At 48.1% G+C, this 70853-nt stretch overlaps 1 protein-coding gene across 5 annotated transcripts; it reads left to right on the top strand.

Moving 5' to 3' along the window:
• The first annotated feature begins 14070 nt into the window (after nt 1–14070).
• Nucleotides 14071–52182, top strand: SLC25A37 (solute carrier family 25 member 37). Of its 5 annotated transcripts, none has more exons than XM_027599179.1 (4): nt 14071–14845; nt 46748–46976; nt 48995–49051; nt 50918–52182. In XM_027599179.1, the coding sequence occupies exons 1-4, from the start codon at nt 14636–14638 to the stop codon at nt 51436–51438; spliced, it is 1017 nt and encodes a 338-aa protein (XP_027454980.1). In that variant the 5' UTR covers nt 14071–14635; the 3' UTR covers nt 51439–52182. The 5 variants fall into 5 exon arrangements, with proteins under 5 accessions (XP_027454980.1, XP_027454981.1, XP_027454984.1 ...); XM_027599180.2 differs by lacking the exon at nt 14071–14845 and adding an exon at nt 36466–36751; XM_027599183.2 differs by lacking the exons at nt 14071–14845; nt 46748–46976 and adding an exon at nt 47002–47458.
• Nucleotides 52183–70853: the final 18671 nt, after the last annotated feature.

Below are 70853 nucleotides of genomic sequence, written 5' to 3'. Positions count from 1 at the left end.
GTTACCCATACATTTGTCATGAGACATAAATGTGTGGGGGCCTTGGCCCATTCCCTCTCTGCAGGCAATCTTCATGGAAACCAAAGGGTGACCCGAATGGTGACATGGTGAGCACAGAGCCAGAACCAGGGCATTTGGATGAATTAGATGTTCCTTGACACCCTAAGTGTCAGGACTTTATGTAACCATCCAGCCGAAGGACGAAATCCTAACATGCCATCGGCACTCATGCTCCGGTGTGTCCTGGTACCAGGGAGGCTGTCAAAGGACGGGACATTGAAGATTGCCTCTTTCCCCATCTCTGCCCAGACCAGTGCTGCTGAGGTTTCTATCTGTGACTCTCCTCTTACTTCTAGACTTTAAAACCCTTTCTGATTAACCCATTTTTCCTGCCCCCGCAGCTTTATTGAATTAAAATTGACTAGCAGCATTGTAAAAGTTTAGAGTGTAGAGAGTAATGACTTGGCATACATATATTATGAAATGTTTACTATGATAAGTTAACATCGATCATTTCATACAGTTACGAAAAAGTTTTGTTTTCCTTGTGATGAGAACTTTTAGGATTTACTCTACTAACAACTTTCAAATATACCACACAGTGGTGTTCACTATGGTCATCATGTCATATATTCCATCCTGGGTACTTATTTCTCTTAGAACCGAAAGTCTGTACCTTCAGACCATCTTCCTTCAATCCCTCCCCACCCCCATCCCTGGCCTCTGGTAACGACAAATCTGATCTCTTTTTCTACGAATTCTGCCGTAAGTGAAATCACACAGGATTTGTCTTCCTCTGCCTGACTTACTTCACTTAGCTTAATGGCCTCAGGGTCCATTTTTTTCCCTTTCACTAAAATATTGCTATTTTCAACCAATTACCAGTCAGATTTTATGGACCTGGGCATCTTCGTCTCTTCCAAAAGACTGCATATCTCCAATGTATTGTGTATAGATTTTCAAGTTTAGCACTTACAAGAAAGCCAAATGTTCCTCATTGCCAAAGTCGTGAGAAGCACCATCCTCTAGCCCCCATAATCAACATGTAATCATGAATTCTATACTAAGCAAAACTCTCACAAGATCCAGCTCCCCTTAAAACATGCCTTTTTTCTGTTTCCTCTTCACCATCAAACTCCTTGAAAAGCAGAGACTAGACCTGCACTGTTCAATGGTCATCACCAGCTCCACCTGCCTGGTAAACATTTGAAAGGTGGCTAGTCTGAATCGAGACGTGCTCTGAGTATAAAATATGCACTAATTTCAAAGACAATATGGAAAAGAATGTAAAATATCTCATCAATAATTATTTTGGACCAACTGAGAGGAATAAAACATATTACTAACATTAATTTCACCTGTTTCTTTTTACAGTCTTTGTAAAAAGATTTATTTATTTGAGAGAGAGAGAGAGAGAGCATGCACACCAGGAAAGGAGGGGCAGAGACAGAGAAAGAATCCCAAGCCGACTCCACGCTGAGTGTAAAGCCTAAGGCAGGGCTCAATCCCACGACCCTGAGATCATGACCTGAGCCGAAACTAAGAGTCAGATGCTCAACCAACTGAGCCGCCCAGGTGCCCCTCTTTTACATTCTTAATGTGGCTACCAGAAAATTTAAAATTACATATGCAGCATGCGTTGTATTTTTATTGGGCCGTGCTGGTCTAGACTCTGCTTCAAAGCATTTAAAGACCATGGTGAATATAAAGCACAATGCTCATAAAATTAAAATAGGCTTTGAGTCTATGCAAGAGCTTTTGTTCTCAAACCATCATTTACAGTCCGCTTTTAAGTAAGGGAACACAGAAGTTGTGACATGAGAAATTATGAGGGAAATAACAAGGAAACTTGCTTATTGCCCGGGAATCTTGACCCTGAAAGATTAATGGTACAGCCTGTGCTGGGCCAGGCTTTCTGTCTGTCATGAGACATCCTGGCCATAACAACACCCTCAGAAGGTATGTGAGGATGTGCCTTCCTGAAGGCAACTTAGCGCCTCTGTGACTGACTGGCAGTGCCCGTGTTGGGCATTTGATGCCTAGGGCTGAGCAGGAAAGAGCAGGAGGCAGCATGGAGTTACTGGAGGAGGCCAAGAGAGCATAGGAAGACGTGAGCCCTGTTGTTAGCTTGGACTCACCCTGCTTGTGCTCGTGTGCTCTCTTTCTCTCCCTCTGTCAAAAAAATAAATAAATCATAAAAAAAAAAACCAGGAATTATCCTAAACTGAGCTGACCTGTACTCTATTCTGGGACTACAACCTCTCTTATCTCAACCCTTTACTAACACAGACAAAGAACGCATTGCCCTTTTTTGGCAGCCATATTTCCTTGATTCATTTATTGAACAAGTTTTATTGGGTGCCTCGTAAAGGTGAGGCAATTCAGGGCAGTCATTTGGAGCCTTGAGCTCCAGAGCCAGACTTTGTAGGTGAGATTCAGAGATCCATCCCTTACTGGATGCCATTGGGCACATTTCTTCACTCCTCAGAGCCTCAGTTTTCTTATCTATAAAATAGGAGTAATAATAGAATGCACCTCATTGGGTTGTTGTGTGGATGAAATGAATTAGCACATGTAAAACATTCGAAGTGTGCCTGATATTCAATAAACATGCTATTTCACTGCTCAGGGCACCGTGCCCAGTGCTGGGTGCACAGTAGTGGGCCAGGCAGACCAGCTCTGAGCTTTTTGTGGTTTGCAGTCTAGTGAAATGGCCAGACAAGTAAACCATTACATGACAACCAGAATTTATTCATGGGCCAATGTATAATTAAAAGATATGTTTTTTTAAGTGGAAATAAACCCCAGTTGCCCCTCAGTGTATTAAGTCTTCTGATGAGAAAATTACAGGGTGATATGGGAGCCCAAAAGTGGGGCACCTAACTCACCTCTGTTCACACTCACTCATTTCTTTTTTTTTCTTTTTTAGAGAGAGTGCAAGCTAGCGGTGGGGGAGGGGCAGAGGGAGAGGGACAGAGAGAATCCCAAGCTGACTCCCACATGAGCACAGAGCCCAATGTGGGGCTCGATCCCATGACCCTGAGATCATGACTGGAGCTGAAATCAAGAGTCAGATGCCCAACCAATTGAGCCACCCAGGTACCCCAACACTCACTCATTTCTTATAAATAAATACTTACTAGGTTCCTTTGAGGTAAGTCGTAGACTCTGAGAATTATCAGTGGAACAAATCAAAGACCCCTCTCTTGTGAAGCCTACGTGGTATTGGAGGAAGATAGACAAAAGCACAATGAATAAAACTATAAATAGTACAAGTCATGTTATGCATTAATAAATGATAAATACAACTATCTTGTCTCGTGGCAGGTAGGGCTGGCATGATTCTTGATAGGTGGGGTGTTCTGTGTAAACACAATGAGGACTTTGGGATGACTCCAGGGTTTTTGGCCTGAGCAACCAGCTGTCAGAGTGTGGGATCAGGGTGGCTTCCCAAAGGAGGGGACATGCAAATGGAGACTGGAAGGACAAAGGGTGGCTATCCAAGTGAAGAGAGCCAGGAAAAATGCCCTAGAAGCTGGAGCTTGTGCCAAGCTTACAGGCAACTACGGTCATGTGAAGACTTAGCAGTCCTCAAGTGCTCTGGCCTGTTCAGCATATCCATACTGTGTAGGATTTAAGCGTAAAATTTTCTGTTTTTAGAGATTTTAAAAACAACCTTGACTTTTAGCATTCTGGGAAGCTACTCCTCCTGGTATTGTGTCTTCTAAGAGGTTGATAAGTCTGTATGCCATGACTTTTCCTAGTAGCAGATTAAAAAAAGTAGTTGAATCGAACCTGGTCAAGGTCAGGGTCCTGTGTCACGCCTGCCTCCGTGCTGATACAAGTCCCATTAACCAACCCTCGGGGGACAACGACAGATTGACCCAACCATACGATAATATTACACAGCCTGCACTTCTCCATCTTACTCCCTAATAACAGAATCAAATTAGATAAGACATGTAAACTGCTGGAAAGTTCTCCAGAGGGACACCAGTGGCCATTTTTTACTAGACTTGGCTGCCAGCTTCTGGGAATGGAGACGCACAGGGGCTAAGTGTGCATGAAGCTGTCACACAGCAGATGAGGGAAGGATTCCTCCCTGCACAAACGTGCTACAGTAGGGCCTCCCTTACTTGTACCAAGCTGATCAGTTTTGAGAGACTGCTATTGCTGTTGAAGTCCCGTTTGTGGATGTAAAATCAATGGTGAGAATTTGAATTGGTTTTGTTTATTATAACATCGAAATGAAACCTATTAAATTGAGCAAGTTGTGTTCATGCCCTGATTTATACACTTGCATTTATCAAAAACACTCTGATAAACATGTTATATACTTGCTTTTTTGGGGGGGATAAAGGAGAATACTTAAGCAGAATTAACTGCTGCCTAAGAGAAAATCTTTGGGGAACATAAGCATGCTATGCAATATGTCCATGGTTACAGTCAGAGATGACAAACTTTTGTCAAACATTAAAGGGGAATTGACATTTTTAAATACACACACCACACACAGACACACACACACACTGCTTTATAGAACTTCTTTTTAAATCCTATGATGTAGGAATTTCTGCGCTCCTTTTATAATTGAGAATCTAGACTCAGAGATACTAAGTAAATTTTCCAAGGACATACAGCTAGGTAATAAGTGGTAAGTCAGGACTTCTGACTGCAAAGTTCACCTTTTCTACTATGCTCTCCTTCCTCCTCAATGGATTGAGCACATGTTTATTGCTTTCCTGTTATGAGCAGGAGATTTGGAGCCTGCTGTGAGCTAGGTTCTGGGGATAGAAAGAAGTTTAAACCAGGAATTCTGCCTTCCAGGGATTTAATATCTTACAAGGGAGACCAAGGCAGGTACTGAAATGAACCATATTACAAAGTAGTGAATGATGAATGTCATGTGGGTGATGTAGCAAACAAATCCTAGAAAAGTTCAGTGGAGAGAGATGTGTGTGGGCTGTTGGGGTCAGGGAAGTCTTCCTGGAGGAAGTGACATTGCATTTATTCATTCGCATCTATTTAGTGATAGCTGGCTCTGTGCCAGTCGTATTTCCAGGCACTGGGGACACAGCCACGAAGATGTGACACCCATTGTCTGTTTTCTTGAAGCTTACAGTGTGTGTGTGTGTGTGTGTGAGAGAGAGAGAGAGAGAGAGAGAGAGAGAGGGAGAGGGAGAGATATGGGGGAGGGAGAGAGAGGATAAATAAATGAGATAGTTGAGAGAGCAATGGATAAAGAGTGACTTGGGGGGCAGGGTACCTGGCTGGCTCAGTCAGAGCAGCGTGTGAATTTTGATCTCGGGGTCCTGAGTTCAAACCCCATGTTGGATGGAGAGATAACTTAAATAAATAAACTTTATTTATTCTTTTTATTTATTTTTTAAAAAGATTTTGTTAATTTAATTGCTAGAGAGTGAGAGAGACAGAGTGAGAGGGAACACAAGCAGGGGGAGGGGGGAGGGAGAAGCAGGCTTTCCTTGGAGCAGGGAGCCCGATGCGGGGCTTGATCCCAGGACCCCGGGATCATGACCTGAGCCAAAGGCAGATGCTTAACTGACTGAGCCACCCAGGTGCCCCGCAAAGTACATGCTTTCTATTTCTCCTATATTTCCTTAAAGAGCACCTCTTTTTTTAAAATTTTTTATTGTTATGTTAATCACCATACATTACATCATTAGTTTTTGATGTAGTGTTCCATGATTCATTGTGCATAACACCCAGTGCTCCACGTAGAACGTGCCCTCTTTAATACCCATCACCAGGCTAACCCATCCCCCCACCCCCTCCCCTCTAGAACCCTCAGTTTGTTTTTCAGAGTCCATCGAAAGAGCACCTCTTTTATGCTCAGTGGTCTATTTGAGATGTTTGAAAATGGTCACTGTACTGTCTGAAGGATCACCATCTCTTATTTATGAGACCCAGAGCTCAGTGTAAAACTCACATATGGAATTTGGCAAATGTGGTTATGTGCTAATGTGCTGTGTCAGGCAAACCTGGCCAGAGTGGAGGATTGATGACTATTGATTTTTATACAGCAGCCATCTGAGATATGACTAATGGCAGCAATAAAGGAGTCTTATCAGCCTCGGGGTTTATTTCAAAGGTGTGGAGTGAAAGAGTATGGAATGAAACACCTGGGTTTTGCACCCAGTTCTGCCATTAACCACTTTGTGTCCTTGGACAAGTTGCTTTGCCTTTTGGATCTCTTTTGTGACGTGTGAGATGGGACTTACAGACTATATCACATTCTAGGTCTCTTCCAGTTCCTCGGTTTGGCAACTTCAAGTTCCTAAGAAAAGTAGCAACCGACGTTAGCATTTGGGACATGTCCTTTGGAAGAAAAGAAATGCCACTTTTTTCCCTTCTTCACAAACTATATTCAGAGCCCTGGGATCTCAAGTGCAACATGCTTTAATTTCCTGGAGATCATGAGTCTGTGATGTTTTAATGTTATGTAAGAATTGGAGCTCTTTTGAAAGAAACTCTTACTCCTTTAACAAACATTGATTGCTTACTCAGCTTACATCCTCAAGGAACTTAGAATGTAGTGGGAGAACTAAGACATGGCTACTAGAACTGTAATGTGAAGTGAGAGGTAGCAAGAGCCCTGAAGGAAGCATGAAAGTGTGACAGGGTTCAGCTCACTTTTTCTGGGTGAGATAAGGCTTCATGAAAGCAAAGCCATCTGAACTGAGAAATGAGTACCATTTCAGCAAGTGGAGACACGGAGAGCTCTCCCTTAGAAGAGGATGTAAGGATGGGACAGGGCTACAGGTCGATGAAGGTTTGTGGATGGAAAGCAACGCGTGGCTCTATGTAGGGTGACCATATGTCTGAGTTTTCCTAGGAAGGTCTCAGTTTATATTTTCTGTTCTGGTGTAATTGTTAACAGCACCCCCTTTTTACTCTCAAAAATAATCCCAATTTGGGGGCGCCTGGGTGGCTCAGTTGGTTAAGCGTCTGCCTTTGGCTGAGGTCATGATCCCAGGGTCTTGGGATGGAGTCCCACACTGGGCTCCCTCCTCAGTGGGGAGGCTGCTTCTGCCTCTCCGCCTGCTTGTGCTCTCTCTCTTTCTGTCAAATAAATAAAGAAAAATCTTTAAAAAAAATCTTCCCATTTGGATGATAAACTATATAGTCACCATAGCTATAAGTGACGCTCTCTAAGAGGCCAAATCTCCATATGGCTGACAGGATCTTCGAGGGAGAAAAGGAGGGGAGTGTTACTAAACAACAGTGGGTCAGTGAGGAACACAAAGAAGAAATCAGAAAATACCTTGAGATGAATGAAAATGGAAACAGAACTTTCCAACATCTTTGGGATGCAGCAAAAGCAGTTCTAAGAGGGAAATTCATGGTGATACAGGCCTACTTCAGGAAGCAAAACCAATTCCAAATAAAGAATCTAACTTTACACTTAAAGGAGGTAGAATAAGAACAAACAAGACCCAAAGTTAAAAGGAAGGAAATAATAAAGATTAGGGAGAAAATAAATGAAATAGAGACGCCAAAAAATTGAAAAGAGCAATGAAACTAAAAGCTGGTTCTTTGAAAAGATAAGAAGAAATTGGTAAACCTTTAGTCAGACTCATGAAGAAACAAAGAGAGCCCAAATAAGTAAAATCAGAAATGAAAGAGAAGTTACAACTGATGCCACAGAAATACAAAAGATCATAAAAGACTACTATGAACCATGATATGCTAACAAATTAGAAAACCAAAAAAAAAAAAAATGGATAATTCCTGGAAACATATAACCTTCCAATATTGACTCACAAAGAAATAGAAAATAGACTAATTACAAGTAATAAAGTTGAATCAGGAATTTAAAAACTCCCCCAGACAAAAATCCAGAACCAGATGGCTTCATAGGTGAATTCTACCAAACATTTAAAGAAGAGTTGGTACATATCCTTCTCAAATTATTCCAAAAAATTAAAGAGGAGGGAATGTTTCCAAACTCATTTTTCAAGGCAAGTATTACCCTGATACCAAAACCAAAGACAACACACAGAAAAGAAAATTACAGGCCAATATCCTTGATGGCCAGAGATGCAAAAATCCTCAAAAAATATTAGCAAACTGAATTCAATAAGGCATCAAAAAATCATAAACCATGATCAATTGGGATTTATTCCAGGGATGCAAGGATGGTTCAGCATCCACAAATCTGTGATATACCACATTAAGGAAACAAAGGATAAAAATCGTATGATCATCTCAATAGATGCAGAAAAAACATTTGACAAAATTCAACATCCTTTTATGATTACAAGCTCTCAAAAAAGGGGATAGAGAAGGAATGTACCTCAACATAATAAAGGCCACTTACATGTGGAATTTAAAAAACAAAGCAAACAAAACCGAAACAGACTCAAAGATACAGGAAACAAACTGCTGGTTACCAGAGTGGGAAGGGGGTGGAGAGTAGGCAAAACAGGTGAAGGGGATGAAGAGGTACAAACTTCCAGTTATAAAATAAATAAGTCATGGGGGTGTAATTTACAGCCTAAAGAATATACTCAATAATACTGTAATAACTTTGTATGGTGACTGATGGTAGCTAGACTTATTGTGGGGATCATTTCATAAAGTATAAAAATATCAAACACTGTAACACACATCTGAAACTAATAGGATATTGTATGTTAATTAGACTTCAATTAAAACAAGGAGGAAAAAGAGGGGAGTCAGTAACGACTCTGTGCTTGCCATTTGGTTGCCTGGTAAAATAGAGATAAAAATGGCATTAGAAGGAGTTGCCAATTAGAAGGAAAGATTATGAATTCAGTTTTTTTTTTTAAGATTTTATTTGTTTACTTGAGAGAGAGAGAGAATGAGAGAAAGCCAGGGGGAGGGGCAGAGGGAGAGGCAGAAGCCGGGTCCCGCTGAGCAGGGAGCCCGATGCGGGGCTCGATCCCAGGACCCTGGGATCATGACCTGAGCCAAAGGCAGATGCTTAACTGACTGAGCCACGCAGGTGCCCTATGAATTCAGTTTTTGATCAGAAAGATAGAGCTGGGCGGCCCTGCACACCACTGACTCCAACCCCTCCTTTCACAGGTAAAAGAAACGGGGCCAAGCACATTAGTCAGGACAGGAACCTAGGTCACCTGCCCCCCCCCCCCCCCCCCGCCGCCTTGCAGCTTTTGCCTCTCTCCCTCACTGTACTGAATTGAATAGCGTCCCTCCTAAATTCATGTCTGCTGAGAACCTGAGAATGTGACTTTATTTGGAAATAGGGTCTTTGCCAGATATAATCAAGTTAAGATGATGTCATACTGGTGTAGTATGAGCCCCTAATTCAATATGACAGGTGTCCTTATAAGAAGAGGAAAATCTGGGCAGTGGGCATGGAGACACACAGGGAGAACGCTAGGTGAGAGTGGAGGCAGAGATTGGAGTGATACATCTCCAAGCCAAAGAACGTCAAGCATAGCCGGGAGCCACCAGAAACTGGGAAGAGACTAGGAGGGATCTTCGCTTGGAGGCTCTGGAGGGAGCGTGGCTTTGCCAACATCTTGATTTGGGACTTGTCACCGCCAGAACCATGGGAGAGTATAGTTCTGTTTTTTTAGGCCACCCAGTGTGTGGTATTCAGTTATGGCAGCTCTGGGACGCAGATGCGCCTTCTGAGCTTTCGGTTCAGGTGGAGTATTCAGATGGCACTGTCTGTGAGGCACAGGAAAATGTGGGGCTCGAGTGCGGAGGAACAGTCAAATTAAAACAGAGCCAGGGTTGGTGATGGGAATATGGGGACGGAAGAAAGGAGCAAAGGAAGGAAAAGAAAGGAGCTCTGAGGACAGGGTGTCGGAGATACGAGGTAGAGGAGGCAGAGGGCACTGCCGGAAGTGCAAGAAGAGACCGGAAGTGCAAGAAGAGACCGGAAGTGAGGAATTCCAGAAGAGGCAGAAGTCAAGAGGGCAGGACTGGACTGGGCTGATTTGGCACTGAGGTCCTTGGTGACCTTTAACTCCTTTAGAAAAGTGCAGGGGTTAGAAACTGGCATGCAGAGGCTTCAGGAGTGAGTGCATTGTGAGTACAGAAAGATAAGGGGAGATTACTCTTTCAGGGACTTCAGGATGGAGGGAGAAACAGGGCGACAGCTTAAGGCGTGGAGCAGGGAAGAGGGCTTTTTTTAAGCCGTGGAGAATCAAGTATATTTGTGGAGAAAGGTGAGGAGAGGGAAAAATGACAGGTGTGAGCAGTTGTGGTGGGTGGCTACCAGATGGCCCCAAGTCCACCCATGTAAACACAGAGACATGGCGCCTCTCACCCAGAATTTAGCTAATGCTTTCCCTCCACTGGGGCTTTAGTGTTCCTCTGCCACACCCCTGTCCAATTCTGGAGCCTTGAGCCGTTCACTAGGGGATGGGCTCTTGAGTGGAGTGGGCATGGCAGCAGCGCGAGGACAGTGTGGCCTCCGATGTGGGGAGGAGGCAACTGACATCATTGGGTCTCATCAGTGAAAATGCATGGGGCAGCTGGTAAGGCAGATGGCACAGGCATCCACAGAACAGGAGTCAGGGGACTGTCCCCCAGCAGGGGGTCCCGGCCACATCACATGGACGGCTACCAGTGGACTCAAGCAGTAGAGTCTGCAGACGTGTGAGCAGGTCAACGTTCCACTCCCAATCTGCTGATTAAACCCCCAGGTCTGACCCTTGCCCATCACCATCGTTTGAAAAGACAGTAAAGTGAATCATCTCTGTGTTCTCCGGGCCTGATGGCTCGCACCCACTACTTCCTTATTTGACATGCAGATCTGGAGTAAGACTAGCTTTTGCTTCCATTTCTTCTGTCTGTTTTATGGAGAGATTCATTCCAAAGTATGAATCACAGAGCTTTTAGGAAATACAGCGCTGTCTTTGGGAAAGTGAGAGATTCTGGGAATACACAGCCAGATATATAAATGGGAGGGATCCTGCACTCTAGAGGTCATCCCAGCCCTCCCAACAGATAAACCTGGCTTAAAATTAATGGATATGTGGATTGGTGCACATTGAGAAAGACAAAGACAAAATGACCCCCCCCACACACACACACCCCCCAGTACCACACCACATGGTTTTGTTCTAGGAGACATCATACCAGCTGCAGTAGCTCCAAGGCACAGAGCCTCCTCTCTGGCAGACAAGTGTGTCCCCGGTGGGAGCCACGGCATTGGATGAAATCTGGGTGGGGTGTTAATATGTCTGTGTGTTGCATAGGTGGGCAGGTGGGTGCCAGGGTTGGAGCACTTATTGTGGAAAAAAAAAACAAGTAAGATTTTGGAGAAAGTCCGGACCTCTTACCTCTGTACCCTCAACTCCTTTGCTCTCAATACTCCCAAATTATATATCCTTCACCACGAGATTTTTATTTTATCTTTTTCTGTGTTTCATTCACCATGTGTTAAGTACGAATGCCTACCAACAGATGAGGAAGCATGCCAACAAATGCGCAAGAGCCACATAGCTAGTAAATGATGGAACCAGGGTTTGAACAGGTCCATGACTCCAAGTCAAGTGCTCTTCACCCTCTACCCTCTGTACACCCCGCCCTGCTTTTGAAATGGAGGCTGGCTCCCAGATGGGCTAGGCAGTATGATGACATCTTCAAAACTTCAACATTCAGGAACTTTACATAAGACCCCAGTGGAACCAGCCAAGTCATTCTGAGTCTCCAGGTGCACCCTACAAGACAGGATGACTGCTCTGCCCCTGGGTCCCTATGCTCTCCCTCTTTGTTGACAGTGTGGCCAAAGCACTGGGTGATGGTATCTGGGATGTCAACTCCCTCCAAACGGGCCTTGCACAGAGGTCTAGGACCAGGGCTGGTGGCTGTATTCTGATACTCAGGAATGGCTCCTTCATTATTATGCTCTCTTGCTACTATATACAATATTGTTAGAGCTGAAACCTAGGCTGGGCCTCCAGGAATAACTCTCAGATCCACATTGCCAAACTGGCCTTCCAAGGGATCCCCTGCCATGTCCTGAAAGGTGAGGAAGGCACCTACTGAAGCTATGGTGCAGGGATCAGAGGCTGCTACCATTCCTGCTGCCATTCCTACTGCCACATTGCTTCTTGACATCCATGAATCTGGTGACCAGACACTGCAGAGCTGTTGCAATAGGAAAGCCATTGCCCACCCCAACTGCTCCTTACCGAAGTGTCTATGGCTTTGCTAAGCAGCAGAAAACATCAAAGCAGCAGGAAGGTGATCTCCATCTCCTTACTGTCTCCCAGATCTCTCCAGTTCATCCAACTGGCAGAATATAATTCACGTCTAGGCTAGCTGCAAGGATCTGATAAATGTGGTTTACAAATTTCTGGCCGCTGCAGTACAAGAAAGAGTTGAAGACGGATGCTGAGTGCCAACTCACCATATCTACCTTATAGGAGAAGAAAAAATACTGAATGCTTATAATAAATATTCCAAAGAGTTTCTAAATGGCTCTGGCTTAACATTTATTTAATGAAATTTTTAAAAGTCTGATGTCTCTGAAGATTATGGGCCTGTTCACATTTGCCAGGAGTCCCCTTAATCATCCAGAGGGTGGCTTCTCTTCACCAATATCACCATTTGCAAAGTTCAGAAGGCTTCTCATCCATTAGGCGATTATATCCTAAAAAAGAATTAAGTTATAGAAATAATACATGTATTATTTCGGTCTGAAAAATATAGTAAAAATACCTTTAATTCTACATCACTATCACAATAACCACTTCCCTCTTCCTGTGTGCATAATATTTACATCTTTATAAATATCATAATAAGAGTTTTGTGTTGTTTCTTCACCCAACATTGTATCATAATCATTTCTCATCTTATTGCATAACATAACTACAATTTTTAATGGCCCCATAATAGGTCACTAATATACATGTCATCATTTACTCAGCCATTACCTTCTAGTTGAACATTTCAGTTGTTTCCAATTATTTAGTACTATAAATAGTGCTTTGAAGAGGAGCTTTCGCGTATGTAGACTTTTGTGGCACATTCCCAGAAGTGGGACAACTGGTTAATAATATGTACTGGTTAAAAGGTATCCATTTTTAAATGAGTATCAGTGGCTTTCGATTAATGTTTCTTAAAAATCACCTATGGTAAAAGCAGGGAAAATTTTCTCTGCCAACCACTAAACAGAGCTTGCCTCTACCTGTGACATCCTTAGCACTTGCCTTGGGAGCTACTATTGGCAGCTACCAAAAATGAGGAATTGGTGCCCTCGGCCTGGAAGCCTTGATCAACAATGCTCACATCACTGTATCTCAAATTCCTGAGAGGTGCCTGGGTTGCTGTGACCTGAACCTTGGAACCAGGGTGAGGGTAGAGTGGGTGCAGCATCTTCAGGATCTCCCCCACCCTTTCATATCTCAAGGCCCAGCTCTCCTGACCAGAAGGCTTCCCTGGATAAGGTGTCTGGTATCTCAGAAGTGTCACATCTTAAGCCCCAGAACATGTACACTTAGATGTGCAGATGCCATGCTTTCACAGAGACTTCCATAGACTGACAGGTTATTCCCCTACTTTCTGATTGCTCCTTCATCCCAGAGATAAGAGCAAGACAATATTGTTGAGGCTGAAATAAAGCAGCCTGGGTTACACTTTAAGAAGTCAGCTTGGGATGAGTTTAAGAACCAGGAGACCAGAGTCTTAAAAGGAAGGTAGATGCAATGCTGCGAGATTTCACTCGGAACCACTTGGCACCTGACTGAGACATCAGCCTCTAAAGACCTCCCAGGCATATCAGTCCTGAGAAAAATGTGCTGAAGTTGCCTCAGAAAGGCTCCATTCTGATGACTACTCATGTCTTGATCAGTCGAGGGCAGGGTAGCTTTAAGCCTCTTTGTGAGAATAAGAAGAGGAACAAATTTAGCTCTATGTGCTTCCAGTGAGGGAAAAAAATTTCAACTAAATGAGTGTTCTCCCCAACAAAGCAGCCTAGCACAGGACCTTGACTCTGTCTCCTCCACGATATATGCCCTGTGTTGCACAAAAGGTGATGCACCACTGATATCGCGCAGTGTCTCCAATTCTAGAGCTCCACTCCACCCCCACGTGCGCCCTCACCCCCTATCCGGCCATCATAACTGCTCCATAAATGGCATTCGCGGCAACTGTCCCCTCTCCAGGCCTTAGGAATGCCAACGCTTGCTGAACAACACTGTTTGCAAAACCCCGGGCTCTGGGAAAGGATTATCCGTTGTTCCTGATCTCCCTCCACCCCTGGGCATGTCCCCCCTGCGGGCCCGGACGACCCTCTCCAGTGACCACCAGACCCCCTCCTCCGCCCAGCCTGCCCCAAGCGCGGCAGCGGCACCCTGGAGGTAGTACAACTTCCCGGGACACCCCAACGTCTCCTCTCGCCCCCGTCCGGTTGCTTGGAAATTTGCACTGGACAGTGACGTCACACAGGAAGGCGGGTCCCCAGTGTCCCGCACACCAATGGTGGGGCCGCGGCGGGCCTCTTCTTTTCCAGCGATTGGTGTCTCGGGCCCCTTTGCTCCACCCCAGCCCGCCATGGCGTCAGGCGCCGCAAAACCGGGGAGGTGGTTCCCACTTTAAGAAGTGAAGTTTTTCGCCCCCTCCCCCTCCCTGCCCACCTCCTGCAGGCTCCCGCGCCCCGCGGAGCTGGCGGATGGAGCTGCGCTGCGGCGGCGTAGGGAGCCAGGCTGTGGGGCGCAGGATGGATGGGGACAGCCGAGATGGCGGCGGCGGCTGCAAGGACGCCGGGTCGGAGGACTATGAGAACCTGCCGACCAGCGCCTCCTTATCCACCCACATGACAGCCGGAGCGATGGCCGGGATCCTGGAGCACTCGGTCATGTACCCGGTAGACTCAGTGAAGGTGAGGCGCGAGGAGACTTTAGGGACGGAGCAAGCGGACAGGGGAGTGCGCGCGCGTGCGTTTGCATCCCGCGCAAGAGCAGCCTGGGGGAGCGCCCCGAAACCACCTCTCCTCCTGGCTGCGGCGGGCGTGGGGCGCGGCACCCCCGCTCTCGCCGCGAGCGCGCCAGGCCGCTCCTTCCGCCGAGCGCCTGGGCCCCAGGGGCGCCCCTAGCCCACGAGGGTGCTCCGACCGGCGCCACGCACCGCCGCTCCCACCGCCTTCCCCACCCGGGCTGCTGGCGGCGCTGCGGCGGGGGAGAAGAATTGGCGAGCGCCCCCGGTCTCGGCGGTGGCGGCGGGGTGCCCGAGGGAGGGCGATCGGTGCCGCTTTGCACAGTCTTACCACGTCTGCCCGCGCGATCCGAGGGCTTTGGGGTTCCAGCTCTTCGCGGCTCTTGCTGGCGTGCCCAGTGTCCGAGCCGCGGCGAGAGCCGTCCTCCGGTCAGTGCAGGGTGGCCACGGCTGTCCACACGTGCGCAGTTTCCGAGGGAGCTGGCGGCCGGGAAGCGCTAACCACGCTAGCGCCGAGAAACGTGGCCCCTGCTCGGCCGTGCGCGCTCCGACCCGGGTGTGTGGCTTCAGCTCCCCGGGTCTCTGGGGAGGCGTAGGAGTGGCAGGGGTTCTCCTGGTTCTTGGCAGCTCTCTTGGGAATACCGGTTCAGCGACGCCCTACGTGAGCCCCTTTTCTCAGGGTTTCTACATCTCTTCCCCCAGAAGTTCGGGCGGCTGAGCAGCCTAGAGGCAGTGAGCCCTGCAGTGACATTTGCCTTCTCTTTTTGTTGCAGGGAGGAGGGCAGGCAAGGAGAGCATGTGCTATACAACTCTTACTGTGGGTTGTGTAATAGGCACTCGGTTTGCCTGTCACTTCCCCAGGTAGTTTTACGTGCATTTCTGCAAAGAGGCAGCGTCAGCCAGGCGGATTTTTCCTGTTAGCCTGAGAGCTGCCTTCTGGCCGCCTGTTCAGGAAGGTAACGCAGGTATTGACATCTTGCACTTCTGTAGGCATAACTCGTCGAATTCATCCAGCAACCCAGGGATTAACAGATGAAGAAACTGAGGCAAAGAGCTATGAACTGATTCACCTGCCTGGGCTCATACTCCACCTGTTTCCTCTGACTCCAGCCCAAGAGTGCTGTCCGAGATTTGGGACCTCTCTGGGTGGCAGTTATCTTGAAAGGCAGGGCCCACCGAGCTCCCCGACTGGCAGCTGTATCTTGTTGCTGATGCTGGCCCCACTTGCAAGGTGTGAAGACCAGACTGTCTAAGTCAGGGTTTTCCCTGCCCTGGGCAGCTCTCTGGGAGCTGGCTATCAGTGGACAGACAGGAGTCCAGTGAGAGAAAGCCTGGGCATTTGCAGTAAGGTGAGGCCCAAGCCTTTGATGATGCTGCTGGGCCTGAGGTATCACCTCTTCGGACCCTCCAGCATCCCCAGGGGGAACGGCCCTTGCTGCCAGGGTTATGGAGGGCATGGGGGAGATCTTGCCTCATAGCTTTTCACAGCTTCTCCAGGAAAGACCCTGGACAGATACCAGGTGGCATTTGTACAGGAAGGAATCCCTCACATGTAATACAATTTCCCATATTTGAAGCTGTTGTCTCCAGTGCCTTGGACAGAGTATGGGGAAAGTTAGGGGCAGGGAGATGTTATCTGAGCAGGCACCGGACCCACAGGGTGGCAGAGATGAACGTTCCATTGAGGAACTATGCCACATGTGAGGTTTTGCTGAGTGTGGTTCAGAGCATCACTGTAGCTTATCTTTAGGATTAGATGTAATTAGTCATGCCTTTTCAACTCCCTATGTCAGTCTAAAGAGGCATTCGTCATATATGTTTAAATTGTGTGTTCTGTGTTTAGTTCCTTCCCTGCCGCTCCTTCTGCCCCGTAGATGTCGTAAGTTTTAATCCAGTTGTCACTCTGTACTTAGTATTACTTTACATAGCAGTTTTCACCTGCGGATAGATAACGGGGCTGTCCCAGACAAGTCACTCACCTTATGGGGCTTGACTGTAAAATGAAGGCCCCGGTTACTAGTAAGGGCTTCTTCTGTTTTTAAGCATGCAGGTTTGGTTTTAAAGCACCTCGTTTTTCACTACAACTTTCTCAGAAGAGGGTAGCAAGGATTCTTTTCATTTTTCAGCTGAGACAAAAGGCACAGAGAGAGTGTTAAGTGGTGTGAGCCCTGTTGCATGATCCCAGGGAGGCTGCAGGCGAGTGCCAAGGTCTGCCAAGATCAGCACAGTTGTCTGTGCCCAGCGTGACATATCAGGGACGCATCCATTCTTCAGTCATGGAAATGCTTCACTTGAGGAAACCTCGACTGTGTTCTTCTTAAATATTTTGGGTGATGGAGACCGTGAGTAAAGGAGTCAGGAGCCCTGGGTTGGGTTTCCAGCCCTGCCCCTAACTTGCTTCATGCCTTATGCACTGTTCTATGCCTTAGTTTTGTGTCTGTAAAGTGGGGGCTATGGGCCAGTTCAGTATTTCTCCCCATTCTTAACCTGTCCCCCTTTCTACTTACACAGAACACCCATTGACCTCTTTTATGGTACTTGAAATTCCAAAGAATTATTACAGTCGAAGCCATGTCAATGTAAATTGTATGCTGGAAAAAAAATGATCTCTGATTTTATAAGTCACACATTTTGAACTTTGAATATGTGAGGTTAAGTGAGAGTATCAGGTGGGCCCGCTTTTCCCAGTTTTTCTGTCCTAGATGGTGTAGACCATGGAAGTCAGTGCTGGTCACTTTGACCACTGAGCCAGATGAGCTGCTTGCTGCTGTGGTCACAGGGGCAGAAAGCCAACCTTACTAATGCTTAAAATTATTATGTTAAATATGCTTTCCCATGAAGCCACATCCTAACCCCCCCCTCAGTGTCACTTTAATTACCTGTGTTTTTCAAACTGTGGGTTGTGACCCATTAATGGCATCAACATTTTAAGAAAGATTAGCCTCTCTAATGGTCAGAGTACAAAACATAAGTGTGTGTGGCATATAGTAAGAAGTGTTGCTTGGTGAAATTGGGGTGTGTGTGTGTGTGTGTGTGTGTGTGTGTGTGTGTCCCCTGGATGGCTGTGTAAAATCCCCTTCTGACTGGGGTTATGGCCAAAAAAGTATGAAGAACACTGAACCTAATGACCACTAATGTCTCTGAAGCTCTAGCCATTTGTGATTATTAAAGGGTTGTTTGGAAGACCTTCGGCAACTTTTCTGCTCCTTCCTGTGCCCTCTTCTCTCATGTAGTCCCTGGGGGTGGACTGTGAGTGCTTATAAATCCATAAAGGGCCAGGCCACTCGGACTTTGTCAGTTCCCAGTAACTGTATGGTCTGCATGGTACAAAGGGAAGGAGCATGGGGGCTCCGCAGCGCTTTCGCCAACCAGTAGCAATTAATCGTTCCTTCCCAACTGGGGCTTTGCGGCAGGTTTTCCATGATTCTCTAGCTGGTGCTCCAGAGTGGCAAGTGGCGTGGTCACCTAGACCAGCACGTGGGGTGGCTGCGAGAAGCCCTGGTCGGGAGTGCTCAAGACCGTGGGGAGAATGCCAGGTGGGCGGAGGAGGAAATTCCAACCAGATTAGGCACACCATTCTAGACCACGCTGAATCCCGTGGTGGTGAAAGCAGGGGGCAAAAGAAAACAGGAAAGATTTGAAGAGAGGGAACTTCCGCTGACCCTTTCTCGGCCCTTCCCTTTGCTTCTCAGGGAAATGCTGCCTTTAACTGTGCCAGGCGAAGCCCTCCTTCCCAGCCGGGTGCGGTCCATGGAGAGGAGCGGGCAGCGAGGGGGTGAGGCTCAGCCTTCTCTCGAGGAGCTAGCTGGTGGGTGCTGTGCCAGTTGGAAAGCTCGGTTGGCCTCAGGGGTTTCTGTAGCTGGCCTTGCTGAGCTTTGAGCTGCAGTGAACCAGGCAGGTGCCAGGACGGCTCAGCATTCCTCACCTTCTGAGTTTGCTCCTCAGGGTTCCAGTCATGCAGGCTGGCTGGTAGGCAGGGTGCTCAGCGGGAGGGTGAGGGTGGCAGCCAGAGTCCCCTCCCACCCACTGCAGTGTTTTCAAAACCAAGTACAGTTCAGTAGCTGCCATTCAGCTTCAAAAGGGCGTGAAATCCCAAATTGCTCGAGTTCTTGCAAGAAAATTATAGTGATTTTTCTGTCTCTCTTCTCCTGTCTTGTCTCCTTCAGGTTCCTCCCCTCCCTTTTTTTCTGTCCTTAAGTGGGTGATGTTTTTCTGAGGGGTGCATTTGGAAGGGGCATGGAGTCAAGAAAGGCGGACTCTGGAACTCGTGTCCTTTTCTTTGCCTCCTGCCCACTGGTGCCGTTGCCCACCGCCCGGATCTGCACCTGGCAGGCCTGCCGCTGGAGGAGGGGGCAGACCTGACCCGGCCCCCTCTGCCCGGAAATGGGGGAGGGGCCCGCTGGGCCAGGGCTTGAGGGGGCGCCCCTAGGATTGTAGTGGGCAGGGAAGGTGCCCTCACCTCTTCAGTAGGGAGAGGCAGTTGGGCCTGAATGGAGGATTTACCTGACTGTGACTTTAAAGCGCCCAGGGGTATGCACGTGTCACAGGGGAGAGGGCGTTGCTCTGTGGAGTGTGTGTGTCCCCTATCTCTTCCTGGTTTTCTTTTGGGCATGTTTTAACTACCTTTGGCCGTGTCATTCATGAGAGCTTTTGTCCCATCTGCTCTTCGGAGCAATGACCGACCGTAGTCCACTCTCCCTATTTGATGGGCGTGGGGTTTTGACCCCCTTCCAACCTCAGGAGGGCTGCCTTTCCCCGGCCCACTGGATGAACTAGCTTCTGTGTTGAATGAAGCCTTTGGCAGTCTCTCTTAAACCCCAGAGCGTTCTGGTTCTCTTCATATTTCTCCTAGTACCCAACATTTCCTTCTCAGAGAATTTTCCTTTTCTTTTTTTACTCCTCAGTGAGCCCTCCGGCCCCCTCGGGGCTGGCTGCAGACGCATCTCTACAGTCCTGTTGTTTGCGGGAGCTCTTCGGGGGGCATTGTGAGCCCTGAGCCTGCCCTTCCCCTCCCGGCCTCCACCTCGAATGTTTACGGCTGACATTTTCCATAGGGGGGTTGTATCTAATCACTTTGCCTTTAGCTCTAAACCTCCCCTCAAGCTCTTTCTGAGCCACGTGTCTCACTCTCAGAGAACTATCTTGGGGAGTCTTTGACTTACTGGTTGGGGCAGAGTCACTTTGCTTTTCTGAGTTGTAATTGCTTTGTCTGTGAAGTGCAGATACTAATTTTCTCGCTGGTTTCTCTCTCCTGACCTAGCTTTCCATTGCCTTCTTCTTCCTTTATTTTTCGTCACACCCCGCGGAAGTGCCTTCGAACAAGCTCCCTTATACCTGCACCGAATGTTCCTTGCCGTCTCCCTGTCCTGATAGAAATCCAGCTCTTCTTCCGAGGGCTCTCCTTCCCGGAAGCCTCTCAAGTGTAAGATTCCCGTCAGCTCGAGCCCAGGCACCTCCGGGGCTCCTGCCGTCTCACCGTGACCGACCAGCCTCTTAGCCTCCCCTCTTCTTGGAGTCTCCGGTCCTTCCTCTTCTCTCTCTCTGTCTCTTTCATCTGCTCACCTCCACCTCCAGCCTGACTTACAGTGAGAGGCAGGCGGCGGAGTGGTGGGGAGCAGGGGCCTTCGAGCCAGACCGCGTGGACTGGGTCCTGGCTCCGCTTAGTGTGACCTTGGGCAGGTCCCTCCTCCTGTCTTCTGTCTGTGCCCCATTTCCTGTCAGTGCAAAGGGGAGAGGGGCTGTGAGGCTTCAGTCCCTAAAGCACTGATGAGGGAGCCTGCTGTGCATTGAGTGCTCTCTGGGGCTCAGTACTCACCTTCATCTCCGGCATCGTCAACAACATAGTTTTGCAGCTACTTTCCCCGTTCTCTCTGGACGTTGGTGTCTGGCTCACAGACTGCTTCCACCACGAATGAATCCCATCATCACTCTGAGAATGTCCCGTCCCGGGCGCCACTGGACTAACATCCAAATCCCTGGGGTCTTTATGCCCCTCAGGTTGATGGCCTGTAACTCCATGGGGCCTCATCCTAACCCCGAAGGTTTCCGCCTCTGAGATCTTGAATCCACCTGTGTCGGCCTGGCCCCGTCTTCCTCATCCACACGGGAGCCTGTGGCCCGCCACTGCAGCCATTCCAGAGACCTCTCTTTCCCTGCCTCACTGGTCTGCCCAAACCCTAGTCCTGGATGACCCAGCGCCCCGTTGGGCAGTTGGAGCCCTTCTGGAGAAAAATCGCATGTTTGCCTCCGCTGGTGGTGCCCTGTGTGCGCATGCCTCTGGGGCCCTCAGCTTGTCTTTCTGTGTGTTCTCGTCAGCCTGTTTCCATCCTCCTCAGCAGCTCCTCAAACTCCCATCCTTCCACTTTCGCAGCCCCTGGGTGGCATCTTGCTCCCTCGTTCATAGAGAAAGCAGGACCCCGGTCAAGCTCACGCCTTCCTGTCACTGTCCTTCCAACCAGCATGCTGTTCCCCGCCTTCCTACTGTCATAAGGGAAGAGGCTCCTTCCTTTGTCAAAGGTGGATCAGCGGGCCTGGGGCAGGGCGGTGTGTGGGAACCAGCCACGGACACCTGCATTCAGTCCTGCCTCCATTGGGGCGCGCGAGTGACCCCTGTCAGCTCAGTGTCCTTGTCTGCAGAGCAGGGATGTTAATACCAAGCCCTCCCTTACAGGGCCGGTGAAAGAATTGAATGAGGCATCTCCCGAAAAGCTGTTGCTGCCGAGTCTGCTGTATAAGTGTGCTATAAATGGTCATGCTGGTGGCTATTTTGGTCATCTCTCTCATGAGTAACTCGGTTTCAGTATCTTTCGCCTGCCCCCGACCAGTGATTCCTTCTTTAAAGCATTTATACAGTCCAAACTTGTCCCATCTTAAATAACAAACACCGGACGTCTCACCTTGACCCCAGGGGCCCCAGGGGTCTTTCTCCTTAAAATAACAAGTGTTAGGAAAGGATCATTGACACTTGGTCTCTGCTTCCTCACCTTGTCCGCCCCCCATCCTTCACCGGCCAGGCCTTTGGCTCTGTGCCCACCACTCTGCTGGAAACCTCCTGGAGGCTGCTATGATCTCCTTGCTAATAAACTCAGTCATTGTTTTCCTGGCCCCTCTAATGAGGGGGCAGCTGCCTGGTCTTCCTTAGAAGTCAGCCTGCCACCCTCTCTTCTTCCCTCAGTTTCCGCCTGGGTCCCAGTCACTCACGGATAGCACACCGGTGTCTCTGGTCCTGTCTTTCTGGGACCTGGGCATCTGTTGCCTCACAGACATGTCGTAGACATGGCTGCCTCGGTGTCCAGGATGTGCAGTGTAGACATCCCTGCCTCCCCTCCAGCCTGGGCCCCCTCCCTCAGGAACTTGGTGACCCTGTTCAGCCTTTCTCCTCCCTCTGCCCACTCTCCCCGCCCTCCCCGACCCCCCCCCCTTATGTTTTCAGGACCCTTCCACTGGTGCATCTGTAGTAGCTCTTGCCTTTGTTCATCTCCCTCCCACGGCTGCCACCTTGGTTTTGGAGACTCACTGTCTCCTTTGCATTGATGGCGTCCCTGACCACCTGAGTCGCAACTGAGTACACCCTCCTTCCCCTGGCCCCCACTTCCCTGTCGCCTGGCCCTGCTGTTTTTCTCCACAGCCACTGTGTTACCTTTTAACACACAGTGCCATTTACTTACATTTATTACTTATAGTCTTTGCATATTTTATTCATATTTAGACTATTATTTATGGTCTGTCTCCCCTTATTTGAATGTAAGCTCCCAGCGGGCAGGAATCTTGCTCTTTTGTTCTCTGGTATGTTCCCATGGCCAGAAACCATACCTGGCACATAGTAGGTGCTCAGTTAAGGATTTGTTGAATGAATTCCTGTAAATCATTCATAGCTGGTCCTGTTCGCGCCCACTGCTGAGCCCTGCAGCTTCCGTGCAGGCTGCAGCTTTGTCTTCTTAAATAGGGAAGAGTCGCAGTCCCCACCTTTCAGGTCTAGTTATTACATCTAGAAAGAAAATGCAGCCAGGTTTGCAGTGAACTCTGTTTAAACAGTGAACATAATTTAAAAAGTATAAAGCTCTCTGCAGGTGCCAGGTCATGGTTTTATCAAACTGGGAACCTGTTAAAAGATAAGGTTAGCTGATTGGAATGGAAAATCCAGCCTGTTCTGCACGTGAGCAGAGCCGATGCCGGGGCTGAGAATTAGCCCCATCTTCTGCGTCTCATATCGGGTGGTCTCTCTCTCCGCCTCATATGCCCCTAGCTGTCCCCGTTGCCTGCAGAATAAAGCCTGAGCCTTGAACAGTGTGCAGAGACCCAGACCAGCTCCCCTCTGACTTGTCCACCAGAGTGAGACAGATAAAGGTATTCTGTGAATAGTGGTTGAATGAACGTAGGCACAGTTTTAAAGAGATGTGGTGGTGGGCGCCTGGGTGGCTCATTTGGTTGGGTGTCTGACTCTTGTTTTCGGCTTGGGTGATGACCTCAGGGTTGTGGGATCAAGCTGCCCATCAGGCTCCACACTCAGCAGGGAGTCTGCTTGAGTTTCTCTCCCTCTGTCCCCACTGCACCCCCCTCTCTCTCTTTCTAAAATAAATAAATAAATCTCTAAAAAAAAAAAAAGAAGAGATGTGGGGAAAAAAGTGCTTTGAAACATGCGATTAAACAAATGCTAGTTTTAATTTTTTGATGTGTGTTGTTTTTGAATCCATGTGTACCTTGCCCATAGAAAGACTTTCTCAGCCCTTTTGTTTGCCCTTTTTTTTGCAGTAGAATTCGCAAGCCACAGTTCTATCCCGATGAGGCTGTTAATTCATCTGGCCACCCACTTCATTCCATGCTTACTGAGAGCCTTCCCTGCCAGTCTCTGTGCTAGACACTGGGCAGCAAAAATAAGTCCTGGCCCCTGTTCCCAGAGCATCGCTCCCTATAATTAGATCCTGAGCTAAGGTGGCAGGACTGGCTCCCTTTGAGGGGCAGAATGGCCTAACTTGGTATTTACTTTCAAAGGGGCACAAGGTCTGGGGTGTCTGGACTCTGGAGTGCTTAAGCTGCCATCTTGCAGGTCCGGAGGCCGTCCAGGGAGCATCATTCTGGGCTTCTTTGCTCTGCAGTCTTGAGTTGGCTCCTTCCCTGGTAGGAGACAGTGGCCCTCAGTTGTCCTACCCACCGCCCACCCCCCAATCCTCTTCCTAACCCCTGAGGTTGTTAGTCATTCTGGAACCTGAACTTGGCTCCCAGAAGGTGTCTCTGAAAACATCCTCCACCCTACCAGTAACCCCAGACAGTTGGGAAGGGCCGTTGTCTGGTCACTAAGAGGTGTTACAGTTTCACATTCATGCTTTCTCTCTGAAGAGAAAACAAAACATGTTGAAATATAAATCCCAGCAGCAGCTTGGCTGAAGCAAGAGTTGCATAACAGCTTTAAGAAACGTCTGGCCATTGTTGGGTCAAGTGGGGGGCTGCAGCTTCGTGTTGTTGAGAGGACTTCCTCTGGGGCCTCTGGATCTCGCATCCAGTGAGAGACCTAGAAAGTGGCGGCACCCTGAGGTCTGGCTGGCAAAAGCCCCTGCCCCGGTCGCTCGTTGTGGTGACAACTTTGGTTCCCTGGCACGGCCATAAAGGCTCCATTTGAGATGCTCCTGGGGGCAGGGGCTGGGGAGGGCCGTGTGTGCTGGCGTGGAAGCCTCTAGAAAGGGCACTGCCCTGGGGCCCAGTGGGCACTGCCCCGGGGCCCAGTAGGCCCTGGGCCTGCCATGGACCACCTTTGAAACCTTGGCCAAGTTACTTCTCTAGGCGAAGCTAGTGTCTCCTTGTCTCACAGACTAATACTAATCTTCTAGGCTAACAGCATCTGCTCACCCACTTGACGGGGCTGTTGAGAAACTCAGGCAGGATCGCGTTTGTGGGCGGCTTTTGTAAACCTGGACTTGCCCAGATAATGCCAGATCGTATCGGAGGCAATATGCTTAATGATTAAGAGAGGAGAGCGGTTCAGGTTCACAGCACAGGGTCTGGGGCCAGACTGCCCGGGGACAGTGCCTAGACAAGCTACTGACATACTCTCTGTGCCTCATTTTCCTCATCTGTAGAACAGGGATAATCACAGGACCCACCTCAGAGTGTTGCTATGAGAATTAATTAGGATACACCTCGAGTGTTAAGAATAGCGTCAGGTACCTGGTAAGCATTTGGTTAATTTTAGCTCCTCTATCATTTCTGTAAGTGTTATTACTTGAACACCTGTTTATGCTTGTATGTTGCTTTTGCACTTTATACTGCACTATTTTTGTATTGTTCTCACCTGCATTCTGTCATTGGATTCTGTTAGCTCTCCTTTGAAGGTGGGAAAAGGCATGTGCTGTTTCTCATTTCACAGATGAGAAAACCGAACTTCAGAAAAATAAGATGCTCTGGAAGTCGGGCATTTTCTGTTACTCCAGAGCTAAAGGGGGACAGTGAGGAAGGAAGCAGGTAGGAGCAAGCAAGTGAGGTGCTGGGGAGTAGACTCACATGTTAATGGCAGCAGAGCCCCTGAGCTGCGTTCTGAGATGAGATGATGCTGCCCCAGCTGCATTCTTGGGATGGAGGAACTGGAGTTAAGGGAGCACCAGCAGCGACTCAGAGTCCAACATGGAACGCAGGGCTCTAACGTGTAAGTAGGAGTTCTTTGGTCAGATACTCCGGTAACTGAGGGCATGAGGATGATGACAAATTGCTGTAGGTAATTTTTGGCTCTGTCTGGCCTCTCTCTGGAGCAACTTGCCCCTGCGGTGGCCCCTTCTCATGTCAGCAGGGAATTAAAACGTGGAGCTCAGTATAGTGATTTGAATTTGGACTGGCCTGAGAAGCCTTTCCAAATCCCAGGATCAAGATGGCCTGTTGGGAAGAGCACTACGTCATTGCTCCTTGGTCTGCTAGGGCAGCTGTTTCCTTCCCTTAACGCAGGGAAGAGTAGCAAAGACCACTCCGTCTTCCCTCCCTTTCCCGTCTGCTCACTGCCTCTAGGAAGAAAATAGAGCCAGGCTTGCGGCAGACAAACCTTTCTACTGTTTAAAAAGTATAAAGCTCTCTGCAGGTGCCAGGTCATGGTATTTATTATCAAATGGGGCTCCTGTGAAAGGGGTAAGGTTAGCTCATCGGAATGGAAAATCCAGGCTCTATTTCCAGCCACTGTGGGATTCGCTGCATGGCCTCGGGCGCCTCACCTCTCTCCTTACACAGTGTCTCCCATCTGTTGAGTGAAGACTGGGATGGCCCCCCTGCTCCCACCTCGTTCGCTGGGTTATACTCAGAGCCTGCTCAGAAACACCTTCAAAATTGATCCCGTAGGGCTGGTGTTGAGAGGAGCTGTGTGTGGCTACTGAGGTGAAGAACCGTGAATGACAGGGCCTTGTGCAGGGAGGACAGCAGGGTGCCCCGGGGCAGTTAGGGCCCCGTTCATCTCTCGGGGTCAGCATTTTGTAGGCTCACTTTTACTTTTTAAGTGAGCCTGCCCCTCCAGTGCCAGGCAGATGAGGCTGGGGATTTTCCCACTGTGGTCCCTCCTGTCTCTGTTTTCCTTGTTTTCTCACAACTGGTGTCATAGAAAAGTAAGAGCGGAAGGAGGTAGGACACAGACGCCTTTGTCTTGAGGTCCTCTGGTCCTTGTTTCCGCATGCTGCCCGCCGTGACGGTTTTGCTGGCGCCTTGCTTGCCCCGGGCCTGGCAGTAGGTGCGGAAGGTGGTGGATGGACACGGGCAGCCCACAGGAAGCTTGCCAGCCAGGCCTGCTCAGGACAGGAACACTCCGGGCACTGCCTCTGACTTGCAGTGCCCCGCTCCCCCACCACCCTGGACTAGGGGAGGTCCCAAGGATGTCCCGGCGCTGTCACGAGCCTGGATTAAAGGAGCAGGGTGGTTAGCTGATGAGCAGCTCTATAAAGAAGTCAGACCAGAGCAGGGAAGCCTTTCCAAAGGAAAGATGTTGGTGGTATATGTATACATGTGTGACGGTGGAAGGGGCAGACCCAGGGTGTGTCTTAAATGAAGAATGAAGTCAGTCTCTTTTCTTAGTCACTGTCTCTGTGGCTTATTTGCTTAAATGTGGGCTTGTGTTAGCCTGATTCATAGAACCGTGGAAGGGTTGAAAGGCCTTTGCAACAATGCAGCTTCATCTGCTGGACTTCACTGAATGAAAGTAAGGAGCAAGGACATACAGAGAGTGACTGCATGTGCTGGGTACCAGGGAGCCGAGGGCTTGACACCCCGGATGTCTCTCCCCGCGGAAGCCCCCATCTGGCAGGGGGGACAGATAGATTGATGAATCCTTCCTGTAGTGGGTGTTGAGCCTGCCCTCAGGGACCCTGCACCTCGTCTGGAGGGGTCGGGAAAGAGCCCCTCCAGGAATTCTCTCAGTATCTATATCTAGACCAAAGGGGTTGCAGATGTTAGAACAAAGCTGTGCCATTCTCTCTCTGTCCCCTAGGCTGTCACGTCCTGTCCCCAAGGTGCCTGGCCATAATCAGGACACCTACACCCCTCTGACACTCTGCGTTTGGGATTCTGCTTGGAGCCTTCTGACTGCAGAATCCCCGGAGACAGTTTTCGTGGTTCGAGGTCACCACACCGGGGCCTCCACGTGAGACCTGCCCCCTGTTCTGGAATTTTCTTGCCCCCCCCACTTCTCTGCAGTTTCTTCTTTTTCTCCCTCATGTTCTGGGGTTTTAATTCCCTGTCCGGCTCCCAAGTGACAGCCTGGTGGCTTTCCCTCCCTGAGTGGGACAGCAGTGCTAAAGACCAGAGGGAGACAGGAACAAGGAGGGAGGGACGAAAGCTGTCATACCGAAGGCATTTCTGCTCATAACTGGCTCATAATAAATGGGTGGCATTGGTGGCAAATACCAGCTTCAGGAGCAGCCAGATAAGTGGCTAAAAATTAAATACCGTCACATGACTTGTGGAGGGTCAGGGTTTGCCTGAGTGACCTTTACTGGCACAGGTCATGGTTTGTAGGGTTATGAGGGAGAGACCTGACAAACAGTGTAGGTGACCAGTGTGCTTTCCTGAGGACAGAGACTGAGCTGGAGCCCCATAGCACCTGGACCTCTTCCTGACACTCCTATTTGAAGGTCATTCCTTTTCGCTTTTTAAAGGCCACCGCGGAGCTGGACATTTCCCCCGCGCCCCTTCCCTTTTAGCCTATCTGTCTCCGGTAGAGTCTCCTACAAAATGCAGAGAGTACAGTTCCCAGGGCTTGTCCCATCTGCCTGTGGCAGTTTTGATAAAGAGCCTGAAACTGGACTCCCGAGGAATGTTCCCCCTGGTGTCTGCATTAGTCCAGGGTTTAGACAGAAGTTCTTGGAACTTGCAGCTTTTGGAGACTGAGTCCTGTTTCTCTAAAAGGCCAGTCCGGTGACATGGGCAAGAATCGGCTGACCCCAAGGCCAGCCCTTTCTCTCTGTGTCTGCGGATTCCCCTGGCACAGGAGGTCTTTGTTACCAAATCTGTTGGCTGAGTGTTTTGAAGGAGGACATGTGTGGGCCTTTTCAGTGTCCTTAGACAATGCTGAGCTGTTAACCCAGAAGAAATGGTCAGTGGAGAAGCCAGGATTTGAGCTGGTTGAAGTTCTGCCATAGAAAGTGTCCTATCAGGACAAGGAACTATCAGTGAAATGGCTAAAATCCCACATAGTATGTGACACTTGGGAGCTCTCTTTTAATGTGATTGTGCTTCATTTCTTTTCCCCCTTGAATCTTGGCTTCTCAGATAATAAACTGAATTAACGTACATGTATTTACGCAGTCCAGGAAGGATGGCGCGGTAAGTGAGCTTTCTTCGCAAATTACTGCGTATTTATTGTTCGCAGCTAGAGCTTTAAGAATGTCCGCTTCAGAAGTGGCTTTTCATCGCAAAAACAATGTAATAGCAATAAGGAATATATTGACAAGTTGGTAGGACGCCCAGTGCCTTCTGTGCTTCCAAAAGAATCTTTCGAGTTTCAGGAGGAGGTAGAGAAGCGGTTGGCACTGCCGTCTGTCCTGATCGGGGGGTGGTGCACGCTGGGACAGGTTCAGGTGGAAGCAGGTTCCGTTTCTCCCTGGACTCGGCACTGTTCCCCCACGGGCTTCTGACGCCGGCTGCGGATGCTCTCCCTGACCTTGGATAAGAAGTCTCGTTTTCAACTCCCCCCTGGGTGTCTCTTTCAAGGGTCCCTTGTATTTTCTGATAATCCAGGCACAAGCCAGTTTCTGAAATTCTCTTTCCGACCCTAAGAACCAAAAGTCACTACAAAGCTGGACTTTTACCAGAAACTGCTTTAAAAAAAAAAAAAAGAAAAAGAAACTGCTTTAAATTGGAAACAGATTTCTGATCTCTGAGCAGCCAGTTTAAGGGACAGGGAGAACCTTTGTCATCCCAGAACTTGAGCACAGAGGGCAGTGAACAAACTAAGGAAAAGTGAGGCCAAAGCGGATTCTTTCTGTACATTAGCATTCGCCTTTTATTTTATATTCTTTAGCAGTTGCTTTTAGAGTGAACTGTAATTAGCTTAAGATGACCAGAGGCCCACCAACCGAGTGCCTCTGAGAAAAGCACTTCACCTGTGCGAGTCTCAGTTTCTTCATCTGTAAAATGGCAAGACTGAACCCAAACTAAATGTTTTCTTAGGAAGTTTCCAGTTCTAAAATTTCCACCCTTTATTTCCATGGGGCATTATAACTTTGGGACATCCTCTTCTGACTTTGAATGTATAGACCTGGAGACACTTCTCTTTAGAGGAGGACACTGGAAAACCCCTTCCCTGGAATTTCTACCAGGGGGTTAAGGAGCAGGGCTAGGAACCAGGTGCCAATATACCATTTGGGGGTCCCCGCATCCTAGAGTGCCTGCTGGTCCTTACTAGACTACTAGAAATTATAGTCTGTGTAATTTCCTTGAAACGTCCAACTACAACGCTTAAAGACTGCAAACCATTCATTCAGGCAATTCCAGAAATGCTGAATGGCCACAGCCCCACCCTGGAATCAAGGGGAGCCATGTAGCAGATGCTTCTGGAAGGCCCTGTTTATAACTCTGACTCCATCCTGCCGGGGACCTTTTATAAGTTCACTACCAGGAAGCTGAGTCATTGAGGGGTCAGCTGGCATGGCCAAGGTCAGGCAGCTTTGCCAGCAGCACAGATGGGTTAGCCCAGACGACCCGAGCGTTTGGGGGAGTGCTTTTGGGAGTGACAGAGTGGGGTGGGCTCCTCACTTGGGAGGCTCTCGGTGGTGTCCCCTCACGGTGACGGGAGTACCACTGCTCCCCATGGTTTGTGCTCCCGTTTAGATTTCACAGTGAGAAACGTTCTCCTGTGTCTTTTACCTCCTTTCTTCCCCCCCTTCCTCCTTCTCTTTTCCCACATCCAAGGCCGGAGGTCAGAGCCAGACAGACGGAAGGGTGAAATGATCCTCACCGCTGCCGTGGTTTTCAGGGCAGCTCCAGGTGCTGCCGGGGACACCAGCCTTCTCGGGGCCTCTGGCCCCCTCCCACCTGCCACTGCCCGTGCCCAAGGTAGCCCCTGTGCGCTAAGCTCCACTTGCCCGACTCCCCCAGGCTTCAGAGGCCCTTCCGGGACCCTTCCCCACATGTACAGGAGGCTCCCTGCCTTTGCTCTCCTTGCATTGTCCCCTTCTGCTCTGCTTCAGGGCCCTTAGACTTTGTTATTATTATTTTTTTATTTGCATGGTTTTTGGTTTACTCTCGCTGTCCTTATTAAGACGACAGACCCCTTGAAGGCAAGGACTCAGCCCTAGCCACCCCCGTGGGCACACTGATGATGTTTGTGCAGTGGGGAAAAAAACCCCCGTAGTTTGACCACGCCAGGCTCCCGCTCTGCCTTCTGGAAACCCTTCTCGTCAGACGGCTTCAGTTTAAATCCTTTAAAGCCCTGGTTTCCAGGACAAGGGTTTTAGTCAGCATGAAAGCTCACCCATGATTGCAGGTCCCTGCCATTGCCTTCGGCATCCAGGAAAATGTAAACATGACTCCCCCAAAAGCTTATGAAACAATTTGTCCGTGCAGACATTTGTACGTGTAAGTGGATTCCGGAGGCTGGGAAGGGAATCTTCGGGATGTTTCCTTTGGTCTCTTTCCCCTGAGAGAGACCCAGAGAACATCAAGCGTGGTGTTTCTGGTATTTGGGGTTTCTTTCTCTGTCACTGGCTGGTGTGCAAGGTGTGTGAAGAAAGCAGGAGAACGTCCTCTCCAGCTGTGACCTGACCCCACCCACACATAAGTCAGCCAGCATTATGGAGATAATTGGATCTCAGCATTTGTAGGGAATCTGGCTTCAGTAACATCTGGGCAATTTACCCTGAACCCCTGCTTAGACCTCTACCATACACTGAACTCTGGAGCCCAGCTCTGATGGGGCTATCCCCTGTGCAGGAGGCCCCAGAAAGGCGCATCGTGCATGCGGGACTCAGCTAGTGTGTAACCCTTTGGGGGAGCAAGCAGCAAGGAGACAGCTGTTTGGCAAGGGGCGTGCGTGCGGGGTTTCAGGGGCCTACTTTGTGTATGCCCGTGGGTGACATTTTGTGTCCCTCTGCGTCCTTGACCATGGGTTATTGAGTGTGTCCGTTTTATAAAGCACGGTGCCGGGGCACTGAGACCGCAAATGCGTGAGGCCGTCCCCAGACTTTATTGGAAGACAGGCATGCAGACGCGTCACCTGATAATAATTATAAGTAGAGAAATGAGCAGGAGAAGGCTGACGACAGGGCCGTTCTGAGAAGGCTGACGACAGGGCCGTTCTGAGAAGTCTTTTCTTCCTGTGGATAACAGGCTAATAGTGGGGCATGCTTTAGAAGGTGGAGCCTCGGTGAAGGGTGTGGAAGCTGGTGTTGCAGAAGCTGACAGGACCACACTTGACTTGAGAAGCGCATGCAGGGCCTCGGAGGTGCTCGGCTCCCTGGGCCTGTCTGGGATGGATTCCAGGGGGGCCGTCGCCTCCGCTCTGTGGCTCTGATGGCCTGTCACCCGTGTCGTCACCCAGTCTGTCACATACAAACACGTGGCTGGCTTTTGACAGCTCCCTCCGTGCCTGAGCAGTTGGGGTACTGATCCCTGGGATGATATCTTTTGGGGTGGCCCAGGCCAGAGTGCCCTGGACAGGGAAGCGCTGTCTCATTGAGGCTGGGGGCCAGCCTACAGGAAAGGACGGAGAGTCAAACTCTGCATCTTAGCCGTTTCTGCCTCCCGTGGAAGCTTTGCCTTCTTTCTGAGAGTGCCTGGGCTGATCTTCCAGGTGCTGCCTTCCAAGGTAGGCTCTGGAGCCAGGAATACTGTTGTGTCTGGGGGATCGCGCTGTGCATTCGAGACCCCTGGCTGCCTTCACCAAAAACAAACAAACAAACAAAAAAATGCTATCTCAGGTGTTAGAGGAAGTCTAGGGAATTATTTGATTGTGACAGGATTTCAGATATGGAATGAGCTATGGATTAGATTTAGGATTTTAAAAAGATTGTGGTGGGCGCCTGGGTGGCTCAGTCGATTAAGTGACTGCCTTCGGCTCAGGTCATGATCCTGGAGTCCCTGGATCGAGTCCCGCATCGGGCTCCCTGCTTGGCAGGGAGTCTGCTTCTCCCTCTGACCCTCCCCCCCATGTGCTCTCTCTCTCTCTCTCTCTCTCTCTCTCATTCTCACTCTCTCAAAATAAATAAATAAATCTTAAAAAAAAAAGATTGTGGTAAAATACATATAAAATTTACCATCGTGACATTTTTTCTTTTTTCACATTTTCATTAAGTTTTTAATTTTAATTCCAGTATAGTTAACATCAGTGTTATATCAGTTTCAGGTGTACAGGACCATCTTAACATTTTTTTAAGAGATTTTATTTATTTATTTTGAGAGAGAGAGAGAGAGGGAGAGCACAGAGGGAGAGGGAGAAGCCGGCTCTCCGCTGAGCAGGGAGCCCGATGTAGGACTCGATCCCCGGACCCTGAGCTCATGACCTGAGCCGAAGGCAGACATCTGAACCGACTGAGCCACCCAGGCGCCCCCTCTTAACATTTTTAAGTGTGTAGTTCAGTAGTGCTGAGTACATTCACACTGTACAGGCACTCTCCAGAACTTCTTCATCTTCTCAGAGTAAAACTGTCCCCATTAAACAATCACTCCCCCTTCCCCCCCACCGCCTGCAGCCCCTGGCAACCCCCATTCCGCTTTCTGTCCCTGAATTTGGCTACTCTATGTGCCTCATGGAAGTGATAATCATACAGTATTTGTCTTTTTGTGATGGGTTTATCACATCATGTTCATCTTCATCCATGTTGTAGCCTGTGTCAGAACCTCGTTCCTTTGTAAGGCTGCATAACAATATTGTATGATAGACCACATTCTGTTTGTCCATTCACCCACGGATGGACACTTGGGTTACTTCCACCTCTTGGCTAGTGTGAATAATGCTGCTGTGAGCATGGGTGTGCAAATATCTCTTTGGGATCCTGCTTTCAGGTTTTTTTTTTGGTTATAAATCAGAAGTGGGATTGCTGGATCATATGATAATTCTGTTTTTAAATATTTTTTGGTAACCGCTGTACTGTTTCCATAGGGGCTGTACCATTTTACATTCCCAAGGACAGTACACAAGGCTTCCAATATCTCCTGGATTCCCCTCCCCTCCCCTTCCCTCGCCTCTTCTCCTCTCCTCTCCCTCCCTCCCTTCCTTCCTTCCTTTTAAATACAGGTGTTTTAAAGCTGCAAGTAGGCCTGATGTATAGTAATGTAGATACATAGATTTATCTCCCCCAAATAAGACACAACCCACACACATTTGTTTTTCAAAGGATTCTTTACTGGTTTCATAGGTTTAGACTGTATGAGGCCAAAAAGGACCTCCTTAGAGACATCAGTATTAACTCCATTGATCCATTTGACAGATACTTGCAATTGTAATAGATCGTGAACAAAACAGAAGAAATCTCCCATCTTTTCTGGTGTTTACCTGCTGGTGGAAACCCATGTTGATGCCCAGCTAGGCTAGATTACTTCGAGGTCCTTAGAGATTTGAGGGCAGAGCTGGCTTGGAGTCTGGGTCTTCTCACTCTTGAAACAGGACTCTGTCCGTTTGATCATACTCACATTTAAGGGCACATTTTGGGGAGATTGCCCTGTTTGGGAAAGTGAGACACGCTTGGTGGAAACATCCGTGCCCTGCAGCGCCATGTGGCTCGATCCCCCAGAATCCAAGGGACCTGTGAGCCTGCCCATGCCCATGGCGAGGGCCCAGGTCCTGCAGGGTGACCGTGGAGCCCAAGCCAGGGGCAGAACCCACAGAGGACACCCCGTGCCCTGTGCTGTGGCCCCTCTTGGCCCCATCTGGCTATTTCTCTATGGTTCAGAGAGGAGCCAGCCCTTGAGCACGGGGAGGGCCCTCTCCACAGTGGTGACCTCGAGGGAATGGGCTGCAGTCAGCAGTGTCAGGGAACCTTGGAACTTTAGCAATGGTTAAAGGTTTTCCAGAACCACCCTTGGCGCTGAGCAGCCAGGCCCGGCGAGCCAGCTTCCTGAGGCACTGTCATCTTGGACCCTCTGTACCCGTGTAAACTGACACTGGTGATTTTCCCTCTACCTTTCAGGCTACTCAAGCTCCCTTTGTTACATAACCAGGATTAATGTAAGCAACCAGGTCCATTCGTTTAGAAATTGAGAGCCAAAAAAGGTGAATGCGGGAGTGGGGCTGGTGGGGAGGGACAGAGGTCCCTGTGGGTGCTGTGGGCAAGTGCCCTGGCTTTTCTGGGCCTCAGTTTCTCTTCTGTTAATAGGCAGCAAAAATACAAGCTGCTCGGCCTGTGGTGAGGGTGACTCAGGTAATCTAGTCTCAGTGTGTGGTAATGGTGGGGGGCGGGGTGTTGCCCCCAACCAGGGCTGATCTCCTCCGAGGGAATGAGGGTTTTCTGAAGGAATTACGGTAAAAGTTACATCTTCCTAGGAATTTGCAGTTTATCCAACAAACAAACAAACAAACAAAAACCCCACACATGCCAGACCCCAGGCAAAGGGCTTGTCGTTCATTATTTCCTTTAATCCTCACAGAGACGTTAGGAGGTAGGTGCTGTTATGGTCCCCTATTTACAGATAAGGGAACAGGCTCAGAGAGATTGAGTAACTTGCCAAAGGTGCAAAGGTGTGAGGAGGAAGCAGGAGAGTGGGGGGGGGGGGTTAGACTCAGGCGGAGCCCTCGAGCCTACGGTGCTGGCCGTTGTGGGTCTGGAATCCAGTGGAAATGAGAAGGCCACCTTGCTTTGTCCAGCCTCTTTCTGATCAGAGGGGGTGAGGGTTGGGTTTCACTCCTCTCCCTACCTTGTGAGGTTATAGGGACTGGGGCATGGAGTCCTCAACACCAGGGCCCCCCAGCTGGCCGCTTCCTTCTGGGACCCTGGGGTCTATTGTGTGTGTGGTTTATGGCCTACTCTGTAGTCTGATGTTCAGTTCAGACCTGTAATGAGATCCTTTGTGCCAAACAGCCATTTGTCAGCAAGCAGGAGAAAAAGCCCCACACCTTCCCGGCAAGATTAAGCTAGTTTTGCTGGTGATTCTTAATAAGATTTCAAAGCCTTTTTATTAACATAGGTGGTTCCCTAAACCACTTAGGGAACATGCTGGAGCCCTTACAAAAATAATGACAAAGATGATAAACATGTGTTAAGCACCTCCTGTACTGTGCCAGGTGATCCATGTGCGGAAAAGTTTTCTTGAGGATCCATTGCAGGAAGCACGTGAGGGAGGGGTTTTTGCAGATGAGGGAACCGCCATTCAGAGAAGTTGAGTAACTTCCCCCAAGTGCATACAGCTGAAAAATAGAATAGGACTTCGATTGTGAGGTGGTTGAGGATACGGGATGTCTTTGTGTCCTCGGGTCCTATTCACAGAGTCAGGCCTAGAGTAGAAGCCCACCATGTAATTTTTGATTGGATGGATGCATTTCAAACCCCAGGGACCATCTGAGCGTCAGGCCGGTAGGTGGTTGAACAAGGTGTCTTTGAGATTCCACAGTTGGGATTTTCAGCAAAAGCTTGAAGGATGGTCAGCAGGGCAGGGTCTGGGAGCTAGAGTGCTGGTCAGTGCTGGCGTAGTGGTGATCAGCTCTTGGAGCTATGGGCTCAGGTCACATAACTGCTTCCTCATTAAAGAAGACAAAGTGGAGGTTGGGGGGCTCGATGGGTGGCAGAAGTCTGAAGTCAAACAAAAGCCCATCGGGAACCCCACCATACCAAACCATGACGGCAGAGCCTTGAGGGCTGAAGGTAGAGGGCAGGGCCCAGATTGATCATGTGGAGAATCAGTGCCTGGATTCTGTTCTGCACTCAGGTAATCCTGGTGCCTTGGGGTGGCGTCATGTGCTTCTAGGGTATTTCCGTGTGGAATCTTGCATTAAATTTGTTCTTTGATGTGGCGTTGCGATGTTTACCAATGTGCAAGGAAAATAAAACACTTTTGCGAATGAGGTATTTCTTCAGTTCTGCCCCTGACATCTTGTCCTTACTTGTAGGTGGGGCGTTTTATAAGCCAATGACATAGACAAGGCTGCTGAGTCAGGGGAGGCCCTGCCGAGGCCAGGATCACGCAGTGAATTAAATTCTTTCCCGAAAGCAGCCTGAACTTTGGAATATTCAGTCTTAGCCTTTGAATACTGTGGGAGTGCCAGATTTTCATCCATCAACATGCCCCTCCTGCCCACGAGCTGGGACGGCGAATGGCTCAAGCCCTTTTTGAGGAGAGAGAATGGGTTCGTACTGAACAAGCCACTATTACCCAAGTCCACTTGGGACCTGTGGCCAGGCTGATGGCCAGCAATGCGAAACAGCAAAGCTCTGTGACCTCCGTGTGATTGGGCTCATGACTCTCTGTAAGTACCCTGCTTGCAGCCTGGACGTAGATCCCTCAAAAGCTTCGTGGTCTTAACCAGTGAGGATTTGGGGGACTTTGACATAGATGGGGCTACTCCCTCTTCAAAAAGGTCGGGCGCATATGGAGTGTTGTACGTATCACTTAGCATGGTAGGAGAAGCAGAGCACATCAGAGACAGGAAGGAAGTTGGAGATCACCTGTGATCCCTAACTGTCTACCCCCTAGCGAGAGGTTGGGTGGCCTCCCCGTTCAGAGTATGGCTCTGGAGCCAGTCTGTGTGTACTCTGTGATCTTGGGAGCTAGTTGCTTAGCCCTTCTGTGCCTCAGTTTCCTTGTTTGTAAGATGGGGATAATTAGTTGCTAGTATGACTGTTTTGTTATTATAATTATTTTGTGAATGGCGGCCTTGGGGCTCAGAGAAGCAAGCTGACCTGCTTAAGGCCACACAGTCCTTAGTACCAGATGTGGGACTAGAATGCGGGACCCTTGCTAGAGCCAGACGAGGTGGGTAGGTGTGACTGGTGGTTCAGGCTTCCCCTCCAGCCTCACATGCCATCTCCTGGTGGGGTCACCAATCCCGTCCGTGCACTCTGAGCTCTGTTACCTGGAATCTTGGGAACTTTCCCACCTGTAGAGCAGCAATAATTTAATCCTTTGGGCCGACCACAGACTGGATGTTCTAAGTATGTCCTGGGTACATTGGGTCCGAGCCAGGCACGGATTCTTTCATCCCTCCCTCCATCTGCCGGAGAATCTTCTAGAGAAGGGGAGGAATGGCCAGGCTTAGCTCCTAGGATAAAGGGCTGTGGGAAAGTGCTTTGAGCCGTAGCAGGGCAGTGAGCTGCTACCCGTGGGTGTGGGGTGGTGGCACAGTGGCCTTGCTTGGGGCCGCAGCTTCGGAGAGAGCAGAGCGTGGCCAGCCTGTAACGAGACCCGGCAGGGAGGACTTCTGTTTCCTGGGCCTGAACCCTCCTCCCAGACGCTGGAGGCCCCATCCGTGTTGGTTACTGTGTGGCTCCTCATAGCTCCCGTCATGTGCAGTACGTAACCATGGAAAACACTGGAATATAAAGTAAATTCCAAATGCCTGAACAAGCTGTTCAGAGCCTCCCATAGTCCAGCCTCAACCTGCCTTTCTCTCAGCAAGCATTTATTGATTATCTAATGCTCAGCCACCCTCCTGAGCCCAGGACTACCTCTCCATCTGCACCTTACCTCTGCATTTCCCCTCAGGCATACCCTTCAGCCATACCTTCCTCTGGTTCCCAGACCCACCTGCACATTCACATTCCCCCTTGGCAGAATCGTTCACTTCCTCTCCCTGCCTGGTTGGCCTTTTTTATTTATTTATTTTTTCAATCAAAGTAACACGCGCACAAAGTCAAAAATCAAGTCAGATGGAAGGAATCGTAAAGACAGCTCCATTTCTTACCAATTGTAATACTGTTCCTCCTTCGAGGGACGGCTCAAGTGGCCCCTCTTCCGCCACCTTTTCTGGGTTGGATGTGATCTGGGGTCTGTCTGACTCCTCACGCTATGGCCTGTTCCCAGGAGAAGTTGTGTTTGGGGCCGTGGCTTATCCCCTGGGAGGCCGAGGCACTTGGTTTTGGTTGTCTTGGTGGGATTTGTATTTTCTACTGAATGCTTAGGCACGTTACCCTTAGAAACAGCAGTGCCCTGAAGCACACCCCTAATGGGCCCTGGAGGTTTCGGGACTCCGTCCGGAGAGTATGAGTGAGAGATGGCGCGAACGCTTCGCAGGCCCACACTTTAGAGGCAGTGGATAACTGGGAACGTTGGAGCGTGGCTAGTCAGTTCACATGAAAATCGGGTCTCCTGTGGGACGTGAGCGGAGAGACAGAGTGGCCTTGCTGGTTTGCTCTCGCGTGTGTGAGCCCCCCCCCAATCCTCCCCTGAGCATCCGGGTGACTAGGAATGGAGGGGAGTCTGGCCCTTCTGCTAGGTGAGGCAGGGAAATCGGTCCCAACACGGTTTAGCTGGAGGTGTGTTCCCACCAGCTCTCATCTCTCTGTTTTGTCTTGGTGTAGCTCTTCCCACTGACGGTACGGTGAACTGGCCCCTCTGCCTGCTCTAAAATAGGGGGGCTTTCAGAATGTGTGTGCCTGGTACTCCCCACGCACCATGTCACCACATGCTTCGTTCCCCTACCTTGTGCCCCCTTTGATTTGGGGGTGGTGGAGGGAGAGGCAAGGACTTCTTTTAAGGGGTCCTTTTTCTCTTGTTGGTTCCTAAACTTGAAGAGGATCAAATTTTCCTTTTGATTAAAAAAAGAGAGACAGAGTAACATTCTCTTTATGTCTATACTTTTGCCAATTTGGGAGATTTAAGAAGACATGATTGGGAATTTTGAACTTGAGAATAAACTTCAATGTGCCTCTGCTTGCCGTGAACAATGTGGTTCTCCTGAAAGCATTTCCTGCAGTGCTCTGTTCCTGGTTAATGTGTGTGTGGGGCGGGGGCATGATGCCGGGCCTTTTCCTCCTGCCTCGATTTTGATGATTTCTGCAAGTGTTTTCAAAGGGCTAGGGTGTGATCATCCATCTTCCGTATCGTACATAGTAAGGACGAGGTTCCAGGTTGGGACGCAGATTCTGAGTTGGAACCCTGGCAGTGTTGAACTCAAGAGAGCTGAAGGCTTTACTGTGTCTGCGTGGTTCTCCTTGATGTGGTTTGGGTTTCTTCTCTGCTGTGCGTGACTCCTAAGGATTCTCCGAGGCGAGGATAGTACTTTCTAAGCCCTTGATGAGGTCTGTAGCTTCATTCCAGAAGACAGTTCTTTCCTCACAAAGCACAGTGCCAAAAAAGCCTCTCTCCCGGCTGCCTGCAGGGATCCGCGCGCCCATGTCTCAGCCAGCGAGACCTGCATGGGAACAGGCTCCTTGGCTTGACGCTGTCTGCGCTGGGTGGTGCTGGATGGGAGCTGGAGTGTCACCAGCAGACCCCAGTGCCGGGGACACACAGTGTCATGGATGGGCTGTGGGTGCAAGTGGGAGAGCTTCGGGCACAGGGCTGAAGGAGGCTGTGCGCCTGTGGGTGGCTGGCTGTGGGCTTGGAAAATTGGGAGGGGGCTTGGGTTGGGACCTGCAGCCTGGCTTAGGCTGTGGTTCCATTTGCTGACTGTCAGTGCCCCTTGGCAGACGGGATAGAATTAAACATCGATTTGACCGCTAATTCTGCAAGGGACACTGGGCGGCAGACGCTGATATGATTTGGCATTTTCCTAGCACTCTGTGGGTGCCTGAACTGAATTTCCTTTCTCTGGGAGCAAGTCTGGAACAGCAGAGACTCCTTGGTAGCCTTTTGGGGCCCAGCCCTGGTCCCTCAGTGGGTGCGTGTTGTGCCCACCTGTTATGCTGTGATACTTGTTCACACCATGACCCGGGAGCCCCGCATACACCCCTTCCTGCCCTGTCTCCCCATTGCACCTACCCCAAAGTAGGAGCGTGGCAAATGCTTTTGAGTGGATGAATGGGTAGATTTCGCCTTATCTTCTCCTGGTCCTGATAGTGCGTGTATTTTTGACACAGGAAGTTTCTCATATTATTATTTGTTCTTTCTTTACTTATTTATTTTTAAAGTAAACTCTGTGTCCAGTGTGGGGCTTGAACTCACGACCCTGAGATCAGGAGTCGCATACTCCACCAACTGAGCCAGCGAGACGCCCCACTTGTTCTTCATCTTCTGGAAATACTGAGAAAGGAGGACTTGGAATCCGGGCCAGGTGGGAGGACAGTGACCCCACGATGCTGCAGGTCCTTGGGCTGGGCAGGATCTGCAGGGAGGTCAGAGGTCTCCCCGCCAGGCTTGGCTTGCTCCCTTAGCTTTTTTTGCTGGGCACCACTTTCCTGACTGAAAAGGCAGGTGCCAAGCTACGTGTGCCCTCTGCCCAGGGCCCTTGCAGCTCCTGTCATACGATCCTGCAAGCTCACCTGAGGCAAAGGACACATTTTCCACTCTCCAGCCACCCTCCTCCCCTCAAGAAGAGAACAAGACGGAAAGGTAGGCTCATCCTGATTTGTCTTTTTAGGGGGAAGTTTGCCACTCACTCCATTCTGGCCTTGCTGGGAGCTTATGGAACCCGTTTAATGCGAATACAGAGTTTGTATCATTGGCATGGAGCCCTCCTATAGAATCGCCCTTCTAGGGCTGGAGGAGACTTGCTCAGTCACACAGGGAGTGGCAGAACCAGGCCTGAGGTCTCCTGATTTCTGGGCCAGAGTGCTTGGATAACCCGCCCAGAGGCTCATGCTGCTTCCCGGCCGTGCTGCTTCTCGGGCCTGTCTTCCGGCTGGTGCCGGCCATACTGTGCCTGGGATGCCCCGGGGGGTTCCTCCTGACACCCCAAGCTGCCCTCTGCGATTCCTGCGTCCAGGGCCCATGCCGGCGACAGCTGTTTTCTCAAAGTGTGTTCAGCAAGGTGGAACTGGTTATTCCGTGAGACAGGGTTTCTGTCGCCCAAGACAAACAGTAACAAGTGCCTTGTTAAACAAAATTCACCAGTGCTTTCCTGAAGGACTTCCCAGAGCCTTTAATATGCTAATGTGCATTCTGAATTTCCAAGAGTGGAGAATTAAAAGGCGGAGATTGGGAATTTATTATAAAGAAAGGGCGGGCGTGCAGTGCAGCTAGGCCTGAGCAGGAACTGAAACCCAGGACAGGAAAGGCGGTTTGTGAAATTCTCTGTCTCCGTCTTTTTGGTTGGTTTTGGTTGTGCTTTTTAATCTCTGCCCTTTCTCTGTTGTCTTTTTCCTTCTGTTTACCCTCACGCCTGGGCTTTTAGAAAAACATTGTGGTAAAATATACCTAACATCGAACTTGCCATCCTAGCCATGTTTAAGTGCCCAGTTTGGTGGCATTAAGTACATTCACGGAACTGTACGTCTTGTAAAAGTGAAACTCAGGGTCCGGGAAACAACCACATTCCCCTCCCCCAGCCCCTGGCAACCACCATTCTACTTTCTGTTTCTATGGTTTTGGCAACTCCAGGTACCTCGTGTTACGTGGACTCAAACAGTATTTGTGTGTGTGTGGCTGGCTGGCTTATTTCACTCAGCATCATGTCCTCCGCGTTCCCCCAAGCTGTAGCCTATGCCCGAATGTCATTCCTTTTTAAGACCGAATAAGATTCCGTTGTCTGTATGGATCCCTTTTTGTTTATTCATTCATCCATCGAGGGACAGGACGCTTGGGTGGCTTCCACTCAACCCCAAATTCTTCTTTGGTCCACAGGTCACTAAAAAATGCCTGGCCCTGAGTTGTACCTTTTGCAAGTAGAGTCACTGAAAATGAAAGAGAGGTTAAACTGAGGGGTCTCCACTGCTCTGGCCACTCCTCCGGCTACTACGTGGCCACCTCGGCTTCTCTTAGCCCCTCCCACGACCATGCTGGTGCAAATTGGCCACCCTCGGGGCACGCAGAGGGTCTGTGTCCTTCTCAACCGTATCTCCCACGTTCCTTGTTATTTATTTCCCCAACGATTCTCCCCTTCTGCATCCTGGTGCCTGACTGAGGGTGGGTGCTCCCTGCGGGCAGGTTGAAGAAATGAAGTTCGCACGAAAGGGGCTCTGGCCCCGAGCTTGGCCATGGTGGGCCCAGAGGGTCCTTGACTGAGTCCTCCTCTGTGCTCAGGGGCCGCTTGCCTCTGTCCCAAGCCTGTGTCATTAAATGTGGCCTCCTTTGAGTAGACCTCTTCCCCCCGCCCCTTCCCCAGGACAGAGAGATACCCAATTGTCCTTTTCTTGTTCACAGGGGGTGGGGCATTTTGGTTCAGTAAAATTTACTCCAGCTGCCTCACCCCTAATTTAAAAAGAGAGAGGTGAGAAATCAATCCCAAATTTCCCGTGTAAGTCTGAGAGCTGGCCAATGTGAGCGGCTTTGTCAGGGAGAAGCCTTCCTGACACTATAGAAGGGGGGGTAGGAGAAGAGGTGGTCTTCGTTGCCTCCCAGCTTCAGCCAGGCCTTTCCCACGGTCAACTCACTCCAGCTGCCGACAGCTCTCTGGGAGCTCGCTGGGGGGGTTATTCCATGCCCCGACATTGAAGAACCTGCTCAAGGTCCCAGCGTTGGAGTTCAGACCTACAAGGTTGGACTGGCCGGCTCTAAAGCTTCCTGCCTTGGCCCCCCCCTCTCTGTGCACACCGCCTCCCCAACCACCCCCTCCTCACTTAACCCTGGTGCCCCCCCCTTTCTGCCAAGGCTGGATGCAGAATGTTACTAGAAACTGCTAAGGCCGAGAGGGCCCTTTTTTTAGGGGTTCTCCAAACTGAGTGATGATCAGAATCATCTGGGGAATTAAAAAAAAAAAAGAGTTTAGAATCCACATTTGTTGGAGTGGTTCTCGGAGGTACATCGTTAAACATTTCCCCATGATTCTGGTAACTAGCCACGGTTCCAGTCCTCTCTTTCATTTTCCAGTTGAGGACACTGAGGACCAGAGAGATGAGATGCCATAGCCAAGGCCCCTGGCCCTGTTGGAGCTGGGGTCAGGTCCAGAATCCAGCCTCTCAGCTCTTCGTTCCAGGTCCTGTGTGTCTTCTCACACTGCTTGTAAGGGGCTCCTTTGTTTCTACCCACTGGGACCCAAGGGAGGCCTTCACCACAGGCTGGTCTTGCTGCCCAAGGCCAGAAACCGGGGCCAAGTGGGGGGTGGAGAAGGCAGGAAGCTTCTCCAGTCCATCCCCAGGGGCTCTCCCCTGGGCACAGGACTGGCAGGAGCCACCCATTACCAACGGGTCCCAGGGACAGGCTGCCTCAGCTCTGCATGTGGCTCAGCAGATCACCCCTGGGCTTGAGAAATGCAGCAAAATGAGGACTTTTTTTTTTTTTTTAAATCAATAGGGAAGGGGTGGTGGGAGGGACAGGTAATTCCAGGGAAGCTACTCATATTTTAGGGGGAGAATGCAATAAGAGACGTAGTACCGCATCACCCCCGTTGGTACCCTAAGTTGCACACATTTGTTTGTTCACCCATTCGTTCCGCAAATATTTATTGGACCCCCCGACCCCTGTGTGAGTTAGACACCGTAATAGGCGTTGTAGATATACTGTAAATTAGACAGGCGTAGCCCCCCCCCCCCCCCCGCCCCCATGGAGCTTAGACCTCTGCAGGGCTAGATAACTAGAACCACAGCCTTTATTGTCATTAACAGTAACAATGGTCATAGACATTTAATTTTCTCAACCATTCTGTCACAGGAGGAAACGAAAGCGGGGCGGGGGTAACCATCTAGCCCAGAGTCACAGCCTAAGTGATGGGATCTGGGTTCCATCCCTGTTTGCTCTGTGCCGCCTCCTGCCTGGTGCCCCTGCTTTTCATCAGGGGCAATTATAGGAAAAAGCCGGGGCGGGGGGTGGGGTGGGGGGAACTACGGAGCTTTCTTTGCTGTAAAATGTGAGCGATTTCAAGTGTTGTTGAGGATTTAGTGCCCTGGGTAGCCTCAGCAGCCCTGAGGAAGCGGGTGTGCCTCTTCCGGAGTGGACACTTTGCACTCCCATACTCGGTTCACTCTGGCCAGGAGCACCCGCCGAGCAGCGTCAGGTGCCCTCTAGGTTGACAAATTCCCTCTTTCTCCTTCCCTTGCTCATGTTTGCGTATAATGTATCCTCCATTATGAAGCCACCTCGAACACCTTTGGAAACATGTTAGAAGAGAAAATAGTTCAACAAAAGGCCCAGGGACAACTGACCCCATCCATTCCCACCTCTCATTCCCTGGAATGGGGGCCCAGATGTGGGGCAGCTGCCTTGGGCTGGGCCAGGGGGCATTTTCACCGGAAAACAAAGTGTAAAGTGGTGAGTTGTTTTGTTGTTTTTTTGAGAGAGTGGGGGAGGGGCAGAGGGAGAGGGACAAACAGGCTCCACGCCCAGCGCGGAGCCCAGGCAGGGCTGATCTCATAACCCTGAGATCATGACCTGAGCCGAAATCGAGTCAGGACGCTTAACCGACTGAGCCACCCAGGTGCCCCAAGTGGGGAGTTTTTAATAAAGCTAAATTTAATTTAAGGAACAGTTTTATAATCAGAGGTAGTCTTTGCTTTTTTTTTTTTTTTTGGCATTAAAAATGTCCTTTCCTAGAAAATGGTCGTAATGGAGGGCAGTGGTGATTGTTGCTCATGTTGTTACTGTTTTATGGCCTTTCTTGGCAAAACGACAAGTTGCCAGTGATGTGCCCATTTTCTTTGTGGTTTTTACTAGCTGGGGACATCTGAAAATGACCATTAATTTTAAAAATTTATTTTTTAAAACTCAAGTGTCGTTAACATGCAGTGTTATATTAGTTTCAGGAGTACAACATAGTGATTCAAGACTTTCATACATCACCCAGTGCTAGTCACAGTAAGTGGGTTCTTAATCCCCATCACCCAGTTCACCCATCCCCCACCCCCTCCCCTCTGGCAAACACCAGTTTGTTCTCTGTAGTTAAGAGTCTTGTTTTGGGGCGCCTGGGTGGCTCAGTTGTTGAGCATCTGCCTTCGGCTCAGGTCATGGTCCCAGGGTCCTGGGATCGAGCCCCGTGTCGGGCTCCCTGCCCAGCGGGAAGCCTGCTTCTCCCTCTCCCACTCCCCCCCTGCTGTGTTCCCTCTCTCGCTGTGTCTGTCTCTGTCAAATAAATAAATAAAATCTTTAAAAAAAAAAGTCTTGTTTGTTGTCTGTTTTTTTCTTTGTTTGTTCATTTGTTTCTTAGATTCCACATATGAGTATTAATTTAGATAATTGGTTTTCACACTGTTCCTCTGAGCCCTGGAGTTGCTGGGTTGCTGGGGAGGGGGGTGGCGTGTGTGTGGGGGGTGTCTGCCTCAGAGTGAGAAGAGAGCCCAGGGCCCTCCCCCCCATTCTCAATTAGAAGAATTCTTCCATTTTATATATTAGCTTTGGGTATGATTTTGTTTGGTGGTAAAAGGGTATCCCTGCTCACGGTTGGAGACCCTCCCCTCTAGCCTGCGTGTGTTGAGGGGAGTGGAGGAGCACATGCTTGTTGCTTTTGCAGGACTGAGCCAAGGTGGGTCTTTCACCTGGCAGATACTATCTCCTGAACCAGTCAGGGTTCTCCAGAGAGACCAAGTCAGGAGGGAGAGAGAGAGAGAGAAAGAGAGAGAGAGAGAGAGTGTGTGTGTGTGTGTGTGTGTGTGTGTGTGTAGACCCACCATACCACACAGGGTAATCTGTTTCACTCAGGGTCTAATTTAATGATTTAAATGTTAATCTTATCTAAGAAATAACTCCATAGCAACATCTAGACTAGTGTCTGGTCATAGTTGGAGCCATTGTGGGTACCATGGTCTTGCTCCGTTGACACCTCGATTAACTGTATACCCACTTAAGTGCCCTGGTCATCTGACAGGGATGACAGATGGGGAAAGCTGAGCTTCTGCTTCGAGGAGGCAAGGCTCCACACAGGAAGAAATTAAGAACAGGACCATTTATGTGTAAGTGCTAACTTCTAAAGACAAAATGTAGAGAAGCTGTGGGATGAGGTCTGGAGGACGCCTGGGAGATTCCCAGTGGGGGCTGAAAAGGAGCATTCAGAACATGGAGGTCTCAGATAAGTGAGGACACAGGCTTTAGGACGAGAGGGGCAACCACAGGTTAAGAATACTTCCAGTTGACTAGGCCTCTGAGTTTATTAAGGGTTTGTGACCATCCTGTTTTTTTAATTGGGGGGGTCCTGAGGTCCAGAGAGGTTAAGGGATTCCTCAGGGCTCACACAGCATGTGGGTACATCTTCCTATTTCATATCCTGCCCCCAACCATCCTTCCCCGCTGCTGGCCACAATGAAATCCATGCAAATGTGCGTATGTGGGGGGGGGGGGGAGAACTCCAGGAAGGAGGGAATCAGTGTTTTCCTCACCAAGAAATCCCGTGAAACTGAAAATGGACAGTTTGCTCTCACTGTCTCCCTGAGTCTTTTTTTCCTCTTTACTATGCTTGTTAACTTCCACCGTTTCTGTTTTCTTGCCCCCCCCCCCCCGCCAGACACGAATGCAGAGTTTGAATCCAGATCCCAAAGCGCAGTACACAAGTGTCTACGGAGCCCTTAAGAAAATCATTCGGACTGAAGGCTTCTGGAGGCCCCTGCGAGGCCTCAACGTGATGATGATGGGCGCAGGGCCGGCCCACGCCATGTATTTTGCCTGCTATGAAAACATGAAAAGGACTTTAAATGCCGTTTTCCACCACCAAGGAAACAGCCACCTAGCCAACGGTATTTTGAAAGCGTTTGTCTGGAGTTAGAGAGCTCTCTCCTTCAACAGACCCTTCCCCAGGGTTCTCCTCCCTGTGACCCAGCAGCCTGACGCCTCATCTCCGCCGTGCTTGCTTACGAATAAAGAACTCTAGTCGTGTGTGCACACACACCCAAACACACACGCGCGTGCACACGCACACACACACACACACACACGCTTTTCTGTTCCCCTCCTTCGCTTTCTAAAGCCTGGGGGAAGTCGGTGACAGAGGTGTTTCAGTTTGCATTGTTGCGTGGGTTTTTCATTTTCTTTTTAAGACATTGAAAAGCAATTAATGATCAGATCTAGGAAAAAAAAAAAAAACAAACCCTGAATAGAAACAAAACTTTTAAATGCTGGATTCAAAAAAAAAAAAGTTATCTGGACAGCTTCTTTGAGACTATTTAAAAACTGGTTCAACAGGTCTCTGCAACGTCAAGATCTAACTAAGCTTTAAAAGGTCAAGAAGTTTTATGGCTGACAAAGGATTTGCTGCAGCACAGGCCACCTTTCCCACCTTAAGCCTCTGGGGATCTGGGGGTTTCGCCCCCGTTCTCTTCCATTGGTCTCCGTTGCCTCTCTCAGCAAGCAAGGGCTGGAGTAGTTTTCCTTTGTTGTTTTGAGGGAGAGCGGCGGGAGGGGGCCTGGGTGGGCGGGTGGGCAGGCGGCTCCTACCTGCCCGGCTCAGTGGGCTCAGTGGGCTCAGTGGTGGCTCTTTCCCCATCTCCTGTGGGTTTTGCTTTTGTTGGTTTTTGTTTGGTCATGGAATAAGGCGTCCTTATTTTAACAAAACTAATTTTTCAACACGGAAGAGGGAGAGTGACCATCGACAGCTTTTACCCCTTCTTTTTGTGCTGAGAGAACCCAAAAGCATCCCTTCCACCAGCAAACCCTGGTAATAATAACTACCTGGCTGGTTTGCAGGCATTTATTTTGCTTTTTTTTTTTTTTTTTTTTCAAATGGGCCCCTGGTTGCATTTGTCAAGACAGTCCCCAAGGGTCACACTCTGACGCTGTCCCCTGAGTCCGTGGCCTCGAGGTTTGCTTCTTGCTGAAACTGCCTTGTGTAATGGTTTAGTCCCTTGGTCACTGAACCCCTTGGAGGTGGTTGGACGGAACACAGTTCTGCCCAGCGCCGTTACTGCTTCGCGACGATGTATGCTGTGGTTGCATTTTGACCTTTCTGGTGGTAATCGTAAGTGTGTGTGGCGGGGGGAAGGGGGCTTTATATGCATTTCTGAAGCATTATCCTGGTATTGCTCATTCCTCCCACCTTCCGGGGCTAATCTTAATTGCTGGGCAGTGTCACCTGCCTAGGGAGGAAACCCAAAGCCAAAAGCAAAATTCCAGGCCTGAATTAGACTTCAGAGGTTCCTGGTTCTTGAAACCAGGCCAGATGTGATCCTCAAGATGGGGTCTGCCATCTCTGAGATGAGTCATCGCTTTGCAGACCAACCCTGGAAATCTGCCATATGCAGAGCTTCCTGACGTCTGCTTCTCCTGCCTGTTTTCTTGAAAATGCCTGGATTTTATTAAGGATATTTCTTTTAAAACTTCTTTTCTTTTTCTCCCCTCTTAGCTGTATATATAATATCATCCCCTTTGCTTGCCCCAGCTCAAGGACAGAGTAAGTTAGTCTGTAGACAAAGGTGAGGGACAGGAGAGAATTAAAATCTGGACAGTTTTCCACTGGGAAAAGCCACGAAGTGTGGTTTCTGGGTACCATCAGGCATCAGCAGGTCTAACCTTTCCCGGCATTGACTACCCATCTGCAGGATGAAAATGTGGCCAGTGGCGCCTATGTTATCGTCCTCATTTTTCTCAACAATTCCATCATAACTTTACGTTTTGAAGAGTCAATGCTCACCTGGGAGCAGCTGGGCATAGATTTTGCTTCTTAGAAAGCTCTGTGCGGGGTTCCATCTGACTTTCCGTTCCAGGAACTTCCTCAGAACTCCCGGTCGCGGAGGGTAATTTTCTGGAGTTTGTTTTGCAGGCATAGCTGGGAGTATGGCCACCCTGCTCCACGATGCGGTAATGAATCCAGCAGAAGGTAATGCTTCATGGTCCCAGGGAATGGCAGGAGGGGATGTGCGAAGGGGCAGCGAAAACAGTGGGGGGCGGTGGCGGGGTGGGGGGCGGAGACCGAAGGTTGGGCAAGGGGACTTCCGGCCCCTGGTCGGAATAAGCAGAATTCTTCACCACGTTAGCAAAGGCCTCGAAAAGGGGCTGAGCATTTGAGCTTCTGGCGTTCCTGTTCTCTTGAACAGAGAGTGGGACTGTGATCCTCGGACCAGCAGCATCAGCATCTCCTGGGAGCATGTTAGGAATGCTAATTGGTGTCCCACCCCGGACCTGCTAAATCGGAGTCTCTGGGGGGTAGAGTCAGGGAATCTGTTTTAACAAGCTTCCTTGAGTAGTCTTTGGCACTCCTGTAAAACCTGTGTGTGTGTGTACATGTGCGTGCAGGCACATACACACTCACACGCACAGGCCTTTGTTAACCTTTATCAATCCCAGACAGATGTAGGGGGAAGCCGTCAGAGGCCGTTCATTAGGGCTTAAGTTCAATTTGCTTTTTTAAAAGAGAGTTGTAATTATTACGGACCATCTCAAACGTACGCAGACGTAGAGAGAAGAGTATTAGGAGTGCCGTGTGCGCCTCACTCTACTTGTGATTTAACGTTTGGCCATCTTGCCTTAGCCAGCCCCTCCCACATTATCTCTCTTTTTTTTAATTATTATTTTGAATTTGGGGAACACTGGAAAACAGTTGTCAGCCGTGCAGATGTGAGTCCTTAGCCGACTCGGGTCCGCCCAGCGAGGAGCTTTGGGGCCTGGTACTGGGCATCCTCGCAGCTGGGTTATTCTCGGTGTGACATGTAGGACTCTCTCCACCTTTCTCCCCAACTAAAAATTGGTCCCTTGCCAGAAGGGAAAATGAGAGGTAAAATGTCAACATTTCAAGTCTTTTGTTAGGAGTTTGTCTGTTTTTGTCTTTTAAGGTGAACATTTCTTATTTGCTTTCAGCTGCCTCCCAGCCCCTCGCAGACAGGGGACTTGTTCTGACCTTCAGGGACTTGATGGGTCAGACTGGGAGAGGCGGGCTCTGTTTTTGTGTGTTTAAGGCAGTGTATCCAGCGACCTGGTCAGTGACCAGTTAGCCCATGTCAGCCAGGCAAGAATTTTGTTTCTACTTTTCAAAGAGAAACAAGTCAGGTTCAGCTCCCTCTCTTCTCTTTGACATATTGATTAAGGACTTCATTTCTCTAAGAGTAAAGCAAAGTGCACTGCATCTGTTCACTTGGCAGTGCGGGGGGACTATTACGACTCAAGCCTGAGGCCCCCGGTTGCCTCATAGCCTTTGAACCAGCAGTTACTTCTGTATTTTAAGCCAGGGTCTTCATTGGGGTGTGTCACTGAATTTGGGCTCACATAATTCCAGTGTTTCTTCCAAGAGTGCTGTGACATACAGAAGCTAAAAACGGCGTGTACAGACCACATACAGAGAATAAAAGACGGGACACGTGTAGCTGGGATGGTGGAGGGTAGAGAGATGGGGGCGCGGGATTTAGTTTTGCCGCAGGTGCAATGCTGGAGGCCTCCGGGATTTGGGGGATCAGATCACTGAATCTAGTCCGAAGTGGCTGCCTGGTTCGGGGGCCCCCTTACGCAGGCTGCAGGCAAGAGAAACCGAGCACCGGGTCCTGGGGTCACATCTGTAAACGGGAGAGCCCAGAGCTGGCGGCTCTGGATTCTCAGGCTGGGGCTGCGCGTGTGCTAGCTCTCTGGGACCTGTTACCAGTGTGTCTAAACTTGCTTGTTTCTCTTTATGGCTTGGCTGCCCATTTCACTGCGACCCGGGGTGGGGCCAAACCCAACCAACCACCCCTCCGACTGCCGGTGGCCCTGACCACAGTTGTGAAGCAGCGCATGCAGATGTACGACTCGCCGCACCGGTCAGCCCTCCGTTGCGTCTGGACAGTTTGGAGGACCGAGGGCTTGGGGGCCTTCTACCGGAGCTACACCACACAGCTGACCATGAACATTCCCTTCCAGTCCATCCACTTCATCACCTACGAGTTCCTGCAGGAGCAGGTCAACCCTCACCGGGGCTACAACCCACAGTCCCACATCATCTCGGGTGGGCTGGCCGGGGCCCTCGCCGCAGCCGCCACCACCCCCCTGGACGTCTGTAAGACCCTCCTCAACACTCAGGAGAACATGGCCCTCAACCTGGCCAACATCAGCGGCCGGCTGTCGGGCATGGCCAATGCCTTCAGGATGGTGTACCAGCTCAATGGCCTACCCGGCTATTTCAAAGGCATGCAGGCCCGTGTCATCTACCAGATGCCCTCCACGGCCATTTCCTGGTCTGTCTATGAGTTCTTCAAGTACTTTCTCACCAAGCACAAGCTGGAAAATCGAGCTCCGTACTAAAGGAACGGGCCATGGGCAGTGATTCCAGAATCTTTTATTTTAAAAAGGCTTTTTCCTGCCTGCTTCCATTCCCTTGACCTCACACCGAGGTTATGTTGGTGGGGTGTTGGCAGGGTGGGCCCTCTGCTCCCTGACGCCTCAGAGAGCAGGGACAATGGGACAGCCGCTGACTGGAAGGCCGTCCACAGGGACGTCTGAGGTGGTAGGTGGGGAAAGACTTTGGACGAGGAGTGAGGGATGGCTTTTGCTCTCCCTCCCCTGACAGGAATGTAGCTTTTCTGCCTCCCTGTAGCCATCTCCTGCCCTACAATCGCAGCTCACAAGGGAGGGGAGAAGATGTGCAGTGACTGAAAGCATTAAAGAAAAAAAGAGAATTCTGTATATAAAAGTTCTAGTACACAGTACAAAATAGATGGATAATGTTTATCCTTTATTTTTCTATGTAGAAGTTTTTGGGCGTGTGTGTGTGTGTGTGTGTGTGTGTGCACGCGCGCGCGTGTTCACGCCAGTGTGTGTGTGTGTGTGCGAATAAGTGGTACAGCTGGGAATATCAAGTTGTTTTGTTTTTTGTTTTTTAAAAAGATAAGAGGGCTGAATTCTTCCATTGGGTTAAGTGAAAAGGCACCAAAGTGATAAATTAGTGAATGTGGCCTAAGATTGTGTGGAGCCCCCAGATGGAAGTTTCACTTGAATGTAAAATAATAAAGTTTATATTTTGAATTTACGTTGCAAACAAAATCAAAATAATGATATATTACTCCTAGCTACTTTTTTTCTCCTTTTATCCAGTCAGTCACCTGCGTGTGCCTTTTCCTTTTGTCTTTACCGAAAATTCCAGGACCAAAGATCGGTCCTGGGGCATTTTCTCTTGCTGTAGGCACATAGACATGCACACCTAATGGTGGCAGGATCGGTCACATTGGAGGATGGCGGCCGCCGGCAGGAGTGCGATGACTAGTCTTATTCCTGCTGACACCTTTCCCTTCCTCCTTGTAAGGGATGCGGATGTCTGCCTCCCTGGGCCAGCACGCAGCAGCTCTTGAAATGCCAAGGTTTTGTTACTTGTTGAGCAGGCGATTGGGATAAATTCTCCCTAGAACTTATTTCTGCTTCAGCCTTTAACTCTGGCACCTCAGATATTCTTGTGTGTTGACTAAATCTGTTTCCCTGGGCTGTTTCAGGGATTTTTTTAAAAAAGCATAGCAAGTATGTCTATGGCACGTGCCCGTCCCTCTGTCCACCATTAGTTCACCTGGCACGGAGCCTCTCACCTTGCAGTGACAGAGGCCAGGCCCTCAGGCCAAGCCCAGCCGCTGAAGTGAGACCCAGACCCTTGTGCACAAGTCAGGATGTCTCTCCAGAGCTATCGTCAGCCTCACTTAGCTGCACCAGCTGAGAACTCGAGGCCTAACTGCCTTGTTCTCTGAAATGGTGCATCTGAGCCGGATTATCACTAAGAAAATGCAAGCTTTTTTCCCCTGGCCACGCCCTTTGATTGGCTGCCAGGCATCTCCAAGGGAAGCCCAAATGGCTTCACGGTTTCCTTCTGGAGCCCTTTAAAAATGAGCAGGAAGCACATGTATGTTCAATCTGGTGGGGCTGGCCCTGACCTTCGGCCTTTGCCCTTTGCCCCTGACCTGCCCCACGGTCAATGTAGTGCACCTCTCCGAGGCTCAGACCCAGGCTCCTTTGGAGGCTATTCCTCCTGCCAAGAACTCCAGGTGGCACTGGAACAGCTTTCATCTTGGGACCCCGCACGCTGCCTTCAGGAGTCGTTTTGAGGTCAGAGACGGAAGGGTGCCATATCAGGCAGCTCCCATGTGTGCCCCATGAGAAGGACCTTGCTCCTGGGCTGGGAGGGCTCAGCTGCTGGCCTCTCTCACTTTGGAATGAACCACTCCCCACCCTCTGCCAGTTGGAAACCAGTTGTAGCAAGCCTCTGTCCTACCTGGGGTTGCAAAAAGCCCATGGAGAGAGACCCTGGTGCTCTGGGAAGTATTTACATCCTCTACTAAAACATGCTGTGTATTACTGGTACATTCTGCAAAAGGAAGAAAACTAGAGAGAGAATTCTAAAGTAATTACCCAACCACTCTTTCTCCTCCTCTTAAGATGTGCCACACTGCTGCAAAAAAAAAAACAACATAAACAACAACAACAAAACAAAACACAGGATTTTGTTTCCGATGGTATTCAGAAAAGAAACTGTTCACTTCTCTAGGAAAGCTCCTTTGGGTAAGCGATGCAAGAAGGAGAGGTGAGAAGGGGGTTTGAGAGCTCTGTGGACTGAGCTGGAAGGTCTGCCCACACTTTCCTCTCACCGTACAGATGGACTGGCCAGGAAATGGGGCAATGCACCTGTCCTGCCTTCCCCCCTGGACCTTCATGAGGCTGGATGAGCCATGTATCTGAGCGGGTTTTGAAAGTTGTGAAGCACTGAACAAATGTAAGTGGTCTTAATCTTGCGGGAATTGATTTTCCTCCTTGCTCTGGGCTCCAAAGTTTGTGTTGTTGCTTTGTGCAGACTATACAGTCCAGCTGTCAACTGTGACTTTGACATTGAGAAGTAACTAAATAGGAAAATGTTCTCGCCCCACCCCGGTGATGACCAGCTTAACATAATCATGGCACGTGCTTGGTCTTTCATGTGTTTGGGGTGACCTCTGCAGTAAGGCACACCCCTTGAGGACAGTGCTCCGTAACAGTGCATGTGCATACAGGCGTGAACTCTTACGCCCAGGCCATGATGTGAGATTCAGTCCCTTGGAGATCAGAGTTTTATTTTAGAATAGAAAATTGATTTTCCTCAGAGGTGATACAGCTTCAATCCACGCCTATTTTTTCCTAACTTTGTATTGAATCTAGCTGTTTACTGGCCTACACCCTTCTGTGTGTTTTCTATTTCTGTTTCTTTTTTTTTCTTTAATGATGATGTCTTATTCCAAGCGCGGTCCTCCAAAGTCCCCCTAAAGCTGCATCTCCAACACATTGTTATGCCAATAAGGTTTTATTTAACTTTATTTAAGGATGATTGTGTCTGTTAAATGCGAATGGACTGCTGCTTCCTACCTGTAAGACGCACAATGTACAAGGGTGAGCAAGTGTTTCTTAATGGCCTGGGGCAAATAGCACAGTTGCTGCCTCCAGTTGTTGCCAGCTCTTTGGAACAGGGACAAATGTGTGTTTATGTGTGGGGATATCTCAGATTTGCTGCTACAGTTGTGACACTGGAGCTAGAGAAAATAAAGCCTTGATCTTTGAAGCGTTGTGGGCTCTGTGGTAGGAATATGAAAAAAGAGGAGAGTGGGTGGAGAGAAGGAGTGTAATCCGTGGGGCTGGCGCCTAGTCTAGCCTTGCTCATGAAGAACCAGATCCATGACTGTGGTAGAAAGTGCCATGTCAGCTGTCAGAGATGGAGGCAGATCCCCACGTCAGGCAGCCCGGGGACGGTCACATTATCATGCCTGGGCAAGGGCCAAGAGCCGCCTCTGGCTTTGCTCTCCACGAAGAGGGAGGGTGGCAGTTTTCCTTCCTAGTGCGGACATGTGAGTGTGACGGGCTGCGAGTGTATGATATGCACAGCCCTGGTACCTGGGATGTGCCTGTTTCTCTCTCTCTCTCTCTCTCTCTCTCACACACACACACACACACACACACACACACACCCCTCTTTGCAGAGGTTCAATCAGGGTCCCTCTTTATGGAAGGCCCAAGAGTGACCAGAATCCTCACATAGTTCCTAGATAACTAAACCTTTTCTGGAGATAGAAGAGGGGTGGAGGGAGGTGTCAGACCCCTTTGAAAAGCCAGGGACAAGTCTTGACTCTTCACATGGCGTGGAGGTCAGAGAACCTACCTGCAGCATCACCACCTAAGGCTTCAGTGAGGGTGGAGAGTCAAACTTGAGGCCAGGCCTGAGAACGAGCCATCGGCAAGGGTGGGGAAGAGGGATTAGAGAGTGCGGAAGGTTTGAGGTAAGCTCGCCCCGGCGTCATTTTACCAAAGGCCAACCCTGTGCTGCGCAAAGCTGACCTGTGGCTTGTGGTGGCTTCCACTCCTCTGGGGTGGGTGGCAGGTATGGGAGGGCCTATTTTCAGTGCATACATACCCTCCCTGTCCTGCAGGTTGGAGTGCATCCGGTGAGCAGAGCACCGTGCCTGGTGTGGGGTAGGGGGTGGGGAGGGGTAGACAGCCCGGTATAAGCTGCGGTTCCCGCCCTGCCCGGCCTTCGACAGCCCACCAGGGGAATAGAAGAGAGGACGTGGAAGTAAAACAGTGACCTAATCCGTTAGACCAAACTTTACGACCATGACTGACTTGGCCCTCTTCCTGCCGGCCCCGGCCCCAGCCGTGGTGTGCCGGAGCCGGCCCCGCGCCCCACTCCCTGGAGCGGGCTGTGTGCATTGCTTCCCGGCTCCGTGTTCGGGACCGTCCTATGGCGAGCTGGAAATCAGCAATGGCAGGAATCTTCATACCACGGAAACAGGCAATTGCTGCAAGTCAGGGCTCTGTCTTACCAGCTTTTCAGCCCACCACTGCCGACACACAGCCCGGCACTTGGTACGTGGCAGGTGTCTGAAACGTGTACTTAGAGAAGGGGATGAGAGAAACTGGTCGTCTTCAACCTGCGCCCCTTCAAGTGAGTGCTGGCCCTCCCAGTTCCTCCTCGGGCAGAGGCCGTCTTCATCACTGACAACCCTCTCCCGCACGTCCACACTCAGATTCCAGCCCTAGGAAAGCCATGAAGGGCAGGGGCTCCCTCTCCTACGGGGCCCAGCTCCCCTTTCTTTCTGAGTTCCGGGGAGGGACTTCAGTCCTGTCTGCAAGAGCAGCCTTAAGGACCAGACATCTCAGAGAAGAATGTAACAAGGCCCAGAGGTGGACAAGAGGGAGACCCCAGCACCAGAAGGGAGTGGGGGTGGGCTAGTACTGCTCACAGGGGAGTAAAGCGTTGTCTTTGGTCTGAGGCAGAATGCAGGGGTGCGCCTAGGAGTAATGAGTGCAACTAGGGAGAACAGCTCGTTTGCAGCCGGCTGAGCTTTGTAGGAGGTGCCCTAGTGGTAAGCTGCAGATTGGAGCTTTGCCATCAGGAGGAGTGAGACCTTTAGTCAGTAGGTAGCCGGGAGCCATTAAGGGTCTTGGAGCAGAGGACACCCTGAGCTCACTTTAGGAAGAGTCCTCTGGCAGAAGTGGACGGGATGGAGTGGAGAAGGAATCCCGCAGGGGCAGGAGATGGTCGCCTTGGTGCCACAGTGAAACTGCCCGGAAGAGGGATAATGATGGGGATGGGAAGGGTGGCCAGAACAGACTGCACGCAGCTGACGAGGGTGTAAAAGTGACATCTACAGGGCGCGGGGGTGCATGACCGTAGGGCAAGATGAGAGCAGGGGCGATGTCAAGGGGGAGACCTGGCCGGGAGGAATAGCAGCTGGTGGCAGAGGAGGTGCCTTGTCTCCACATCCATCTTCTAGTCCTGCTTCTCCTTGGGCATGAACAACACCAGAGCTTTGAGCTCTTGGCTTAGAGCTGCCTCCTTAGCTCCCCTCTTTTGGCTTCCATTTCCCTGTCCTCCTCCAGGCTGCGCATCTTGACCACCATCCCTGGCTCCCCCCACCAGCTTCAGTTCCTTTCTGGGTCACCTGGGGATGGCTGCTTGGGAAGCTTCTGCCTTTGGACCTCCTGTCCCTCCACCCCTTTCTGGTGCTGGTCGGCCTTCACAGCGTCAGTTGGCCTCTCTGGGAAGATGATTCCCAGACGTGGGATATAGCATCCCGACTTCTCTCCTGAGCTCCAGATCCACATGTCCAGGTGTCTGCTGGAGATCCCCCAGGTCTTAATAACCCTTGTCCCCTAGCCCCAAGAGACTCCCGCCCCCTGCTGCCAGAGGCCTACCATGCTACTCACTTGCTCAAAACTTTCAGGGGCTCTTCATTGCCAATTGAACTTAAGAATAGGCTTTCCTACATAGGCCAGTGCCCAATTTAGCCTCCTGTGTGAAGGAATAAAGGGAAACAGGAGAGGAGAGCAGGGTGGATGGATGAGCTCCTAGGTCTCCATCTCCTGAACAGAGCAGTGCTGCCTTCTTTCCAGATCTTTGTTTAAAATTTTATTTTATTTAAATTCAATTAATTGACATATAGTATATTATTAGTTTCAGAGGTAGAGTTTAGTGATTCATCAGTTGTATATAACACCCAGTGCTCATCACATCACGTGCCCTCGTTAATGCCCATCCCCCAGTTACCCCATCCCCCTGCCCCACTCCTGCAACCCTCAGTTTGTTCCCGACAGTTAAGAGTCTCTTATGGTTTGTCTCCCTCTCTGATTTCATCTTGGTTTATTTTTCCCTCCCTTCCCCTATGCTCCTCTGTTTTGTTTCTTAAATTTCACATATGAGTGAAATCGTATGATAATTGTCTTTCTCTGACTGACTGATTTCACTCAGCATAATACGCTCTAGTTCCAACCACATTGTTGCAGATGGTAAGATTTCATTTTCTGATGGCTGAGCAATATTCCATTGTGTGTATATACCACATCTTCTCTATCCATTCCTCTGTCGATGGACATCTGGGCTCTTTCCACAGTTTGGCTATCCGGATCTTTGTTCGCTGGAATGTCCTCCTCTCGCTCCTACCTACTACCACCTCCCCTCTCTGCCCATCAGAGTCCTATCTTTTAGGTGCCCTGAAGACAGCATATACTACTCCATTGCAAAGTTCTTCCTGACTCTCATATCAAATGTGATCTCTCTCTCTCATCAGTACCTGGCCTAGAGCCACTGAAGCCTACCTCACTTTGCATTTTGCTGCCATCTGTCCAGGATTTGTACCCCATGAGAACAGAAATTGCTGTTCATTCACTCTTCTCTCCACAGTGCCCCCCCAACTTTCCCTCATTCTGCATACGAGCAACAATCATTGTTAATTGTATTTAGCAAACTTCTGAAGTCCCCTTGAGTTTGGAATGCCTGTGGGACATCAGAGGTGGAGAGATCTACCCAGAAGGAATTACAGTATTGGTGATTGTTCATGAAAGCCAAAAGCTGGAAACAAACTGGAAATCTATCCAGAAGTTGAATGATTTGTAGAACATCCGGGCTATCCCGGTGGTTTAGTGGCAAGGGAGGAAATTTCATGAGGGGTCTGCAGCCAGGCACCATATTTAAAATTCGGACTCCCCCATACATCTATACAATTTGAAAATACTTCCGAACTTACTCCTCTAGCCTTGCCTCCTAAAAGTAATATTATTTGGGGGAACCTATGAGCTTTCTTTGGTGAATGTGTGGATACGAGAGGATACTTTCGAATTCCGGTTTTCTGTTGATACGGCCTCGTTAGGAAGCTCTTCGCTTATGTTCTTTTTTTTTTTTAAGATTTTATTTATTTGAGAGAGAGAGAATGAGAGATAGAGAGCATGAGAGGGAAGAGGGTCAGAGGGAGAAGCAGACTCCCTGCTGAGCAGGGAGCCCGATGTGGGACTCGATCCCGGGACTCCAGGATCATGACCTGAGCCGAAGGCAGTCGCTTAACCAACTGAGCCGCCCAGGCGCCCTCTTCGCTTATGTTCTTATGTACCCATGGCGGCCATGATCTTTCATTTTCTACTGTAGGTGAGGCACCTGGGGAGAACCACTGGTGCTCTGCTGGGAGGACGAAGTGCCACCTTAAGAGGGACAGCCCAACCCATGTTCACTGTTCTCTGAAACTCCTCTGTGGGAAGAAAAAATACAAATCCAGATGTATTGGCAATGTTTTTGTCTTTGACCCGTGGCTGTTGAAGCCTGTCATTGCTTTAGAGTCCTCGTGGATTTCTGCTGTTGTGAAGGACTCACGGCTGACAGCTCTTATGCGAAAGCAGAACCCAATGGAAGCCTCATGAAGCTCAGATGTCTGCGTTCCCCATTATTGTCCCGCTGGCTCTTGTGGTGGCTGCCTTTAAGGAAGATGTAGCTTGAAATGAAGAAATGAAGAGTAGTACTGGGAAACTTTGCTCTCATCGGGTTGTGGACTTGTGGAAGTAGATTCTGGCTTTCTCCTGAATGATGAGAACATCCTCTTGGTGGATGCCTTTAGCTTGACAGGTGACAAATACATATCCCAAAAGAGTCATATTTTGAGCTTAGTGCAACCATGTGAATGAAATACTTCAGCAATTTTCTCCCTTTCTGTAATTGTATCCGTTTAAAGTTTGGGACAAAATGATGAGCAAACTTTAATGAAAAACCCATAATGCCCTTTTCCTGGCGCACTGGGCTTCATGAGGGTAATGGGTAAGTACTTTCAATAATGAGAGTCCTAGGCAAAAACAAAACAAAACAAAACAAAACAAAAAAACCCGAAGATTCAAGGCAATGTCCAAATTTCAACTGCCTTGGGTCCAAGACTGAAAAAACTGGTAAAGACCCAAGTGCTAACAGCTTCCTTTCATCCTTGCCTTATTTCCTAGCATTTCCAGGGATCTTATTCCTGGTTTAGTTTGTGTCCATAATAGTGAAACTTTATGGTCAGTTCACAGTCTTCAGGCAGGATCCTGGGTCTGACGGCCAAGGGTGGTGTACGACCCCCTTGCTTGCCTCCCCTCAAGCTCATGACATGAATGAAATCTGGGTAAATTATACAGAGGGTCATAGTTAATGGTACTGAGAGGGCAATCATACTGAGAGGAGCAGCCAGGAAAAAGAATGTTCTAGGTGGAAAGATGGTACCAGACCCTAAGCCCATTATTCACTGTGGTAGAAAAACCTTCTTCACGCAGAACGGAACCTGAGGTTCTAAGCCTCATGGTGTTCCGATGAGCTAGGGTTGCCAAGAGCACTCATATGCAGATGTTCATGGATTCTTACTGTCGTGCTTCATCTGAACCAGCTTCTTATTTTGAAGAGATTGTTTCTGTTGGTTTGACTTAAATCAAAATCTTTGTTTATTGATGCTATCTTGAATGTCCACCTTGGCCTCTGTAAGTCTTTTGTTTTTAAGATCAGCAAGTTTTAAAAACCAGATTTGAAAAGCATACAATTATCTTATAGCGAATGCTAATACACGGATAATTTTATTTGTTGCTATAATAAAGTAATTTATTTGCTCTGGTCCATTTTAACCATTGAGCACATAGCAGGTGGGTCAGCATGTCCAAAGGCCTGGAGCTCATTAACTGGTTGGGAAATTTTGAGTGGCCTTGGGCATATCATTTGATCTCTCATCTGTAGTGTCACCATCTGCAAAATGAAAGAGGTGGGCCAGATGTCCTGTAATAGTTCCTTCAGCTGCATTAGCCTCTGTTCAAGTGGTAGAGGCTCTACCCCCTCTCTCTGTCTATAATTATAGTATGATTACATACTTTTTATATGAGATTGGAAAGAGAATCTTTACAGACCTTTTAGCCCACCTGCCATAAAGAATCATTCATTATCACTTTTCTTCACTACTATTCTCTTCTCATTTCCTATATAATAAAACACAAAAATCCAGGAAATTGGTATAGGAAAATGATGGATTTAACTGCATTTCACATCCTTCTCTTTAATAGGTTTTTAACTGCTGCATCTCCGTGCAACTGTAATTCAATAATTGGTTGGCCTACATGACTATCTAAATTCTGAGTGCAGACTGTTCATCTGTGTTGAACTCTAGGCTCCCTCTCACAATGCCTGAAACAAAATAGCTCATAATGTATCAAGTACCTGCAGCTTAGGGAACGTGATAGTAGTAATGCCCTTATTTTCACCTAGTATATGAGTATAGGAAGACACACTGCGGTTTTTCTGTGGCTTTTTTTTTTTTTTTTTAATTATAGAGACTATATGTTTGAACTTAAAATTATACATGCATATACATATATACACACACACCCACATACATACATACACTTGATCTTTTGGAACAGTTTTAGGTCCACAGTAAAACTGAAGAATGGGGCGCCTGGGTGGCTCAGTCATTAAGCGTCTGCCTTCGGCTCAGGTCATGCTCCCAGGACCCTGGGATCAAGCCCCGCATCGGGCTCCCTGCTCAGCAGGAAGCCTGCTTCTCCCTCTCCCACTCCCCCTGCTTGTGTTCCCTCTCTCACCCGGGGTGTCATCTGTCAAATAAATAAATGAAAATATTAAAAAAAATAAAAAATAAAATAAAAATAAATATAATTGTGAAGAAGGTAGAAAGTTCCCATATACCTCCTTCTCCCACACATGCATAGCCCCCCTTAATTTTTTTAAAGATTTTATTTATTTGAGAGAGTGAGAGAGAGAGAGAGCGAGTGCACAAGGTGGGGGGAGGAGCAGAGGGAGAGGGAGAAGCAGACTCCCTGCTGAGCAGGGAGCCCAACACAGGGCTCGATCCTAAGACCCTGACAGTTAATCGACTGAGCCACCCAGGTGCCCCAAGCATCCCTCATTATTAACATCCCACCAGAGTGGTACATTTGTTACAACTGATGAACCTACATTGACACATCAATATCTCCCAAAGACCATAGTGTACATTGGGGTTCATTCTTGGTGTACATTCTATGGGTTTGGACAGATGTATAATGACATGTGCCCATAATTATTAGTATCAGACAGGGTAGTTTCGTTAGCCTAAAAATCCAATGTGCTCTGCCTATTTATCTTTCCCTCCCCCAACCCCGGGCAACTATTGATCTATTTACTTTTTCCATAGTTTGCCTTTTCTAGAATGTCCTGTACTTGGGATCATATATTATGTGATCTTTTCAGAGAGGCTTCTTTCACTTAGTTAATATACGTTTAAGGTTCCTCTATGTCTTTTCATGGCTTGTTGGCTCATTCTTTTTAGTGCTGAATAATATTCCATTGTCTGGATATACCACAGTTTATTTATCCATTCACCTGCTGAAGGGCATCTTGTTTGTGTCCAAATTTTGGCAACTAGGATAAAGCTGCTATAAACATCCATATGCAGGTTTTTGCATTGAAAGTTTTTAAATCCTTTGGTTGGAAAGAACATGATTCCTGGATTGTTTGGTAAGAGTGTATTTCTTTTTGTAAGAAACTGCTAAACTGTCCTCCAAGGTGGCTGTACCATCTTGCATTCCCACCAATGAAGGAGAGTTGCTGCTGCTTTTCATCCTTGTCAGTGTTCTGGATTTTGGCCATTTTAATAGGTGAGTATTTGTATCTCATTGTGCTTTTAATTTGCATTTCTCTAATGACATCATATGGAGCATATCTTCATATGCTTATTTGCCATCTGTATATCTTTTTTGGTGAGGTATCTGTTAAGGTCTTTGACCCATTTTTTAATTGTGTCGTTTGTTTTCTTATTGTTGAGTTTAAGAGTTCTTTGTATATTTTGAATAACAGTCCTTTATCAGATGTCTTTTGAAATATTTTCTCCCAGTCAATGACTAGTCTTTTCATTCTCATGACAGCATCCTTTGCAGAGCAGAAATTTTTAATTTTAATAAAGTCCAGCTTACCAGTTATTTCTTTCATGGATCATGCCTTTGGTATCATATCTAAAATGTCATCATCAAACCCAAGGTCATGTATGTTTTCTTCTGCATATTACATTTAGGCCTGTGATCTATTTTGAGTTAATTTTTGTGAAACGTGTAAAGTCTGTGTCTAGATTAATTTTTTTTTTTGGCATGTGGATGTCCAGCTGTTCCAGTACCATTGTTGAAAAGACTGTCTTTTCTTCATTGTGTTGTCTTTGCTCTTTTGTCAAAGATCAGTTGACTATATTTATGTGGGTCTATTTCTGGGCTCTCTATTCCATTCCATTGATCTATTTGTCTTTCTTTCACCAGTACCTTTATTACTGTAGCTTTCAGTAACTATTAATAGCTAATTACTGTAGCTTTATAGTAAATCTTGAGGTCAAGTAGTGTCAGTCATTTCACTTTGTTCTTTCTTCTCCTTCAATATTGAATTGACTGTTCTGGGTTTTCGCCTCTCCATATAAACCTTAGAATCAGTTTGTTGATATCACAAAATAACTTCTTGGGATTTTGATTGAAATTGCATTGAATCTATAGTGCAAGTTGGGAAGAGCTGGCATCTTGACAGTATTGAATTGTCCTATCCATGAACATAGAATATCCTTCCATTTATTCAGTTCTTCTCTGATTTCTTTCATCAGAGTTTTGCAGTTTTCCTATATAGATCTTGTACCTATTTTGTTAGATTTAGGCCTAAGTATTTCATTTTTGGGGTTGTTAATGTAAATGATGTTGTATTTTGAATTTCAAATTCCATTTGTTCGTTGCTGGTATATAGGAAGGTGATTGACTTTCGTATATTAACCATGTATGTTGCAACCTTGCTATCACTTATTAGTTCCAAGAATTTTAAAAAATCAATTGTTTCAGATTTTTTGCAAAGACAATAATGTTGTCTGTGAACAGAGACAGTTTTATTCCTTCCCCATCAGTGTAGTTTTTATTTCTTTTTCTTGTCTTATTGCATTAGCTAGGACTACCAGCACAATGTTGAAAAAGAGTGGTGGTAGGGGACATCTTTGCCTTGATCCTCATTTTATTGGGAAAGCTTCAAATTTCTCACCATTAATTATGTTAGCTGTAGGTTTTTTTGTAGATATTCTTTATCAAGTAGAGGAAGTTCCCCTCTATTCCTTGTTTACTGAGAGTTTTTATTATTAATGGGTATTAGATTTTGTCAAACGGTTTTTCTGCATCTATTGATATGATCATGTGATTTTTCTTTTTTAGCCTGGTGATGTGATGCATTACATTAATTGATTTTCAAATGTTGACCCAGCTTTGCATACCTGGGATAAATCCCATTTGGTCATGGTTTATAATTGTTTTTATACATCGTTGGATTTTATTAGCTAATCTTTTGTTGAGGATTTTGCGTGTATATTCATGAGATACATTAGTCTGTAGTTCTCCTTTTTTTGTGATGCCTTTTCTGGTTTTAGTATTAGCGTAATGCTGGCCTCATAGAATGAATTAGGAAGAATTCCCTCTGATTCTGTCTTCTAGGAGAAATTGTAGGGAACTGGTATAATTTCTCCTTAAATGTTTGGTAGAATTCACTGGTAAACCCATCTGGATCTGGTGTTTTCTGTTTTGGAAGGTTATTAATTATTTATTTAATTTCTTTGGTAGATATAGGCCTATTCAAATTGTCTATTTCTTCTTGTGTGAGTTTTGGCAGATTGTGCTTTTCAAGGAAATGGTTCGTTTTATCTAGGTTATCAAATTTATGGATGTTTGTTTTTCATAGTAACGCTTTATTATTCTTTTAATGTCCATGGGATCTATAGTGATGTCCCCTCTTTCATTTATGATATTAGTAATTTATGTCCTCTCTCTTTTTCTTGGTTAGCCTGGTTAGAGACTTAACAATTTCCAAAAAACTAGCTTTTAGTTTGATTTTTATCTATTGATTTGTTTTCAATTTTATTGACTTCTGATCTAATTTTTATTATTTCTTTTCTTTTGCTTACTTTGGATTTAATTTGCTCTTATTTTTCTAGTTTCCTAAGGTAGAAACTTAGGTGATTGATTTTAGATTTTTCTTCATTTCTAATAGATGCATTCAGTGCTATAAATTTCCCTCTAAACACTGCTTTTGCTGCATCCTATTAGTTTTTTTTACCTTAAATATGTACAATTTTTATTTGTACATATTTACTGTACAAATAAAGTACTGTATAGTACAAATACTGTACATATTTAGGTACAAATATATCTCAGTAAAGCTGGAAAAAGAGAGGAAAATGTGATGCAATGGGAAATTAGGAGTTTCACTTTGACCACTTATTAAGTGTTCAGTAATGATTTCATGTTATCAGAGACTCAGTTTGGTATAAAATTGCCAACTGGTTGTGATGAGAACTTTTTTTTTTAAGATTTTATTTATTTATTTGACAGAGAGAGACACAGCAAGAGAGGGAACACAAGCAGGGGGAGCGGGAGAGGGAGAAGCAGGCTTCCCGTGGAGCAGGGAGCCCAGTGCAGGGCTCGATCCCAGGACCCTGGGACCATGACCTGAGCCAAAGGCAGACGCTTAATGACTGAGCCACCCAGGTGCCCCTATCAGATGTCTTATAATAAGATTTCTTATAATGCCATCTCACAAATTTTGATAAATTTTGTTTTAATTTTCATTTAGTTCAAAATATTTTAAAATTTCTCTTGGATTTCTTCTTTGGCCCATATGTTATTTAGAAGTGTGTGTCTAACCTCTAATAACCTCTCTGTCATTGATTTCTAGTGTAATTCCACTGTGGTCTGAAAGCAGACATTGCATGATTTCTATTCTTACAATTCTGTAAAAGTGTACTTTACGGCTCAGAATGTGTTCTACCTTAGGTAAATGTGCTATGTGAGCTTGAGAAGAATGTGCATTCTGTTGTTGTTGGATGAAGTAGTTTATAGATGTCCATTATATCCAGTTGATTGATGGTGTTGTTGAGTTTAAGTATGTCCTTACTGATTTTCTGCTTGCTGGATCTATTTCTGATAAAGGGCATTGACGTATTCAACTATAATAGGGGGCTCAACTATCTCTCCTTGCAGTTTATCAGTTTTTGCCTTATGTACTTTGATGCTCTGTTGTTAGGTACATATACATTAAGGATTCTTTTCTCTTCTTGAAAATTGATCCCTTAATCATTATGTAATACCTCTTTATGCCTAATAACTTTCTTTGTTCTGAAGTCAAAAAGATTTTATTTGTTTATTTGAGAGAGAGAGAGCGAGAGAGAGCACAAGCAGGAGGAGTGGCAGGCAGAAGGAGAGAGAGTGGCAGGCAGAAGGAGAGGGAGAAGCAGGCTCCATGTGGGGCTTGATCCCAGGACCCTGGGATTATGACCTGAGCTGAAGGTAAATGCTTAACCAGCTGAGCCACCCAGATGCCCCTCCATCCATTTACTTTTAATCAATATGTGTCTTTATATTTAAAGTGGTTTTCTTATAGACAAAATATAACTGAGGCTTGTTTTTTGATCTACTTTGATAGTCTCTGTCTTATAATTGATGCATTTCTAAGCTTAAAAAAAATCATCCAAATAGTAATATCTGTAACAAGGCATGATTATGTTTATATTGATTTTTTTTTCTACCAAATAACTCTTAGTTTGAGGGAAATTCTGAACTTTGTGATGCTGTCAAAATTGGTCACTTAATATGTGGCTAAAAAACATCACAAATTATCAGTTTTATAAAAGAAAAATATTTAAAATAACATCACAAAATAAAAGTATTTAATTATAAAATAATGCAAAATATAAGTGTTACAAATTATAAAATATTTTAAAATTACTTCCTTTGTAGACCACTTTTAGCAAAGCATCCATTCCCCTGTTACTGAAGTTTTATTTGCTCACAAAAGGAAACTGTCTTTCACCTAATATCCTTGAAAATACTCTTCAGATACCAAAATTTCCCTGAGAGGTTTTCAAGGGTTGATCAACACTGGATTTTGGGTAAGGTTGGACAGCCAGCCCAGTAGATTAGAACAGGGGGCTTTAGGAGGATTGTAATTGTCACATGTGTGTGAATTAAGAATTGTGGATGCAGGGCTTCATAGATTACAGCAAAGAATGTTAATGTGAGAATACACCAACCCTACTGAGATTGAGCGGATTACATGGGGAATGCAATTCTGTATTTGATTCCCAGAGCAACCAATTCTTCTGCCCAACTAAATTCTTGAATTTCTATTTCTGGCCACAAGATGGCATCTGATTTTCATTAATACAAGAATCACACACCTCTTCTCACCCCCCGAACTGGAAACCCACATCTCTCTCAGCTTCTGGAAGCTTATTGTACCAGAATATTTTTCAAATGGTAGCATCTCTAAAGGAAATTGCATTAACTTACGTTTGTCTAGGAGCCTTGAACCATTTTTTTTTTTTGGTCTGGTAGTCATATATGTATCAAGGTATGCTTGTGCATTTTAAATTTTTGTAATTGATCATTGTGTTGAATATGTATCATAGTTTGGGAACTTTCCCCATATCTTTCTTTGCCTTACAGCCAAGAGAAGAGGCACAAAGTATTTTGACATACATACTACACACATACTGTTTTGCTTGTGAGTGGGAGGGTACAAAAAAGCCTTACTCAAATCTAGCTGTCACGCTGGGTCTATACAGGTACGTGTATGAAATAACCATAAAGGAAAAACTCACAAGGCAAATTGTCTAAGTTCCAGACCATTATTATGAGTAAGGTCTCTAGATTCATGAGGGGGAGAGATCAAATCTGATAGGTTCACCATTGTGCCCCCTATACCCTGCACAGTACTGGCACCTAGTAGGCACTCAAAACCAACAAACAAAGAAACAAAACAACAACAACAAAACTTATGAAATGAAGAAGAAATGAAGAAGACTGAGAAGTGTTTCTGGAAGAGTGGAGTGAAGCTGACCCTAAACTATGGGTGCGGGTCAGATGGAGAAAGTCGAGGTGGGGTTGCATGTTGCAACCTGGTTGACTCACCCCGACTCGGGCCCTGCTGAGGAGCTGTGCCTTCTCCAGGGGGAAGCTGAGAACCCTTTTAACGGACTGTCAAAATGCAAAGTACACCAGGGGACAGTGGGGGACACCAAGAAAGACACTTGGTGCCTACGTAGATAATAATAGCAGGCAATATGGGACACCTAGTCTTAGGTGGTATAAAACCTGAGTTGGATCTCTCAGAGCAGGAAGTGATCCCCCCGCTGAGTACATGAGGGCTTGTTACAGGGCAAGGTAGCCCCTTAGCCAGGCCTGCTACAATCACGCCCAATATTTGAATAGCCTTTTACAGTTTACCAAGCATCTTTTCAACCACCAGCATGTTCAATGCCAACGATATCCCTGTGATGTCAGCACAGTTAACTATCTCTACCTTACAGAGGTGAAATGACTTGCCCAAGGTCACTTGGCCCTCTGGTCTGACCCTACTTTTTGAAGGATGGGCAGAGTGAGAGTTAACAAGGATCTGATAGACCAAAGTAAGATTTCCCTACTTCTCTTTCTGTATTATTACAGTCCCAATATGGCAATACACACAGTGGTTGCCTCACAGAACAAAAGGAGACAATTGTTTTTCTTCTACTATTTCCTGATCTGATGTCTTTGCCATATAAATGGTCTGAGGGTTTTATTTTTCAATGAGAGCATAGGGGTAATGCATTGGTAAAATGCCATCAAGCTAAAACAGCAAAGAGCAAATGATCTCAAAGTTTTTTAGCCAAGATCATATTAATTTACAATTGAAACCATTTGCATCATTTTTATTCCCCTTTTGTGATCTTTGCACTCAAGGAACTTGCAATCTAGTCGCATAGAGAAAGCACACGCATGCTCAGTGTGGCAGATATTGTGACTTGTGGAACATTGTACCAAAAAAGAGGCAGCCCTTAGCTACCTCAGGGCTTTCTCTGAAGCTGAAGAAGGTCACTCAGCTGTGCCGGGTAGGACCTGAAGGACGAAGGGTGAGATAGTTGAAGCCTCCAAGGAGTTAGGACTCCTCGACCATCGGCCCCAGCCTCCTCTCTTCAGTTAGGACGATGCCCAGCACACACTCCATGGTTCCTCAGAGGATCCTGGTGGGTGTGAAGCCCTGTTGATGAAGGCGGCAGCTGGTTTATTACGCATCCTTGGCTGGTTTACTTTCTTCCCCTCTCACATTGTGGACTCTCTTACTTCTGTTTTCTGGTATCATCTTCCAAATAAACTACCTGCGCTGAGGTCCTTGACTCGGGCTCTGCTAAACCAAAAACATGCACATTGGCTTACACATGTTTCTAGAAGAGCTTGCTCTACAAGACAGTAAATTGGCAGCCGATGCCTGCATCACATCTTCTATGAGCTTAGAGGAGGGGGGCACTAAAGGTACTGGGGTGGGTGCAGTAGGCTCTGTGAGTGGGGAGAGACTTGCCTGGCTGTCCAGCTGGGAGCACACCGGCTTTGAGTGGGGAGTGCCAAGGGAAGGCCGTTCTAGGAGACAAGGGACCATGGTGAGTGGGAGCTGCAGGTTTGGAAAAGAGCCAAAATAACAGAGAGGACTGCTTGGAAGGAGATGGGTTTTAGATTGAGGGCTGGACTGAGGTGTGGCTGTGTTGGGCCTTGAGCCCAGGTGGCTTTCTTTGCTTGGGATTCTGCTTTGATTTGGAGTCAGGAGTGGAGGGAATTATTTTTCCATTGCAGACATCTTCCTGGTGAAATGTTAAGCCCAGATTGACTAGTTGAAGAATCTGATTTTTCCCATCCTGCTGGTGGGGGAGCCTCCTTCCCTGTCATGCTTTCCTGTCTCAGCTTCCTCCAGTTTTCATTGTGCGTTAGTCCATCCTACCATGACAGACAGTGTCTTCACTCTGACAATTTGGGGCTTTAAGAAAAGGGTTTGGCAAAGTGCTCTCTTCATGTACTGGCATCTGCGTTTGCACCTGTAATGCTTTTGTAAGGTAAGCGCCAAGGGTAGGGTGCTTGTTTGAGTGTTGACAATACCTCTCAGAACATTCTAGGTACTCAGCAATCAGATGGTACCAGTCAGGGGTTGAGTTTCAGTCTCAGTTCTTGAGGGGGCCAGGAGGCTCCCAAGGGTCTCACAAGAGTGCTGCTGCCTGACAATTTTTCCTTGCTCTTCTGGGACCCAGTTGCTGACCTGGCTGTCACATCGTAGCTGATCCTTTGGTTTACTCACCTGCCATGACCTTGGGAAGCCCAACACAGTAGCAGTAAAACCTTTACTGTCTATAAGCTTTCTCAGTTTGGCAAAAGACTCCAGGAACCTGCTTCTCCCATCAGCGTCAGTCAGCAATACTTTTGGCTAATCACCCTGCATATGTGCACAGTATTTTCTAGATTGCAGAGCACTCACATATACATCAGCTTGCTTGCTTGCTTGCTTCCTTCCTTTCTTCTTTCTTTCCATTTTATTTATTTGAGAGAGAAAGAGAGTGAGATCACAAGCAGGGGGGAGGGAAAGATAGAGGGAGAAGCAGACTCCCCGCTGAGCAAGGAGCCCTGGGTTTTCATGACCTGAACCAAAGACAGATGCTTAACTGACTGAGCCACCCAGGCGCCCTATTTTTCTTTTTCTTTTTTTTTTTTTTTAAGAGAGATAGCTTATGTGGGAGGGAGTGAGCACAAGCTGGTGGCGAGATGGAGGAGGACAGGGATGGGTGGGGAGGGGCAGAGGGAGAGGGAGAGAATCTCAAGCAGGCTCCACACCCAGTATGGAACCAGATGTTGAGCTTAATCCCACGATCCTGAGATCATGACCTGAGTCAAAATCAAGAGTCAGACACTTAACGGACTGAGCCACCCAGGCGCCCCTCAGCTTGCTTTCTCATCTTTAGCGAAGCAGGGTAAATATTGTTTCCATGTTATAAATAGGGAGACTTAGAAGTTGGGTGACTTGCCCAAGGTGACATAACTGGGTCACTTCACAGCAGGAACTGGAAACCAGGACTCATTTACCACTCGAC

The sequence above is a fragment of the Zalophus californianus genome, chromosome 2 (assembly GCF_009762305.2).
Source record: "Zalophus californianus isolate mZalCal1 chromosome 2, mZalCal1.pri.v2, whole genome shotgun sequence".
NCBI lineage: Eukaryota > Metazoa > Chordata > Mammalia > Carnivora > Otariidae > Zalophus > Zalophus californianus.
This window is presented reverse-complemented; position numbering and strand designations above follow the sequence as displayed.

What these genes read in the sequence shown, in the direction of transcription:
- SLC25A37 (XM_027599179.1), top strand. Translation starts at nt 14,636, where the DNA reads ATGGAGCTGCGCTGCGGCGGCGTAGGGAGCCAGGCTGTGGGGCGCAGG. An exon ending in AAACAGCCACCTAGCCAACG is followed by an intron (nt 46,977 to 48,994) that starts GTATTTTGAAAG and finishes TTTGTTTTGCAG; the next exon opens with GCATAGCTGGGAGTATGGCC. An exon ending in GGTAATGAATCCAGCAGAAG is followed by an intron (nt 49,052 to 50,917) that starts GTAATGCTTCAT and finishes CCCTGACCACAG; the next exon opens with TTGTGAAGCAGCGCATGCAG.